This window comes from Parambassis ranga, chromosome 22 (genome assembly GCF_900634625.1).
Source record: "Parambassis ranga chromosome 22, fParRan2.1, whole genome shotgun sequence".
Classification (NCBI taxonomy): Eukaryota; Metazoa; Chordata; class Actinopteri; family Ambassidae; genus Parambassis; species Parambassis ranga.
Genome location: NC_041042.1, coordinates 4,737,951 through 4,808,451, shown reverse-complemented (window position 1 = coordinate 4,808,451; position 70,501 = coordinate 4,737,951). Strand labels below are relative to the sequence as shown.

General features: G+C 41.3%; 5 protein-coding genes across 7 annotated transcripts; 2 read left to right on the top strand and 3 right to left on the bottom strand.

Moving 5' to 3' along the window:
- Positions 1–11,338: 11,338 nt before the first annotated feature.
- LOC114427673 (peptidase M20 domain-containing protein 2-like) lies at positions 11,339–15,039 on the top strand. Its single transcript, XM_028395857.1, has 7 exons — positions 11,339–11,763; positions 12,015–12,163; positions 12,235–12,377; positions 13,341–13,495; positions 13,787–13,913; positions 14,013–14,120; positions 14,256–15,039. The coding sequence occupies exons 1-7, from the start codon at positions 11,353–11,355 to the stop codon at positions 14,393–14,395; spliced, it is 1,233 nt and encodes a 410-aa protein (XP_028251658.1). The 5' UTR covers positions 11,339–11,352; the 3' UTR covers positions 14,396–15,039.
- Positions 15,040–18,678: 3,639 nt separating this feature from the next.
- On the bottom strand, positions 18,679–32,184 carry LOC114427529 (gamma-aminobutyric acid receptor subunit rho-1-like). Its single transcript, XM_028395640.1, has 10 exons — positions 29,179–32,184; positions 25,099–25,149; positions 24,898–25,004; positions 24,183–24,250; positions 23,878–24,101; positions 23,181–23,263; positions 22,370–22,510; positions 21,843–21,995; positions 20,864–21,060; positions 18,679–20,240 (listed from the first exon to the last, which is right to left on the bottom strand). The coding sequence occupies exons 1-10, from the start codon at positions 29,283–29,285 to the stop codon at positions 19,938–19,940; spliced, it is 1,434 nt and encodes a 477-aa protein (XP_028251441.1). The 5' UTR covers positions 29,286–32,184; the 3' UTR covers positions 18,679–19,937.
- Positions 32,185–32,571: 387 nt separating this feature from the next.
- Positions 32,572–41,416, top strand: tonsl (tonsoku-like, DNA repair protein). Its single transcript, XM_028395508.1, has 28 exons — positions 32,572–32,852; positions 32,936–33,031; positions 33,306–33,448; positions 33,546–33,729; positions 33,820–33,949; positions 34,061–34,232; positions 34,318–34,432; positions 34,520–34,671; positions 34,825–34,977; positions 35,078–35,203; positions 35,372–35,567; positions 35,663–35,718; positions 35,817–35,906; positions 36,017–36,089; positions 36,173–36,336; positions 36,414–36,537; positions 36,636–36,877; positions 36,960–37,446; positions 37,532–37,737; positions 38,371–38,477; positions 38,550–38,706; positions 38,802–38,880; positions 38,957–39,264; positions 39,563–39,734; positions 40,486–40,661; positions 40,748–40,821; positions 40,905–41,038; positions 41,118–41,416. The coding sequence occupies exons 1-28, from the start codon at positions 32,828–32,830 to the stop codon at positions 41,315–41,317; spliced, it is 4,341 nt and encodes a 1,446-aa protein (XP_028251309.1). The 5' UTR covers positions 32,572–32,827; the 3' UTR covers positions 41,318–41,416.
- A 993-nt stretch (positions 41,417–42,409) lies between these two features.
- gnly (granulysin) lies at positions 42,410–43,621 on the bottom strand. The gene is made up of 5 exons (XM_028395878.1): positions 43,566–43,621; positions 43,395–43,480; positions 43,163–43,240; positions 42,929–43,083; positions 42,410–42,660 (listed from the first exon to the last, which is right to left on the bottom strand). The coding sequence occupies exons 1-5, from the start codon at positions 43,612–43,614 to the stop codon at positions 42,564–42,566; spliced, it is 465 nt and encodes a 154-aa protein (XP_028251679.1). The 5' UTR covers positions 43,615–43,621; the 3' UTR covers positions 42,410–42,563.
- A 1,400-nt stretch (positions 43,622–45,021) lies between these two features.
- stac (SH3 and cysteine rich domain) lies at positions 45,022–67,759 on the bottom strand. Of its 3 annotated transcripts, XM_028396267.1 has the most exons (12): positions 67,300–67,759; positions 66,474–66,506; positions 64,991–65,324; positions 59,983–60,116; positions 56,743–56,824; positions 56,474–56,580; positions 55,854–55,935; positions 55,338–55,405; positions 52,747–52,832; positions 49,553–49,604; positions 48,898–49,035; positions 45,022–46,467 (listed from the first exon to the last, which is right to left on the bottom strand). In XM_028396267.1, the coding sequence occupies exons 1-12, from the start codon at positions 67,411–67,413 to the stop codon at positions 46,369–46,371; spliced, it is 1,329 nt and encodes a 442-aa protein (XP_028252068.1). In that variant the 5' UTR covers positions 67,414–67,759; the 3' UTR covers positions 45,022–46,368. The 3 variants fall into 3 exon arrangements, with proteins under 3 accessions (XP_028252068.1, XP_028252070.1, XP_028252069.1); XM_028396269.1 differs by lacking the exon at positions 48,898–49,035; XM_028396268.1 differs by lacking the exon at positions 66,474–66,506.
- Positions 67,760–70,501: the final 2,742 nt, after the last annotated feature.

Here is a 70,501-nt window from a genome sequence, read left to right as displayed (position 1 = left end):
GTCTTTTAGATCGATTTCAGCAACCATCCTCCACCCCAAGCACCACCAGTTCCTCATCAGGGCAAGGCCTCTTATCCCCTGCTCTTCTGCTCCTTCACCACCACCAGGTCTAGACCCGGGGGGATTCCTGCCTACACAGCCTCATCTCCTGTCCTTTTCCCCTTCGGATGTCGGTCATTGCATCATTCAATAAATTCTTTCTCATCTAAACATTTAGTCTCTCCTGATTGAAATCATCATCGTCACTGCAGGAGGCCTTTCTTGTGACACGCTCTTATTAAAAAAAAAGTCACATCTGGTGGACAACAGCCGTCAGATAAGACACATGGTTACAATTCTAACAAATCATATGATGCCCAACATCATCCGATCATGGAACCGATACAGCCACAAAAGCCTGTGATAGGTGATAGATTAGGGATGGTAGAGGTATACGCAGTGCTGAGTCCTCAGGTGCAGGCAGAGAAGGGGTTCAGCAAAAGAGTGAGTTTTATTGTTAACTAAACAAAAATCCCAAAACTGAACCCAAAGAAAACCTTAACTTACAAAAGACCAGATCCAGCACAAACAAAGGCAAGCACAGGACTTCAACAGACAAGGTAACAAGACACAGGTGCAACACATTAGGGCGTGGCAACCAATCACAAAAGGCAGGAACACAGGGGAAGTAAAAACACATGGACAAGCACAAGGGAGACAGGACTTTCAAAGTAAAACAGGAAACAAGACAAAACCAAAGAAAACATCACACAGACAACCAGAAACAGGACAACACAGGAGAAACCAACAACTCAGGAAACCCAACAAAACAAGGAAATAAACTACAAAACATACAAAAAATCAAGAAACAAAACAAAATACAGAATCCTGACACAAACTGTCATTTTCCATGGATTTGCCTAACTCTACAGCATGTAACATGATCACTGCCTGGCACAGAAATACTTTACAAAAGATACTTTCACCATTCATGACAACTGTTTACAGACTCCGACTCAGATTCCTGTTTAAAAGCGTGCCTCAGCTCCACTACACCAATGTTCGGAGTTGATCAGACTCTGCCAAGACGGTGACGTCTGGAGCCTCCCACGCTGAGATACTGTACGTGTGAAGGTACAACCATGTCAATAAAAAAGTTGATGGCTGACTGAAGCTTTAACAGAGAGCATGCCCACTTCCTGTTAAAGCCATTGTACTTCTGATCAGTTGAGTTCATCTTTCTAATGGCTTAGTTAGGTTTATGCAGCAGGAGATGTCCTATATGGGCTCTACTACTGTATGTATGAAGGTACAGTATTTATTCTACTATTGGAAAATTTCAAAATATAATGGACATTTTTTTTTTAAACCCATGAACATGTTTGAGTCCCTGTTCATCCTGGAAACAGGAAGATGAGAGAGTGGGCGCTCTCTCCTATAGAAGTGTTCTGAGTTATCAGTGTAAGATTTATCATGACCTGTAAAGAAACATTTTTTGTCAGGTCCAACACTTTAAGTATTGCATAAGCTGTCGCTGACCAAAGTGTGATATCCATGTGCGTCAGTAAAGTGCAAAGTAGAAAAAAAAAAAAGACTGACAGATTCGATTCTAATCCCTGTCAGGTAGAGCTCATATACCCCCCACCTCCCCCACCCTAAAGCAATCACAGCCATCTGGGCTGGAAAATAGATCGATGGCTACAGAGCATAAACAGCCCTGCTGGCAGCCAGCCATCAACCATCACACTGAACTTGGAGAACACAGATGATTCCTTCACTTTATCGCCTGTCACCCTCGTCACTTCTTATCACTTCACAGCTTGTGGCCTAATTGACTTCAGTCTTACACTTACGTGGAATAAAGTTTGAATCATTTGGTGAATGTTCAAAAGTTTTTTTCAGTCACACACCTTCATTTCTGAGGCTTGAAAACTCTGTTTTCTCTTTCTTCCTTCTGACTGAGAAGACGCAAAACAGCTGCACTGTGTCTTTTTTAACATTCAGGTGCATCATCACCATGGAGACTCTGCTGCACCACAACTGCACAAGGTCACCTGTATGCATCTGTGTAACTCAGCAGAGACTCAGAAATAATACACAGTAGGTTGGATAACAGTGCGCTTGAACAGAAGTGGATGAGCATGTTGCTTTGTTCGGGCGGTGTTATTACATTAGGTCACGATTGCGTTCCCACAGGATGGACTGCAGCAGTTCACTGTGCCCTTTCCTTTTTTTAAAAAATCACTTTCATTTTCCTTTCCTTCAGTATTTTGGATATTTCTTTTGTTATGGATATATGCATGAGACTCATCAAAGGGTCAGTCCTTAAGGTCCTGCTGACTCACTGCTTTGAAGATTCACTTCATTTGCATTGTAATGTATGCAAGTATCTCCAACACTGAGGGCACGTCTTCTCAAAACCCTAATGGATCTTGTGACTGAGCTATTGTCAATATTTGTCTGTACACTGATCTGTCTCTGACAGACCAATAAGGGTACGGGTTCCCCCTTTAGGAAACCACCAGTGGGTCCTGAGCCAAGCCGTCCCACTCCATATTCATGTCAGTACATTACACATAATTCTAGACAAAAAAAAGTCATTTTTGGCTATTGATTATGTATTAGAAGCAACTTGATAAAAGCCAGATGTCTTTTCTTCTTCCTTACTGCTAATGTGATTTTGCCCATAAAACACTAGCATTCCGCTAATGGAAACCGATTGGTCAGTTCAGATTACAACTATTTGCAACACAAGCTCCTTCCTCAAAGCCAACTGGAGTCTTTAGATAGATAACTCTATAGGGGTTACTGACCCTTGAGTGCGTCACATGGTGTGTGATGTCACTTATGGTAAGAACAATATTTTTGTACAGTATCATTTTGGCACTGCAATGATTACTGATTTAACCCCTTATACTGAAAACATCATAGCCAGAATTATATTTTGATAGTATGCTGACAAGCATGTATATGTAAGCGCGCCACCATATGGATAACAAAGTGTAGAAATGTAGAAAATGTAGTCCTGAGTCTATTAATTCCAATGGATGAACATGATCTGATTTGTTGAAGCCATGTTTAACAGGCCTACTGCCATTTTTTAAACACTCGCATTATATTTCAGTTACTCCAATGAGGTGAATATTCACTGTGTAAAGAGACCTACCTCCCTCAGCCGCACACTCTCATGACATTTGCAGATGACTTATTCCTGTAATGCTACATACGGGTCATTTCTCCTGCCTTGTGTATTTAGCTCATGCTTCACCTATTTGTATCCTTGTGTTTTTGCAGGAATATATATATATATATATATATATATATATATATATATATATATATATATATATATATATATATATATATATGATATATATATATATATATATCTGTATATATATCTGTATCCTATTTGTATCCTTGTGTTTTTGCAGGAATATATATATATATATATATATATATATATATATATATATATATATATATATATATATATATCAATCGTCCAATCACTGCAGCTGGATTTAAGGAAGCAAGCTGATATATCTGGGATTAAAATCCAGTGATATGTTTTTTTTTTGATGGATGAGTGTATGTTCGTGGTATGAACACACACAGTTTAGTTTGTTTTAGTGCAGTTTAAAATAGATCTAATTCTAAAGAAATTGCATTTGTTGGATGAACCGTGTAAAGTATCCACACTGTTAGGAGGTACATTCTATCAGTTTTGGCTTAACTCAATTTTTGGGTTAACGTGGGTTCAGAACTCATCCATCTCACTCAAATACACATTCATATATAAGGTCAAAGGTCATGACCACCAGAGTCAGTAGTTCATTGTTGAGTTTGGATTGATTAATGATGTGTCACGCTGCCGCACCTGTTCCTGCAGAGAAGACTCCGCACGTTATCTGATTATAGTCACGATCATTATCATTTCAGATACACTGAGCACGAGGTGTCGGCATCACCGCAGAAAATCTCAGCTTGTTTTGCCAAATGTCTGTGTGTGTGTGTGTGTTCATGTGGCATCACAGAAGGTGTCTAAATGATGTCTTTGATGTATGAGCTCTGGGAGGTTGAGGCAGACAGACTAATATTGCATTATTAAAGCCAACAGTTTTTGATTATGATCATTAGAAAATTGAATTCATGTGAAGAAATGATTCCCGTCTTCTGAGGTGTCATTACCGTCCATCTGATCTAGAATATCAGAAGCACAGTGCTTTCATCTTTTTCATTAAAAAAAAAAAGCCACCAATGGTCCTGAGAACAGAAATCTTCTATTATCGCTGAAGGATGCATCTATGGTACATGCATGACTCTATGTAATACTCATGTATTGGCTGTTAACACCTGTTTGAATGTAAATCTCCGTATGGATGTCACCAACAAGTGAATAAGAGTCATATATATGCACATGATCTGTTTTCGGTGTTGAAAACAGATCAACCCCAGGGAGCTGGGATTGAATGAGAAGTAGCTTTGTTCTTGTCTCTGCTTTGTTTTGTTAGCTGTTTTACCTTGAAATTCAAAGCAAGCAAAGAAATGAGGCAAGACAAACACGACGAACAAACCATGCAAGGATTACACAAACAACATGGTGCTTTTGTGTTCCAAGCTTTGTGGCAGATCTTAGCATCTCTCTGGGAGAATGACTGTTTCCTCTCATTATTTTTTGATATAGCATAAAAACTAACGTGGCATCACAAAAAAGTCAGGGTTCATCCTCTGGGTGGGATGGATGTGACATGCAGATAATGACAAATAGTTAAATGACAGATTATTAATGCCACAGGAGTGAAAAACACATCAGAGCTGGAAATCCTCACTGAGGCCATTTTTTTTATTTCTTCTTCTAATCAAACTGTTATCGTGCCATTTTTTTGGTAATCAATGATTACCAAAAGCAGGAAATGTTTTTCACAATAGGTGCCACCTCTCATTTTAATCAGGCTGTAAACAGGATCCTGTGGTGACTCATCCTGTCTTCGCATCCTGTAAGATGATTGGTCTGACTCCATATGGCTATGAGTCTATGATAGTAATCAAGTGGCTGCCGGCTGCCTTTATAGACGAAGTAACTTGTACTTATTTCATTAGTCTCTATTGAACTCTTAAAAAGGTTGGAGCAGTAATCAGAAATCATCTTAATTCTGTCTCACCTCATATAATCACATAGACTGGATTATAGGCACTGATCTTTCTCTTCACCCCTGACCTTTCCATGAAAGGATATTTACTGTCACTATTGAGATCAGCCATAACTGATGGGCTCATTTGTAGGAAAAGTTCGACATTGTATGAAATGCACCTATTGATTTTATACATCCTAACCAGGAAAACATGACATGAAGTTAATAGTTGAGTCCTTAAAAACATTTGTGTGTGTTTCCGCGGCCGCATCACCACATGTTTATGGGGATGGGGACTCGTCATGGCAACCGGAAACTGTTTTCCTGTTATTCATGTTTCACTTAACTCTTCACCCTGATTTTATTCCCCAACCTTAACCAGATGTCTTGTCCAAAGAACACCAGACTACTCCTTTAAAACCCTGTTTAATTAAAAAAAAAAAAACCCTGCACGTGTCAGAAGAAAGGCATGTAACAAAGCTGATTTATGTGACCTCGTGATAGAGCGGCCATCACTGCCTCTTCTGTACTACAATAACTCTAGTTGTGTCAGCTAGGGTTTCATTTTTTTTGTTTTTCAAATGCTAATAAGCATTATTTATGCACAACAGGTCACAAGAGTCTGAAAGGAATATTAAGCATGTTCATTATTCGGAGAGTAGAAACTGAGAGAGCCGTGACACTTACGTTAGTCGATAAAGGCAGAGGACAAGGAAGACGCCTACAAGTTCCCCGTGGGAGAAATTCCAATTAACACTCAAGCTTTCTCCCTGACGTGTTGGCTGGTTTGAAAATGTGAAGAGAAGGAATGACAGAAAGAGAGAGAGAGAGAGAGAGAGAGGAGGTACACACACACACAAACACACACACAGAGGATGTGTAATGTTTTTAAATGTGAAGTGTTAATGCACATGCATTCATTTCCTCCAGGCTAGACTACTGCAACGCCCTATACTCTGGTCTCAGTAAACATAACATTCACAGACTACAATACAGAATGCCGCTGCAAGGCTTCTCACTCATACAAGGAGAAGTGACCACATAACACCAGTTCTAGCTGCCCTTCACTGGCTCCCTGTGAGTTTTAGAATTGATTTTAAGATTTTACTGATGGTTTTTAAAGCAATAAATGGCCTCGCCCCCCTCTTATATGCAGGACCTTTTAACCCCTCACGAGCCTGAACTCTGCCTGAGATGCCTCTAAAAAAAATTAAATTGTTTTTATGTTTTATTGACTTACCTTGTGCAATTCCTGTCTTATTTTATGAATTTCACTGGATGGTAGTTTCACTGTTGTTCCTGTTTTGATTTTATTGTACAGCACTTTGAAACTGTGTGTTTAAAAAAGTGCTCTATAAATAAAGTTATTATTATTATTTTATATAGCAGGTACAATAAAAATACATAAAGTTTTTTTTTCTCACATGGATGGATTTAGACATGTAATCCTATTTTATTACAGAGTAAAACTAATTAAATTGGACCTCAGATGTCATTAGAATGTGATGTAACACTTCTAAAAGTCCAGCTTGCACTCCTGCAGTGCATTTTTAAACTATTTGCACGTGTTTAAATGCAGCCAGAGTGACAAGCCAGCAGCAGGGAGGCCACACTGACAGTGGGTCTGATATTGTTGCTCTGTAAAACTGCTTATTTTTCCTTTCCTTCATGACACATATAAGTTGTATAGAGGTCTAAGAGTTGTATAGAAGTTCTAAGAGGTTAAAGGTGTGGCTGATGATTTTTGGATGCAGGTGCAGGTGCTTTAAAGATGGCTGCCCATATCCTTCAAACTCCTCTTAAGAAAACATACATATTATGTAACACTGACCAAAGTAGCGTACTTTGAATACACTGATCTTTGTGGTCTTCTGTGCATTAATTGTCTTATTGGTCCCAGCTCCCCTGACCCCCTTTTTTTGTCAGGGGGTGGGAGTGTGTGCAGCAGTCCCCCCCCCCCCTCCGCCTCCTTGAAAGGTTTTGAGGAAACTGACGTTTCCTTTGTTGTCTGAGACCTTTTCACTATTGCAGAGAAACACTGATCCCTGCTTGATCTCTGTGTTGTCAGATGTTTGGACCTCAAGCTGCTCAGTATAACCACAGTCTATCTTTTATTTAAATGGTTCCTGCTGGAGGCAGTTATCAGAGCCAGAGGATCCTCTGAGGAGAAGGAGAAGGAGAAGGAGGTGTTTCTTTGCTCCTCTGGAGCAGAAAAATTAATCCTGCCTCTCAGCAGCTCACAGAGTGGATTCTAGACGACAAATTAAAACAACCTTTCAAATGAAAACTGTGGATTTATCAACATAATTGTAATCATAGATTGGTTGGTTTATATTCTTGTTTGTTCTTCTTCTTATTATTATTTTTATATTACAGCATCAACTATTAATATAACTATCAATTATGTTCTGTTCATTGTATGTCTGTTATGCCCCCCCCCCCCCACAATAAGGCTTCCTTGCTGCTCCTCAGACTAAAACTCTGCACGCACACCCTGCCGACTGCGGCTCCTCTGTGGTCGGAGGAACTGCATGTACTCCCACTGTTCAACACACTGCTCACAAAGGCTGATATTATGAGGACAGACAGCAGCCTTTTCAGCGCTGTCAAACAAAGAAAGGGCACCGCCACTGCAGGGCTCCCTCTGAGGCGGCGAGGGCAGCTGTGTGGACTTCTTGGAAGAAAATAAAACTGCACCTGAAGACAGGGAACAGACGGACATGTGTGTGTGTTTTGCTCAAAGAAAAAAAGAAAGAAAGAAAGAAATGCAGGTTTTGTATTTTTGTCTGTTGTCAAAACTTTGACACATTTCTCCAAAATGTTCCTTTATACTGTAATGCTCCCACTTTTTATTCCACGCAGTGATGATAGCGCTGACTTCTTCTTCTATCCTTTGCAAACAAATCACTCTGCTGCACTTTCAGATGGGAAAATGTGGCACTATTAATGTTGCAGACAGTACCTGGGTGTTAGAAGCTCAAATGTCTGGAAAGAAATTGAGGCAAAAACACCAAAATACACACTCATTTATATGAAAATATGGATTATGACTCCTCTTAGGTTTGTTAGAATCCACACACATAAGTCCTGACGGTGCATAAATAATAATACTGAATAGTTTCTGTCATGCCTCATAGATCAGGATGAAGCCACACTTCATCATAAGGCATCACAAAAACAAGAACAAATGCTGTACAGCGTCACTCTAACGCCCACTCTGTGATAAGACGAGGTGTTAATGTATTCCAGCTTGAAGAACACATGAGGCACACTGTGTGCACTGATGTGACATTAATGACAGAAACAGGACTGTCAAATCACACACACTCACACACACATATATAACACACTGCCGATGCCCTCGGGGGATATTTTCTAACTACCGAGCAGCTTGTTGTGCGATATCGAACACTGCAGCCTAGATTTCCAGGGCACTCCTTAGAAGGGTGCATTTTTTGTTTGATAGCGACGCTGACAGGACAGGGCAAGCTCCACTGACACGCTGTCAGTTTCCTTCAGTCAGCTGGAACCTCATGTTTAAAAAATCAGCCTCATAGAAGATTTACACTTGGAAAATAATAGTGTTGAGGTTAATAGGGAAGCTCATTTGTGCCAGGAAAAGAATCAGTGTGACTACTACATCAGGAGAGTTTTATTTTTTTTTAAATTACCCGGATGAAAGTCAAAATATTAATAAACAGTTTTGTTCTATTTTTTTTTCTTTTTTTTCTTTTAAATTTACAGTTTATTTAAGCATCTTGAGCAAAGTAACTCTTTAAAAAATATTTATTTATTTTATGGCAAATGCCATATACACTTCAGTAAAAGTTTATTAGCTTTTAATATAAGACAATAATATAATAAATGCTCAAATTAGAAGAATCAGCCCTGGGCAGCCAGAAAACACTGCTCCTTTGCTAAGAGTTACAGCAGCTCTGATTGGTCTCCCACTCTTACATGCTGTCAGATTTTCATAATTTTATCACATACTTTTGACCATTACTGCTCACATCCTGACTTTTTCCCCCCCCTGGCATACGTGTAGCTCAAGGCTGTGGTGGAGACACATTAATATGTGGACCACACTCACACACACACACACACAGCTATAGCCTGTTGTTTGTTTCATCTCCCATTTCAGAGACATGCTGTCATCAGGAGCTCATCCATTCATTGTAGCTGTCAGCCCAGCCTTCCTTTGGGGCGTCCTGCTGTTGCGACGCCTCCGTGCATATATCATAACTCATGCATCACTTTGTGCACCAGCTTGGTGTGATGACTAGTGGCTCAGACTAAAATATCAGGATATCTTGAAATGTGTTTGTAACTGTTTGTAGCTTGAGAGTGTTTTCTTTGCTGTGTCATTTAAAAGATACAATCAGTTTTACAATTTGCTCATTTCCCTGCTCCTCTGGAGCCAGACTCATTATGAGATAGTGATGCACTATTTGAAACAATGATGATGGTCTAAAAAAAATGTTCATCTTCACATGTGATGCCAAATACCATATGAATTCATGTGAAGTCAAACACATGCTCCTAGGGCAAATCCCTTAATAAAGACAATGGTGTGACACATGGGTCCCTCCCTCACATAACTGATACACAATGGAGAGTGTCAGCGTCACCGGCGGGGCGTAAAGTAAGCTGACAGACAGGCCATGTCAGGAGGCAGTCACTGTGTCAGCTTGCTGAGCGCTGTTCAACATGTCCCCTCCTGTGACTGACAGCCATCCCCAATTAACCTCTAGCTCAAATACAGACAGAAACCACATACACATACACCTGCTCTCCCTCTCTCTGTTTCACACATATTCTTACACACACACACACACACACACACACACACACACAGTCTGGGTGTGTGACAGCTGCAGAGCTTTGTCTTTATTCATACAGCACTAATTGACCTTGTTTTTCAGGATCAGATCTCCTCATGCTCAGCAGCACTCTTTGTAAACATCCTGCAGGCACTAAATGAATTAATAAAAGAAATAACATTTCCTCTAAATGATATTTTTTTTTCTTTTTTTCATTCTCAGTTCACCAAAGTGTCAAGGTAAAACAGGAAGAACATCAGTGGAACATGGTATATTTTATTAAACAATTGTCACTCTGGTTCCCCCTAGTGGTGACAATGGTAACAGAGGGGGAGAAAAAAAATGATTTGTATGTTCAAGCTCATCAATTTAATTTACATCATGATTGATCTGACAAAATGAATCCTGCTGCAGCAGCATGAGGTTCATAGTGCACACTCACACACAGAAACTGTGGACCAATTCATTCAGATTATTTTAATATATTTTACACTGTGCTGGCTTTAAATAATATGGTAATATTATGTTACACATTCTAGTTCACCTTGAGATCCTACAGACTGATAGGGATAGGAGCAATGTCATTATTAGCTATAAATATAGATCAGACTGTGTGTGGTCCTTGGCCAGTAGATGGCAATACATCCCTGTGTTGCTTAAAAGAGAATCAGAGAATTCATTTAACAGCTGTATGAACTGTATGGTTCCCTAAAGGGGGATGATTATGGTACGTGTGGAACCCAAAGGTAAATGGCATTGCAGGGCAGGGAGCAGGAACAGCAGCAGGTCTGAAGTCTGTCTGCAGTCACTGTAAGGTCAGCGCAGTGATCGATCTCTCAGCAGTCTTCTTCTGTTAGAATCATGACTTAGTTGAATGCTTTTGTCAGTTATGACTCATCACCTAAAGGAAGGTGGAGACAAAGGTGTCATGTACTATAAAAAAAAAAAAAAGCTTCAAATGCTCGAGCTTTCTGGTGCCGATCAGGGTCACTTATATATATTATAATAAACTTGTGTGATTTGATTTTATAAACTTTTTGATAATGGACTAATCATACTTATTATCATACGTATTATACTTATACTTATTAATATTATGATTACAAATTAATAATAAATAAGTGTGAAATTCATGTTTTAAAATGAAATAATAAATCAATATGGTGATAATTTGTGTTCAGAGTTAGGCTATGCACAACTTTAATGTGAACCAGTTTTTTTCAAATGACCTATTCTAATGCGGAATGCTAATAAAACTAGTTTAAACGCCCACTCTCACGTTTGCTTTGTTGGGTACTTTTGAACTACTTCCGGCGCCACACGCACGGCTCCGCCTACTTTGCGCTGTTTCTGCATAATGCATGATAAAGCTTAGTGTTCCAGCGTGGTTTGCAATCTGGCGCAGTTGTGTTTAACAGATGGAGAGAGTACAGCAGATGAAAGAGTCCCTCCAGATGCGCATAGACGCGCACAGAGACGAGCTGCACAGTCTGAGTCGGGACATTTGGAGCCGTCCTGAACTCGCCTGTGAAGAGACGCATGCGCACGACAGACTGGTACGATTCTTCACTGAAGAGGATCAGGCATGGAAGGTGCAAAGTCACTACAAACTACCCACCGCGTTCCGGGCCAGCTGGGGCCCCGTCGGTGGCGGAGATGATGAGAAGGGGGAACCCGCAGTGAACGTGGGGTTCCTGTGCGAGTATGACGCGCTGCCGAGTATCGGTCACGCATGCGGACACAATCTGATAGCAGAGGTGGGAGCTGCGGCCGCTGTGGGGCTCAAAGCAGCTTTAGAGAGCCAAACTGAACTCCCTGTCCCAGTGAAGGTAACTGGCAGCGGGCTGAGGAGAGGGGTCAACACACGGTCAACAAACAAACACACACACACACAACACACTTTTACTACCACACCTCCACTGGGTCTTTGTTTAGTGAGTGATCAGTGATACCATGACAAACGCCTGGTCATGTGACTACAGGTGGTTCTGCTATGACCTGCCATCCATGCATGTCCTGTAAAATGATGTCTTCTCCTAAGAATGACCTTTAACCTCCTGATATTGACCTTCTGCTTCAGATAACTGTTCTTGGAACTCCTGCAGAGGAGGCCGTCGGGGGAAAGATCGACCTGATCAACGCGGGGGCCTTTGATGACGTCCACCTCGTCCTCATGGCTCATCCAGCTCAGCAGGACGCTTCGTTCCTGCCCACCGTCACAATCGAAGAGTAAGTTCCTGTTCACTGCGGATGAATTCACAATGACAATTTACCAGCCCACCGTCCCTGATGTTACACAGGGTGTCAGTCAAGTACCACGGGAAGGCATCTCACGCCTCTGCATACCCTTGGGAGGGAGTCAACGCCCTGGATGCTGCAGTGCTCGCCTATAATAACCTCTCTGCACTCAGACAGCAGCTCAAACCAGAGTGGAGGCTTCACGGTGAGGCACGTGATGGCACGTTTCATGCTCACATTGCACGTTGTGCTAAATTAAATATAAACATTTCGTTCCATCTCCTGAAGCTTACAGACTTACTGTTTTTTTAGTAGATCGTAATGATGAAAAGAAATATGAGTGTGAGCAGAGCAGCAGGGTCCTGATTGTCCTGTTTGTGCATCCATTGGATCCAAGAGTCGACCTCTAAACCCTGACAAGAGAGCTTAAAAACTGCAGTTCCTCACATGGCCACTTGAACCTGTCTCCAAAGTCAGAACTCCTCCTATTGTCAGGGCTTTAAATAATGCATCATTTGGGGCATGGATAGCTATGCATAGACTGCATATAAAGACGGATGATGTGACTGCTTCCACCCATTGTGCATAAATGAGGTGAAAATATGGTGTTCACAGGTGCAGCCATGTTGGAAAAGACACCTTGTTTTTACACAGTCTGTGCCAGGGCCACTTCACCCCAGCAGCTGTGATGTCACTTCTTCCTTTTAGCCAATAACTAATTAAATATAAATTTATAAAAAAAATATTTCTACACGAATCATATCGTGATTAAAAACTAGCTAACAAGCCATAAACCATCTCTGAAACAACTTCTTTTAGCTCACTAGTTCGCGTTTAGTTGGTGGGAGGTGGGTTTTATGACCTACTACTGCCAGCCACCAGTGGGTGATCGCGATCATCAGCCTCAAGTGGCCATTCAAGGAACTGCAGCTTTATTCTTTTAGTGCAAAATGTAATGGAAATTCATGCAATAGGTGTCAGGATGTTGTTCTTATGTTCTGACTGTGTGTCACTGCTGCAGTGTTAATAAATAACACATGCCTGACAGTTCTCAAAGATCAGTGAAGTGTCTGTGATCAAAGCAAAGCCCCATTCTGAATACTGAGGTTTTTTTTTTTTTTTTTTAAATGACGGCTGCTCTCCTTCTTCTCCTGCATCTTCGCTGTAGGCATCATCAAACACGGTGGAGTGAAGCCCAACATTATCCCTGCTTACACTGAATTAGAGTTTTATTTGCGCACCCCTCTGCTGAAGGATCTCCAGTACCTGAAGGCCAAAGCCGAGGCCTGTTTCAGGGCAGCTGCCGTGGCAACGGGTTGCCAAGTAAGCTTTTCTTAAAAATACGATTTGCATTCCTCCAGGCAAATGAGTCTTCATATCCCCGATGTTAGTATAATAGAGAAGAAAAACGCAATGTTGGAGTCGTTATGTAACATTGACTCTGTTAACATATTTCTCCGCGTGCTGTTCTACTGTTACATAATTCTTCTTATCTTCAGGCTGCTCCTCTCCTTTGAGTGCACCTGCCTCAGGCTCACATACAGAGCATGCACGGCATATTATTATATACTGTTAATATTGCAATGAAATGACCTTACCTGTCTTTCCCTTTAGGTGGAGATCATCTACCCAGCCAATTCCTACTCCAACATCCTGCCTAATGCCACACTGTCCAAGCTGTATGAAAAGAATGGAAAGGCGTTGGGCATTCAGTTTGCAGAGCAGCCAGCCAGCTTCTGTGGTAGGTATAAATCTAAAATCGAACTTTCATAGAGTATTTTGTTTTGTTGTCTCATCTTGTTCACTTCATCAACACAGTGAATTTCTAATTACCTGGCAGGTTCTACAGACTTTGGCAACGTATCATTTATTGTCCCTGGTATCCATCCTTTCTTCTACATTGGCACAGATGTTTTAAACCACACAGAGGATTACACCAAAGCAGCAGGTATGGGAACACTTGGATCATGGGAATTATGTTGTTTAGTGAAATTTACTTGCACCACGATAAGACGATATTTCAGACGATATTTTTTTTTTCCTCCTCCCCCTGCTCTTCTCCCTTTTTTGTTTTTTTTGCCAGGAGCTGAAAAAGCCCAGTTGTACACCCTGCGGACAGCCAAGGCCCTGGCTATGACAGCTGTGGATGTAGTGTGCAGCTCTGATCTGCTGAGGCAAGTGAGGGAGGACTTCAGCCTGGCCAAATTGAAACAGGAAACGTGACCAGAAAGGCAGATCTTCTGCTGGAGACTGTTTATAACTGACAAATTAGGCAGAGATGACTCTGCTTTGAACTTCATCATCATAGAGTCAGGAAGGCAGGAGCTGAAAAACTACAATGCAGTGTGATATTAACATCATAGCTCATAGCAGCTAAATGGGGAGATGTTTCCCTCGGGGGGGTGGAGGAGAACAAAAACAGAGCAAAGCCAGGGAGTATTAGTACAGTCACCTGGTCTCTAGACTCCAAACGACTGTTAGCATTGTTCACATGTGCTGGATGTATGAACAGACAACACTGTTTGAAACCATTAATCAACTTATCGGATTAATACGTTTCACATTCAGTTGTTTAGCGTTTAAATTTAGCCTGAGATTGTTTAAAGCAGGTGCTAACTAACAATAAACATAATTTCAGTTGTCATTTATTCAATATAAGAATCTAACATAGTTGAGTCTGACTCTGCATCATCAGCATCATAGACTGTATACAACCTGACTGTCACCATGCAGTGCCATAGTCATAACTCCTGCTTAATCCTAATACGGGCAAAGAGACCATTTTACCATAAAGGTCTATAGTGGTTGGCTGTGTCCCATTTCAGGGTCTGCATCCTTCGGAGGACGCAGCCTACGCGGTCTCAGGAGGCCGCGTCCTCCTGAGAATCCTCCGGAGGATCCTCCACCGTTGGTAAATGGGACGGTCTGGCCTTCAAAGCACTTCCTGATTGTGGCGTGACGTCATAAATTTTGCCCCGGGAAAAACAAAAGCAGTCACAGCGACACAACACGGACTACACAACAAGCGGGACAACAGTGTGAATTTAGAAATTTGGAATATTTTAATATATTTATTTGTTGTTGGAGGAAGAGGAGAGGCGGCTCCAGCAGCAGCAAAACCTGTGACGGCTCATTTTCTTCAGGCTGGGAGAGCGCAGTGGGGAGGTGACGGTAAGCTGCTGTTTAACCATATTATTGATCATAATTAATATACCAGTTACTGAGCAAACGCTAGATATATAACCAGTAGATAGACAAATATGATTAAATGTAATTTATATTTTATTCAATTGTAAGACTTGATACAGGGTCTGTTTGTAATTTTAATACTTTAAATAAATAGCTAAATGTGTAAGAACCCTGCAAATAACCCTGAAAGCACTGCTTTAATGTGTCATTAAGCATCAGGTCTGTCACTGCACCAGAGAATTACTGCTGGGTGGAGGAGAGTGGGGCTCCCTGCAGGACCAGCTGTCTGTCCTGGAGGAGGTGTACTGACCATCATCACCTTTGGAGGGTGAGGATACATATTTTATAGCTTTTCGTATTTTAAGCTGCGTTGGAAGCCGCTCTGTTGAAGTTATTATTTTTATTTTTGCCCTTTTTAAAAACATCTTTAGTAACATGGCAGCCGCCGATCGTCCGCTCTGCAAACCCTGATGGACGATGTGGTGGACAGAGGAGACAGGCACCCCCCTCCCCCAGATGATGTCCCACTCACAGCCAGAGGACTCCAAGGTCTTCACCGTGGCATCATCCAGTCCAGCAGCACCAAGGACTCCTGCTCAGCCAAACATTTATATATATGTTCTTTGTGAATAGTATTTTCTGCTGATCTTTTATAAATAATAAACTGTACATTTTCATAATGCCCACTGGTAAATAGTTAGAAATGTTCAAACTGTGTCTTTGTAAATATTGTACATAACAGAACAATAAATGATTTACTGTGTCACTGAGAAGTTGTTCAAAAGTTTATTAAATTATAAATAGGTAATGAAACACATAATGTAACAAGGTTAGAAGAGTTTAAGAACACAGAGACAAGAACGATTTAATATACAATTTAATAAGTAACATTTAAATAACACAGAACATAAAATCACTGCTGTCCACCATCCTCTGTATGAGCTGAGGTCTGTCCGTTCTTTCTCTGCTCTCCCTCTCTCTCTCTCCCTCTCTCTCTCTCCCTCTCTCCCCCTCTCTCCCTCCCTCTCCAGTCTCATCTCCTCCGTTATCAATTGTCAGGTTTTCTTCTGTTTCTCTCTGCTCCTCCTACAACATAATGCCAACAGGCAGAATGACCGTTTGATATAATAACGATAATATTGCTCCTCACGTGAACTATACTTTATACTATACTACAGTAAACAACAAGAAACAACATTCAATCAAAACGTTTAGTTTACAGCGCCTCGTATCAACAGGACGTCATGTTTGTAAATATAAAACTCATTTTTTTAATGCCGCTGTCACTACTAGCATTTTAAAACTCTCCAACTACTGCTCTTTACTTACATTTAAATGTGAATTCGGCACTCCTGCCGGTGCCGCTGCCGCTCGCTTGGTCCGTCATCGTACTATTGGACAAAAAGTAGGCCCGCAAAGCATTGTGGGATATTTAAGGCCACGAAGGATGGTAGCGATGCGTCCTCCAAATTCAGGCAAAAGGAGGACGCATTTGGAGGACGCATTTGAAGGACCCTTCGACTTTTGGCGAATTGGGACAGCCTTCGCGCAGCTTTGTGACGTAAGCGGCCTTAAAATGCGCACTCCGAAGGATGCAGACCCTGAAATGAGACACAGCCGTTGACTCGCTCTCGGAGCCAGCCTCCAGACATTTTTTGACACTCCCACATGGGCTTCAATGTGCTTCGTCTCTTGTATTAGATATAAGTGATGTCCTCCAATCATTGTATTGTAGCAGTTGCCTCCATTTTGAATTGTTATAAACTAAACTGTGGGCAAAAATCAAACTTAACAAGTACAAATAAAACTAATATACCCCCACCATCCCATTTTGTGACTTGAAGCTTTCTCTACAATCTTTGCCCACGTTGGGCATTCCTGATCCTTACAAGCCTTTCACACAGTTTGTGGATGTAAACACGCACATGAGCAACACTGAGGGACGCTGATGACCGATGGGCGATGTTAAGCACATCACTCCAACTGACATTCTGTGCAGTCCCCACCTGCTGTGACAGTCTACCAGACTCCAGCTGGATGAAGATTCAGAGCTCTACTGAGGAACGAAGACAACATACATAAGCTGACAGTTTCCATTGTAATTCTGTTTTAAATTCTCTTACTGTGGATTGTGTCACAGTGCTTTTAAAGTTACATCACCTGATTTAGGTCATGGGAAATAACAGACAAATGTGACCCAGGTTTATGATGAAACAGTGGCCTAAAACACACTTGTGTGCTTTGCTTTTTCATTTTTACATATTCGCCTGTGCTTAGCTTTACAACAAAAACACACGCCTGAATCATCTTCACCGATTAGTTTTCACACACTTTTTTAGCTTGATAGATTAAATATGATCAAAATGGAGTAAATCACTGTTCTCCGAAAAACAAATATGTGTGATAACCAACTAATAATTTGTTGCCAACGATTTTTAACATGGATTTTTTTCCGCCATATTGTTCGTCGCACTTGTAGCTGTTCGTTCTTAGTATTGCAGGTACAGTCACTGTGATAACAATTAGCACAGCTAACACACACACACAGCTGATGGAGATGGAGTCATTAACAGGCTTCCCTGCTCTCTGTGCTGCTCTTTAAACACAGCAATGCTACAAACATTTTAACTGCTCTCATGATTAAGTGCAAAAAATGTGTAAAAATAATTTTTTTTTTAATGCTGAAATGATTTATTTTTTCTCACCACAGCATTTCCCTCCTTGGCCTCTTCAAGGAGTAGTTTTGCTTTGTGGGTCTTACTACCCCGCCGTCTCATTTAGATTTCCCGGCATGCCTTCAAGCAGCTCCACAGGTCGGCTCAGAACCTCAGCCATCCCATGAGTGGTCACCTCTGATGCACAGTGGACATCTTTTTGATGTGTTATCCTTTTTCTGCTTCCTTTGATGCACCCATGCCTTTGTTCATGTTTTATTTTGTGTTTGTGTTTTTTTGTTCTAGTACAGTTGCGCACAAAGTTTAAATTGCCACCACGATCAAAACAAAGGTTTAAAGGCCCTGAAGCTTTGGGCTGAGATCTCACATCCATAACAGTGCGTCCTTCTGGACTGGAGGAAAAAAAATGATGCCTTCAGGGACGACTGACAAAATCTGTGGTCACAAATTAGTATTTTGTTGACAGTTCAAGTTACTTTTAATGAGCATCTGCAAAATAAAAGCAATTTTCAGCTCCGCATTTCAATGCATTGATATTTGCGTCATGTATTACATGCAGGAGATTTTGTTCAGCACCTACAATCAGCTCAAATGAATTCACATTTTCGGAAAGCAAAACATTTATTAAACATTTTCCCACATATATAACATGTTTCATTAGCTCTGTCATAAGTAAAATATCTTTGAATATATCTTTTTTTTTTGCCTAAGAAAGTATAAAGTTGATTTAAGCTGAAAAAAGACGATAAAACTAGCAACTAACGAGTCACAGTGAACCTCAAAGCCTCACAACACCACACAGAGGAGATGAGCTTCAGTTGTATAAAAAAAAAAAGAAGAAATAAAGATATTTAAAAAATGTTCATACCATCAATCAGTGTTTGGGGTTTACTAAACATATATTTTTACATTTGTTTTTGTAATAGACTGCATTATTTTTTTTTGGCGACACACAAATGCAACGCAGTAGCTTGACAGAAAAATAAAATGACTGCATTGATACAAAGTTCACAAGGAAATGTAACATAAACTGAATCATACTTACATGCTGCAAAATAAACTTCAAGAGTGAAAATAATCTGAACTTTCTGAGTTTTTAAAAGTTATTATTTAGTATTTTTGGACAAAAGAACTCCTCTTGTGTGTATGTACAATACAGTATAAAGGTCCGGTCTCCAGGAGACAGTTAGCTTAGCTTAGCATTGAGACAGCAAACAGGGATAATTTAACAAAATGTTATCAGCATGAAGAAAAGAAGGTAGCACTTCACTTTTCTTCAGATGCTTTTAAGTGAATTTTCCCTTGTTTGCTATTTATGCTAAGCTAACTTGCGCCTAGTTAGAGCTTTATATTGAATAGACAAACTCTGTATGAGGGCTCTCCACGTTGTTATCTAACTAGAGAGAGAGAGAGAGAGATAAAAACACATTCTTCAAAATGTCAAACACTTTCCTCTGAAGGTTTTTAGCTGGTGGTTGATTGTCTGGTTTGTACGCAGAGGGAGGGGGGGTATGTTCGTACGCTGGCTGTGCCAGTCAACGCCGCTCCGCTTTACAGTTCACATTTTCAGCGTTGAAAGCGTGCTTAGAGTCACTGCATCGTGAACTGAAACAAAGCTGCACTGTTTGTGCGCAGTCAGTAATATCCAAACAGCTTTCCATCAACAACGCTATACATACAACATGAAACCATGTACATCAGATGGAGTGATGGTCCCGTTAGCTCATTTTTAAACTCATCAGTTTAAGTAAGTGGCTGGGTCGAGAAGGCATTGGTCACCCATCTTTGTCAGTGGTCCCCTTACGAAAAGAAATGAGCAGTTTCTGTATGAAACGCATCTCGACTGCTCTTGTGCAAATGAGCCGAACTCCTCACAGCACGTTGTAGCCTTACATCCCAGATTACAGGTAGATGGACCAGTAGATGATGTTAAAGAGGATGTACGCTCCAGGAAAGACGACCCTGGAGTACTTGTCTATGGCGTGCGTGTCTATCCAGATGTTCACGTAACCTCTGGATGGCTTCACCTGGCTTGCGATCTGTGGGTCGTTCAGTGCCACTTGGGCCAGTATTCGCTCTTGGCGGCCACCATTCTCTGGCATCCCATAATGTCCCGTGGTGTTGGCATCTATAGACCCGTAGCCAGTAATCTGGGGGTCGATCATCATCTCGTCTGGGTTGCCAATGCCACAAGTACACGGCAGCTGAGCAAACGAGATAAGAAAAGAAAGATTGATTTCTGAGAAGTCATGAGATAAACAAACAGAAATCTGTCTTTAGTTTCTTAAAGGTTTCACGTTTTTCTACACACTCACTCAACTTTAGTATAAAACATTGATAGAAGGATGTTTGTGCTGGAAATGTTCCTCGGGGTATGTGGGCAATTTGGCTCCATATGCTGCAGCAGTTGGCAGATGAAGAATTGCAATATAGTGCTCAAGCTGTAGTCCCAGAAATAATTCGCTATAGCCTTGAGAGCAGCTTAAAGTGAGCCAATTTAGAAAATATTTATCTGTTCATTGGAAATGCACATAAATTATTAATTCATGCTTCTACCACTCAAGAAATATTTTAATGTTTGAAATATTTTCATATAAAAATCAGGTCAGCCTTGTCTGTTTTGACATAAAGAATGTTATTTATCCTTCTTTTCACTTGAAGTGTTTTCTTTTAATAAGAAGAGTGGTTTTAAAAGTTTGAACTTAAATATTAGAGCTATAAGATGTCAAGTTTTCACAAATTTATGAAGATAAAATTCAAGAATTAAACAAAAAAAAAATTACAGCTTACCACAAGCAAAAATACAATAAAGAAAAAAACCACTTACTCTCTCCCTCAGCTTCCTTTCTTTCCTCTCCTGCACGGTGGAGAGGTAGTTAACCGCCGCGTACTCTATCACCGACAGGAAGACAAAGACAAAACTGACCCAGAGGTAAATGTCCACTGCCTTGATGTAAGAGACCCGCGGCATGGAGGCGTTGACCCCGGTGATGATAGTGGACATTGTCAGCACTGTGGTGATGCCTGAAGGGGAGCACACACACACAAACATTTACCCAATCCCTGGGCTGGGAATGTCTAATCTGCATCTATAAATTTCATTTAATTTAAAAAACTGGACAGGACTGCAGATGAGACGTCAATATTCTGTTTATTTTGTGGCGCACTAATAAATGTGCTCCCAGCATGAGGGCTGAGGGCTGAAAAAGTTTGGTCTCATGGGATGTTTACCGGGGAGGAAAGAAGTGAAAAAGATTGTTGTGGGATCCAATCAACATGCCTCTATAAATAATCATGTTTGTTTGCCTCTAAGTTAGTCCGCCATTTTTGGTCCAGACTCAAATTACTCAACAACTGAGTGATTTTGAATGAGCATCAGTGGGTGTTATATAGGGCAAATCCTGAGGGTTTTGGTCTTTAATCAACATTTCTTTAAGAACGATCACATGGTTGGTTGATTATTCGGGTTGATTGGCAGGACTTAGCATGCTAACACATGGGAAACTACTCAAATCTCAGCATTTTAGCAGGCTAATGTTAGCTTTTAGCTTCACTTCTGTGAGTTTTTGGTAGACTCATATCATAGCTTAGTTACAGTTGAAGTCCCATGAGTAGATTTAGCTCTTTAAAAACTGCTAAATGCACCATGTAAAGGACGTACAGGTCCCTAATCATGCATGAGTCACAATATCCCCAAAAGCTGATGTCACAGAAAGGTCAGTAGTTCAGAACCCTACAGGAAATAATTAGTTTACTCTTTCTCATTTTCTTTTTTAAAATTTTAGTTGGCTATGGTCATCCCGTACCTAGCGGTACCCTGGCAGGCACGGCCCTCCGGTCGATCCAGAAGGACACCCAGGACAGCATGACCATCAGAGTAGCAGGGAAGTAAGTCTGCAGCAGGAAGAAGAAGATGTGGCGCCGCAGGGTGAAGTGGATGTACAGACGATTGTACCAGCCTTAGGAAAGAGGAAATATCACCATTATACACGCATTGTCATGTGTTAGCCGCTGATATAGCGTATCAACATTTGAAGCAGGGGATCCCAGCTATTCTGGCAGAAGAAGATAGGACACAAAATCCCTTTTATGCTTCAGGTTGCTCTTGCTGGGAAGTGATGTGAATAAAACGCAGGGCTTTCCTGCAGTGCACAAGTGGTTGTGGCAGGAGGTGTGTAATTTTTCTTGGAGTAACATTTAAGGGACACTAATTTCACGTAAGAGATGAAATGAGAATTGAAATCGTGCTTTACATGGATGAGTCACACTCATTTATATATTCAGTTCGCTTTTGTGTGTGTATTAGAAGTGGACGTGTTGTGGATTACAGCACCTGTGCTGCTGTAGAAAGCCAGCTTGGTGGTGGTGTGAAATTTCTGGATGAGGAACTGGGACAGAGATATTCTGTCGTCTGTGTTGAGGGATTCGTTTCCTTTCTTCCAGTACAGCATCAGGTCATCATCTGTGTATGCATCTGGGAGGGGGGGAAAAACATGTAGTGAAAGTGAGTTAAAAAAAAAAAAAAAAAAAAAAAACCCTAAACCAGGGCACGATTTACTATGAACAAGGCTGCATGGTAATGTGAACAAAATGTGTGACAAAGAAGATTAAAAAAAATGAAAACTCCACAGACCCGCTAGCTGTCCTTAGAGGCTGCGATGTTCATGCAGCCTTCATCACACACACCCTATGATTCTCTGAGTCTTACAGCTTTACTGGTGAGTTATGGGAACAGTGCCAGAGGAAAGGGTGTTGAAATTAAAGCACAGCATTCTCTTTGAAGCATGAATGAGCTTAAAAACTTTCATGGCTACATATATCTGACACTTCATAGGATATCTGGGGTGTAAATTTGACATTTTGGCCTCGGGAGGTGAAAGAAGAAAGCTCATGTGGAGTGTCCAAAATTGATTTTCTTTGGTGTACAAGCAGCATGAGGACTACAGAGGAATTTAAGAAAAACACACAAGAAATCATCCTCTGAGACAAAGGAGATCAGAAAAGGGGAAGGTAAGTGATACAGGACATCCTCTGCCAGGAGAAATACCACAGCATTACAACTAGTTTAGTTAAATATCCACCCATAATAACCATCTCTGCAAAAAAAAAAGGATGTGTGTCCATATTTCAATGAACCCACTCACAGCTCTCAATCTCCAGGGAGCAGGTTTGGGTGTCCAGGGGAAAGCGGCTGAGGTCCATATTGCACATGGCAGTGACTGTGACTCTGCAGGGAAAAACATCCATAGTAAATAACATCTATGAGGGCAGAGAGGTGAGAATAATGTCCAAGTTCATTGCTTCTTAAAGAGCCAGTGCGTGGGATTTAGTGCCATCTAGTGTTTGCAAATTGCAACTAAATATTACTATCTCTTCTATTCTATGTGTGGCAGCCATGTTTGTCCGTCCTGGGCCACTGTAGAAACATAGTGGGCTCCATAAACGTGACTTGCTCTGCTATGTATTAGTGAATGGCTCATTGTAACTACAAAGACTAGTTACTGGTGATGGTAGTTAAATAATACATAATAATAGCCTCAAGTCAATATTTTTTATAATGTTTTTATAGGTTACTCCTATGTTTTCCAAAGAGTCATTGCAAACCCAATTTGGTTTATGTATTGCAACAAATTTCTGCTTCCAATTTTCAGAAGCTGCTGCAATCTGCCGTGAAATTAAACTCATCCAGTTTTTTATGTCTGTGTTGAAAAAAGCTTTTAGATAATGTTTTTCATTATTTGTACGTTACAAAAAAAGAACTCTTTCTTTCTTGGGTACTGTATTAAACTTTGCATTTTAAGGAATTAAATAAGGAACTGGGTTTTGAAGGAAGCTGTTTACCTGAGACTGTACAGCACGTTGCCATCAGGATAAACCCTCAGCATGACGTTGTCCGTGGTGGTGTCGTGGATGAAGGAGCGCTTGGAGTGGACAAAGAACATGTCGGGGACCCAGATTTTCTTCACCAGTCGACTGTCAAAGGTCATGCTCTGGTTGTTGGTGCTGGGAAACGCCAGCCGCTCGTCCTTCCAGTAGTGACGCAGGTAGAGCGTCATGGTAAAGTCCTAAAACGGGGGGAACCAAAGTAGGCTAAGTCAATGTGGCAATGTCATGTTGTATCTGTGTTGCATGTCCCTGGGACTTACCATATCCACCTCAGAGATGGTGTCCAGACTTTCAACCTGAACATCAACTCCAACAGGAATTGGAGGACCTGAAATAAAGTATGTCAAAAAACATGTGAAGGAGTGTGTGTGTTTTTGCTTTGTGTGTGTAAAGTAATCATCATGAGCATAACATCTGTGAACTGAACAATCAATCACACAAATCTGTATCAAGTGCTCTCGCCAGGGTCTGTCGCTGATTTGTCTTTGGACCTATCATCCTCATCATCATCATTCTTTTCCACTTCAATCTGAGAAGCAGCTGAAATCTGATGCTGCCCGGATTCATGGCTTGATGTTTTTCCTTTTCCTTTTTTTTTAAAAAATATTCTTTGAAGTACAAACAAAACAAAGATAAACTGTATATTACTACTATCCTCTGTAACAAAAGCCCGTGTGCCTTTATCTAGACTTAATCCTGCAGCCCAAAAAGCTGCCATCAAATCCTTCTAATATACACTGAGGCAAAAGACGTGTATTAACGCTCTGCGCTGAGCTGCAATTGGAAAACTTGAGCTGGCAGCTTGCATTGGACGGTGTCATAGGTCTTCGAGAGCTTATTGCTTACAGGAGCAATGAACCCTGCACAGATCAGCTGCACTTGATGACTAAGGCTGCAGCTTCCACAGCTCAGACCGAGCTATAGGTTTATAAACGACAGCAAACTCTTTCAAATACTGTAATCTCAGCCGCTGACCTCCGAACGCTGGCCTCATGGTGAAATCATGGTCGTCTATTCTCAGTAGCTGCTCTGATTTTGTCATCAGGGATTTTGTCATGTCTGGACTTCGTTTGTAAATGGGGCTGTAAATAAAAAAAAAAACAAGATACACATGATTACAATGTCGAGCGCACAATAGTTAAGAAAAGACATTTTAAATTCAATTTTTAAACTTGCCTCCCAGATTTGTGACCTCCACCCCCTTCCATTCTGGTTTCTCTCCGTGACCTGTTTATTCAAAGCAGCATGAAAAAAGGAACGAATAATAAAAAGGGAATATATGTAACAATACAATAACATTATGCACATGATTTGTCTTCATTTGTTTTTGTAAACATTATAATAATATAATTTTTCAAAATAAAATGAACCCATCTAGAAACACCTCTGCTGTAGTTGCCGCTTTTATTTTGAAATTATTAGCACCCTCCTAACGGGCGTAGAGTAGCAACAATAACTGTGGCTTTTGTGTTTTTGTTTTGATGGTCCTGACTTCCTAAAGAGATGTAGCATATCCAGTTACATCACACTTGTTTTTATCCACAAAACACACAAAGGGCAAAAGAGCATTTTCTCATCACATCCAATTTTAGCCAAGCCAGATCTTTTTTTTTTTTTGTGGTGTCACTTTCTGAAAGCGCTGCCTCTGTATACTTTTTTTTTCTTTTTTTTAAGGCAGCATTTTCAGGGCACAAGCAGCAAGCGAGAGAGGGCGAAATGATGAATTCCAAAAACCCTAAAATGGATTAATAGAGTAGAGCATGCTGTGACAGACAGAGCCAAATCCCTGTGACAACCACAGAGCTGCATTAAAGAAATACTACCACAGAAGAAGAGAGAGAGAGTGAAAGAGATGAAGGGGTTGCACAAAAAAAAAAAAACACTAGAGCAAAATGAAACTATAAGAAGAGGGTTTCAGTGGCTGCTGTGCTCTGATGGGCAATGTGTGCTACTCGTCTGTGGCTATCCAGCAGCTGGTTCCTAATCCTCTTGGCAGAAATACCTCTCCAATCCCCCCTCTCTCTGCCTGCCTACGCCACTCAGCAGACAGCCTGTCTGCTCTCTGCTCTGCGTGGCCCGACATCGTTTCTGTTGTTTTCGTGCAGCCACACGGGCCCTGCACGCATAGATTGCCTGCAGGGCCCTACATTGGGGTTAATGGGCCAGATTTTATGCAGAGGTTATTCCGGCTACTTTAATATACACTGACCTGCAAAAACAGGTGAAAAAAGTAAATATGGGTTAAAAGGGATTAAAGTTAAAGCCATGACCCAACAGATGGATGCCATGTAACGTCAGAATTCTGCATAGTCTCATAGTAATGTTGTAATATTACATTGATGGCACAGTGGCAAATATAATACTTTCACAATAAAGGTTCAGAAAACAGAAATCTAAATTTAATCACATTTTTTCCCTACAAGTCCAGACATGAGACCAGTTGTGGCATTTTGAGCCTTGTTCTTGGTAACACCACAAAGCCTTTGGCCAATTAGGGGCCAGAAAAGGACTCATGTTCAGGCCAACCATCACTTGGTTGTCTGTCTCACAGCCCTAACCCTGACCACCGACTCACAGACATCAACTAAAACTAATAGACCCCTGCATGGTACTGGAGCCTCAGTGTCCTCGGTTGAGTGATGGACCCTTAACTTTCTCCTAGTGTGCCCACAGAGACAATTAGAGCCCCCTGACATGCCAGCTAGACCTTTTTGATCGCACAAATCTCGCAAGAATCCAGCTGACTAGCACAGTAACAATTGCGTTTTTGACTTTGGGACCAGTAAATCTGGTGTGACACTGGGTTGCCTCATCTCACCAGCTACCCTGCTTTGGCTGCCTTGCTTTAGCCGATTGTGTGTGTTGTTCTGCATATTTACGCTTAACAAGCTGTGCCTTGAAATTTCCTCGGTATAAAAACAACAAGATAGTTCTCACATCATCTCATTGTCAGTCAAATTTCATCCACAATTCCTACTTTAAACTTCACTTCTAAAGGGCTTCTTCCTCAGATGTTTTCTTATGTGGGAGTCGGCTGCCCTAAACAAATCCCCCCCGCCCGCCCTCCCTCTCCTTTTCTCTTCCTCCACAAGGAGGCGAATGAAGAAATATAGCGACGACTTTCACAACCCACACCAGCAGCCACCCGACTCGGTTTTTGCAATTTCACACTCAAGGGGAAGAGGAGGAGGATCAGGAGGAGGAGGAGGCGGGTTGGAGTGATGAGAAACAGAGAGAGGAAGAGTTCGATTTCAGCATAAGTGTATGAGATTTCCCCCTCTTCGAGAACAGAAATGAGATTTACATGTGATTTGCATTCACACGATGTGCATGTCAGAGGAGAGTAGACTGATGTGAGAGGACTTTTAACTAGTTGCAACACACACACAAAACACAACAAAACTGGCAAAGCAGAGACCTGATAACGAGGCGACTGGTGTTTAAAGTAGCTTTGAGCAACTTGTGCTTTCTGTTTTCACAGATTTGCTACTGATGATTACGATTGTGCCCGTCTTAACTACTAACTTAATGTTAGTAGGAATAAATATTTAACCTTCAACAAAACAGAATCAAGTTACAACAGACTGGCTTTACCCTGAAGTCTGACATTTTGTCATGTTATTCAGAAGCAGAAGGTATTTTCATGTCAAGCATGTTCATTTGACTCAGATGGATGAGCATGTTCAGCAGATGCCTGCTTGACGTTGCTTTTGATCTATAAATAACAGCAGTTATAGCATGAAAAGTGATAGTGTATCTAAAGGCAGGGGGGGATTATGATTTGACAGGGTTTGTTGAATATATTAAACGGATGCATATCATTCAAGGCTGATAGCATTATGAGGCATACAGCGCCGTACTTTGCCTGCTTGGGAAAGTCTTATCATCTTCACCAGAGATTAACACAAACACTGATTCTGACTTGAGGCTACTGTTGGACTTTGTATTAATAATTCGACAAGAGAATTGTGTTTTAGTACAAAAACATGCTAGAAAGAGTTTTTTTCATCTTTTTTTTGTTGTTGCTGAAAATGTATTACTTTCAGCAGGTATTCAAAACCTCCTTTAAAATGAAATAAACAAACCCCTTTTCCATTATTAAAAAAATCCCAATTTTCCTTTTGTAGCATCTGATGTGACAAAGCAGCTTTTCCTTCTCTTATGTAACAGGACAGTGGATATTTTTGGATGCTGTTTAAGAAAAGATAGAGTTTTTAAAGTCAGCATTAAAAAAATCTTTCACTAATTTGAATTTAATACATCAATGGATTACCAAGTGAGAAAGCAGCTTTCAACAGGTGCAAAATTCTAATCTAAAATTCCATTTCATTCTCACTGCTTTGTGAAAGTTTCAGCTTCCTGTAGCTTGCATTTTAACAGAATTTTGCATTCGTGGTGTGAGACGTGCGTGTTTCATGTCTCTGTAGAACTGTAGAAAACAATTTGTTGTTTAAGAACAAACTTTTTTTAGCCTGTTTCAGAAATTAATCATCATTTTGTAAGTCATTGTTTTATTAAAAAGGTGAAAATACACTGATGGTTTGGGGTTGTCGGATGTTTTAGTAATAAAACAATAAACAAAGAAATAGTCAACACATGAATTTAGTCTGTAAGTGTAACTTGCAGCTCTGCTTTGTACAAACCAGCACTGAACACTGTGATACATAATATAACAAAGCTTTTTTAAATATCTGTGCACAATATGTGGCACAGTGATGTATGTTTTGTAGTGCAACTGTCAATCAGCTACAAATGAGGGGCTGCTTTAATGGTTCTCAGATCTGGTTCAGTCCTGACTAAAACATCTGATCCAATGGATGCATTAAGTAGGGAGCAATTAGCCTAAATAATCACCTGAAAATGACAATGACTACAACTGCTGCAGGCAGGGAAAATTCTCATTAACTAGCCTGCAGCAGTTGTGGGGCAAGAGAACACAGCATTCGGCAGTAGTGCATAAATAGATGTGGGGATTTAGGTCTCCCTCTCTCTCCACTCTCCAATTTGCTGTCTGAATAAGTCTGTTTTCAGAAGGGTGGAGGGAGCAGTGCAGGTGACACAGGAAACACTGGACAAAATTGTGTGTACCTAAAATAATGTCTATATAAAAATAATCAAGTCCATGGGGAACAATTAACTTTAACTCAATTAAATTAACTACAAACCAATTAATGAACACAATTTGTATTCTGTTACACAATTAAAATATACACAATCTTTCACAGAGTAGAGTAGAGTATGTTACTTTGGCTTTACCTGCTTTGTTTGTAGGTTTCCAGCTTGTGACCTCTCGACTGGACCATCTTCCCAGCTGCACCGGCGAGCCAAACACAGAAGAGCACAAGGACAGCATCCACCTGCATGTTTCACATTCCCCAGAGGACGGACCTCTCCTGTCAATCAGAATATACTCCCCTCCAGGGTTTGGAGCACTCTGCCTTCCTGAGACATTCCCTTTCTACAGCACCAGAGCCGAGAAGTGGGAGAAAAAACAGCAACAGCAAGCAGCAGCTACACTGGGCTATTCTACGGCCTGAGTGGAAAACATCCTACGGTGCTTAATCTCCACAGTGGGAAAAGCAATTTTGACTAAACCCATAAATCCTTGAGCGTCAGATGGTACAGATTTGATCCCTCCAGCGGCGGATGCGCCTGCCTCTCTGTGCTCTGCTGTTCTCAGATATCCTGCACTCTGATGTGCTCTACTCCACTTTGCACCGCCCAGAAACACCAATTCTCACAATGATGCAGCATGCTCATTTGTAAGGTCAACGGTTTAGAGACACAGAGAGAGACGCACGCAGACTGAGACGAAGCCGCGTGTTTGATAAAAAGGCATTCTCTTCTCCTGCTGCTGTTTTGAGTCTCAGAATGACATTTACCCATAATTTAAAAATGATTGCAGGATTTATTTATTTATTTTCGCTTGACTGCACAGGGGGGGTTTTTGTTTCTGCCTGATCTGGCAATTTTTCACAGTTTTTTTCCTCAGGGGGTCTCAGGTTTGGGAATATTTTTGGATTACCCCCCCCCCCCCCCCCCCAAAAAAAAAAAAAATAATCACACAAGTATATGTGTTGTTGGCACGATCTGCATAGTATTCCAATAACAAACTATCACTGATACAAAGCAGACAGCATTCCCTTTTCCCTAGATCATAACAATGAGCCTTCCCATTATCCATTTTCTTCAAAAAGAGAATACGTCTGCTTAATTTAGCAATACATCAAAGGCTGCATGGCTATTTGTCCAATAAAACGTGCTGCCAGTCCAAATAAGCCAGTCAAAAAAGGTCTTAGCTGTGACATCACTATCCGCCAGGCCATGTGTCGCCTTTTTTTTTTCTTTCTCTTTTTTTTTTCCCCAGACTGAACATTTGGATTATAAGATCATGAATTTGGGTTAGCTCCATCTACGTCAGTCTAAAAACCGGGTGTAACTAATGTGAGGCATTGTTTGTGTTTCTGATTTACGGATCCTTTACAGTAGTACTGTCAAGTGAGCAAATCATGTAACAGCTATGCAAAAACGCAGCAATTAGGAGAATATTTTCTGCCATACTGTAATTAGAAAAGAAATTATGATGTAAAACAAACTGTCAAACAAGCCCCTGGAGGACGCCGCTGGCTTTACACTGAGTGGAAAAAGCATGTTGTCACCACTAATGGTGAATACGTAAAAGATGCTTTAGCCTCTTTGCAGTATGTTTTCATTCTGATTTTACTTTGACTTTTTAACCCCTATATGCTATTTTTTGACTGTACAAAGCCCAAGATCCCCAGGCGGAGGGCTTTTATCTCTTCCTAAGGCACAACTAAAAAAACCAGAGGTGACAGAGCTTTCGCAGCCAGAGCCCAGAAGCTTTGGAAAACCCTGCCTGATGAAATCATGTCAGCAGATTCAGTAACTTTCTTTAAATCTCGTTTTAAATAATGCTTTTATTCAAGTCCTGCTGTCTTTATTTGACGTTTATTTTTCTGTAGAGTTGTCCCATGCCCCCTGATTTAATGTTACATGATTTGTGATCTTGCTTGTTTTATTATCCATTCCAGTAGTTTATTTTGCATATAGTACGTTTGTAGCACCTGTGACATCCATCTACACACAGTGAGGAGGATGTCTCACTCTTCTTAATAACCATCCATCCGCTCTAAATTGAACCATATAAGATCCATGGCTGTGGGTAAAGATGCTTATACTAACAGTTATCCGATATTAGTTAAAAGAAAAGTGGTTTCTGCTGTGTTCTCATGGCAGCACTCTCACTGTTTTCACTGCAGCACATGAAAACATGTTGAGCCTGAGTCATGTTAAGACCTGGCTGCCCAAGGAAATAATCACTGGATTAACATGTTGCCATCTATATTTAATAAGCCCTGCCTGTGTGTATCAGTTTTAATTTTTCATTAACATTGACTGGGCCTTGGTCTGCGAATGAGAAAATTCACACACAACTTATGTGGTAATTTAGCACAAGCATCCTTTTCAGGCTTTCAGTGGTTTTTGTGCGTCTGTTGTCTTTTGTGGTAATTTTGTGTCTTTTTGTGGTAGCTTTGTGTCTCTTTTTAGTTGATAGGCATCTTTTCTGGTGTCTCTTTGTGGTAGTTTTTCATCTGTGTTTTTTTTCTTCGTGTTTGTTCCATGTTTGAATATATTAAACTAACAGACACACACTACCCTGTAATAGTATAAGGGAGCAAACACATTGTCATCTGGAACATTTGGGTAAAAAAAAACAAAAACGTGTTGCTATCCGGTTGGTAGGTGTGAGCTTAAACCACTGAACAAACAAAACAAGAGTGTGATTAACATTTTCCTCACCACAAATTTCTATAAAAAAAAGTTTGCAATAAAATACTGTGTATTTTAGGGTGAACACATGGCTGTTTGAGGTTTAAAAGTTTGTCAGAAAAAAACAGACACTACCTTTCATCATGGAGGCCAGAGGATCAAGACCAAATATGCACAAGGGTGGGTCATTGTGGTTGTTTAAAATTTAACGAAAGAAAGAAAAAGCTCCAAATAAAAACAAATTCTAAAAACTCAATGTAAAAAAACACAGAACACAGAGAGGAACAAGCAAGCTAAAACAGCTAGCTTTTTGCTTCTGGAAAATTAGCTAACAAACACATTAATTAAAACAACTTAACTATTAAATGAATGTACCTGTGTGACACGGCTTTAAAAACCTTTTTTTTAAACCACGTATTTTACCACGCTGACTTACCTAGGCCCACGCCACGCGCGAAAAACAGCAGCGAATTGTTTTTGTGACACATTATTGATGATATCGATAACTGTCTATTTGTTGTCAATCCTTTCCTGTACCGCTGCCGCGTCACGTTCTGACTTTAACCAATGAAAGGCCGCCGTTACGTATCTGCCTTTTTTGCCCTGAATTTCGTCTGGCAGACCGGCAGGCACACTCCGTTCTCATATAGTGGTTTATCCGCGGAAATGTCAATAGGTCAAAAGCTTTATGTTAAAGTGTGATAACAGCTGATGAGCGCTGGGAGCAGGGTTGGATTCATGACCTTTTAATCTCAGTGTTAACGGCAGGATTTGTGCCTGAGAGGCTACAATCAGGAAGAAGGAAACGTTGCTAGTGTACAGTGATGTCATTGGCTGATGCAGTCCTGGCGGGGCATTGTAAAAATGTACTGAGAGCTCAACGCTAAAGCATCGAGATCAGATTAATTTTAATATGGAGCACTGCTTTCTGTGATATCCGCCACGATCCTGTACATAAACGATATCGTCACGCATCATTGGACAGACAAAAAAAAACATGCGTCAGTGATGATGAAGTTTGATTTGTTTACTTGTTAGTTAGCAGGTGCTAAGCTAAAGAGACGCGCGCTGCCTCATTATTTACTCCCAGCTGTAAATAGCTAGCTGAACCGAGATGAGCACTTCACGGGAAATCAAACGTAAGTCCCGCTATACATACACAGTTTTCTTAAAGGCTTGGGTTTCCAATCCTTCAGTGTTTTCTCTTGTTCGCACCGTGCAGAGCTGCAGAAAGCAAAGAGTAAAGCCCAGGCTAACAACAACTTGAAAGAGGAAGCAAACATCTGCAATCAGCTAGGGGAGCTGCTGTCCAGGAGTGGTGAGTACAACTTGAAGCACTCCCACTGATCCACACTGTAGCTGCTTGATGATTGATGATACATTTACTGTCAGCTGAATGGTAGCTATGTATGTAAATTGTAATAATGCTTTACAAAAATACGAATACATTTAAGAACAGACCACATGATTAAGTGATGTGAAGACGTATTGTTAGATTTCCCAATGTCAGGTTACCCCATCTGTCTTCCTTACTGCACCTACACCCCCCATCCTGCCCCATGTGATAATGATCTGTCTTCTGTGCCTCTAAGGTGATTATGAGGATGCCATCAGGGAGCACCAGCAGGAGCTGGCTCTCTCCGAGGTGCTTAATGACGTGATTGGACGAGCTGTGGCTAATCGAAAGATTGGGGAGTGTTACGCAGAGATGGGGAACACTGACGCAGCTTTGAAAGTGAGTATTAAATATCAGCATGACCTGAGTACTACTTCTGATAATTCTACAGTGATGTACAGATGATACATATGGACTTGTTTACTGTCCCTTCTAGCACCAGCATCGTCACTTGGACCTGGCTCGGTCTGTCAGAGATCATGCCGAGGAGCAAAGGGCGCTGGCCACCATTGGTCGAACTTACCTCTTCCGTTATGAATCTGACCAATCGAGGACCAGTTTAGAACAAGCAGAGGAAGCCTTCAGGAAGAGTTTGGCCATTGTGGATGACCGTCTGGAGGGTGTGTACTTTATCAGGATTATTTTAAACTTTGTTTGTTGTTCTGTGCTCTTGTTTTCTTCAAATGTTTTTCATTGTTTCTTTCTTACAGGGTCAGTTCCAGGCCGAGAGATTAGTGAGATGAAGGCACGCCTCTTTCTCAATCTAGGTCTGGTCTGTGATCACCTGGGGGAGCCCAAACGCTGCAGCGAGTTCATCAGACGTAGTGTCTTCATTGCTGAGTAGGAAGACAATCCTACACTACACTACTAAGTCAAGAATGACTGTGTACAACACTCACTACACTTTATCTATAAAAAATGCTTTAACTGTTTTTTTTTTTCTTTTTGTAGGAAGAGCCAGTTGCTGGAGGATCTCTACCGTGCAAACTTTAACCTGGGCAACATCTGCTTCCGTAATGGTCAGCACTCTAATGCTGTCCGCTGCTTAGAGCAGGCCAAAGAGTGTGCCAGGAAGATTAAAGACAAATTCAGTGAGAGTGAGTGCTTTCACTGTATCGGCAAGGTATGAACCCCAAATTTGTATTTTTTTTTTTTGTCACAGTTGATTCTAGTGTCAACGTGTGTGTGTGTGTGTGTGTTGTGTATAGGTGCAGCTGTCTCTAGGCGATTTTGTAGCTGCTAGGCGATCTTTAAAGAAAGCTGTCAAACTGGGTTCCCAGCAGCCAGTGGACAGACAGGCAGTGAAGAAAGCCTTCAGATATGGTGAGAGAACAAGTTTGGATCTGTTTTTCTTTACATTACTTTTGCATTGTACATTGATGGCACAGTTTGTTTCCCCTATTTGAACAGCTGACCATGGCTGTAAACTTGAGGAAGAGTTAGGGGAAGATCAGGGCAACAGCCTGAGCTCCCATCAGGCTGTGGAGCTGGCAGAGCAGCTGGGAGACCTCTATTGTAAGGTTGGCTGCTACAGCAAAGCTCTGGATGCCTATCAAGCACAGGTGAGAACCATGAAACGATCACATCCCAGCTGTTTAGGGCCTAATATTGACTGCATTTTGACTTCTCCTCTAGTAATTATAGTACAATTACTACTACAACTATTAAGCTGAAAACATAGTGTGTAACAGCTTTTTTATTGCATTGTGGTGTAGCTAAAAGGAGCTGAAGCACTAGGAAAGCCTGCCAGGGAGCTCGCTGTCATCCACGTGTCCCTGGCTGCCACCTACACGGACCTGAGACAACACAACAAGGCCGTGGAGCACTACAGGAAAGAGTTGGCTTTACGGCAGGGCAGCCACGCAGAGGTAATGATGATCAGGGAGATATTTTCAGTGTTTTATGGAGGAAAAACCAAAATACTTTGTTGATTGTGAATCCACCATTAAGTACTTGTGTCTCTGTTAGGAGTGCAGCACATGGCTGAACATTGCTTCGGTTCAGGAGGAGGGCGGATGTTTCTTCGAGGAAGTTGACAGCTGCTACAGTACAGCCTTACGCTGTGCTCAGACATCTGGACAGGCCAAACTGCAGGTTAGTGAGAGCTCCAAATTCACATTTCACATTTACATTCATCCATTATTAAATTTTTTATTTAGCTTAAAAAGATTATTAAGATTTATAAGACTGGTACTGTGAAGGCAAAGCAAACATTATAAGATGTCTGAGATCAGTCTGACACTATCCTGAATGCTTGCTCAGAAACGTGTGCTGAGGCTCTGGCTGGCGTCCCAGAGACGGAGCGGCTCATCCAACACTGATGACACTGAGGCCAGGCTGCAGGAGCTGTGTGTCTCGGAGGGCTGGAGTCCAGATGGGAGTGACGGTGAGGAGGAAGAGGAAGAGATGGACAACAGCGAGACACTGGAGGACAGCGATGTCATCCTCTCAGATTCAGGTGCTTTCCTACACTGAACCGGTCTTCTGCCTTATATGATGTCCTCATAATAGTGGATTCTAATGTTGTGTTTGTCCTTTTTACATGGCTTCTAGATGATGATTTGGAGGAGTATGACAAGATTGTGTCAGGAAGGAGGAAGACAGGAAGGGTGAGTGGTGCATTAGTCATATATTATATACATATATATTACATATTTTTGTTCCACATTTTATTTTTATTTTATGCTATGCTTATGCTATGTCTTAGTGGAACAAGAGGAATGAGAAGGGCGAGACGTCTCTTCACAGAGCATGTATTGATGGAAACCTAAAGCAGGTCAAATACCTGGTAGAACAGGTAAGAAAGAACACAAAAACTAAACTAAAGACAACCTGGATTCCTGCAGTAAGGATACACAAAAAAGTCAGACTACGCGTGCATGACAAGATTATTTTTTTGTATGTCAGGGCCACCCAGTGAACCCCAGGGACTACTGTGGCTGGACTCCCCTTCACGAGGCCTGCAACCACGGTCACTACGGTAACTGATTGGCATTAAACAACTTACCAATCTGTATTTTTCACTGTCTTGTTCTGCACTCATCCCTTCTTATTCTGTCTCAGATGTTGTAGCTGTGCTGCTGGAGCGTGGCGCTAACATCAACGATCCCGGCGGCCCCTTATGTGAGGGAGTGACTCCTCTGCATGATGCCCTGGCTTGCGGCAATTTAACCGTTGCAAGATTTTTGGTAGAGCGAGGGGCTTCTGTCACAGTGCGCAACTCTAAGGTTTGTTTGATTAGATCTTTAACAAAACAGTCATCCCCATGTAACCCCATTATCATGCTTTACCTGTCCTCGTTCAGGGTGAAACTGCCCTGGATACCCTACGTCAGTGGCAGAAGACATACAGCAGAGAGCTGGACCAAGACACCAAACAGGAGTGCATCGCTACAGAGAAACTGCTGAGAAAGGCGCTCGCTGGAGGAGGTGAAGCTTTTACATCATTGTACCATGTTAGCCTTGGTTCAGTTTTTAAATCTGCTTTCTAAAACTTTGCTTTTCTCACTTATCTCTGCCGACCACAGTGCCTGCTGCCCCGGCCCCAGCCAAGCCTTTCGATGCCCTGCAGGACAGCCAGCTGTTTGATGCGGAGAACTCTGAGCCGCTGATGTCCACTGGGGGGAGCTGTTCCCCCAGCCAAGACTGGACCCGAAACAACAGGAGCACAGAGGCAAAAGTGGCAGCCACAAGCCCCAGATGGCGACAGAGCAACGGCTCAACACAGCGGCACAGAGCCAGAGGAACAGAGGCTGCTGTTCTGTATGGGGTAAAGACATGCTTTCTTTACATGAAAAATCAAAACTATACAAGCAGAGTCAGACTAATTTATACATGTATATATTCCCCAGGCTAACAGCAGCTGCTCAGATGACAGTGACTCTGATTGCCCGGTCAGGCCTCTCCATTCTGTCAGGCCCAGACACAGTTTTCTTGCAGCCCAGAGACAAAAGGAAGCACCTCAAGACAAAGAACCTGCCTCAGTCCCCAGCTCAGGTCGAGAAAGTACCAGGGAGGCCCCTGCAGCGTCTGTTTTTGCTAGAGAAGATTACCACAGTGCCATACGTGGCCTGGGAAGCGCCAAAACTCTTCTCCAGGGTATCTCACAGCCCCAGTTCTCTAGCACACCAGCTGTTTCATCCAGCAACAAATCTGCTCTAGTTCCAGAGAACGAGTATGTGTCTGACGACTGGTTGGAAGATGATTTGAGGGAATTCCAGCCAAAGAAAAAGAGGAGGCTTCAAACGGAACATGACAGCACGAGGGGGGAGGAAACAGCTGCGTTTTCTGCAGCTGCGAGTCAAAACAAGCATTCTAGCTCTAACACAGCCTGCAGAGGTAACGATCCTGTGTTGCTGAGTTTGTTGTTGCTCCACACTGCTTTTTAGTTAAATTCACATTCATTATGACCTTCTTCTTTCAGCTACTGCAGTTCCCTCCTCCTCCAGCAGGAGTCTGTCTGTGAAAAAGAATGGCTCACTGAAGCCACACCAGGTCAAAATGACTCAGATGCCAGGGATGGTGCGGTTGGGCAGACGGGAGGTCAGCAGATCACACAGCCCCAACCTTACAGATGATGACGACATGAGACCGGACACACCCCCAGCACCCCCACAGATACACATTCTGGTCAGAAACCACTTGTTATATTGTTTCCTTCCTTTCCAGTGAATCACAGGTGGCGACATAACAAGGTGTTAGTAATGAACAGTCCTTTCTTGTAACAAAGTCTAACTTCAGACTAGTTATTCACGGAAACACAGTGGACAGTTACTAATGACTCAGCACCACCAGGGGCCACGAGTTGAACATGATCTGTCCGAAACCTGTCTCCATTCTTGATTAACTTTAGACAGTGATGAATGTAGCTGCAAGTGAGAGCGGGCTGATTCAAGAAGGTGGTGATCTAAAATTCAGATTTATGTCAGAATTTTGCATCAATCACACAAAGCAGTTTGCAGATCTCAGTTAGTATTTACACACATTGCATACCTGGAAAGGAGGTCATACTCTGAGGGTGCCAAGTCAAGTGAATAGGGCGGTTGAAGGACAAGGTTGAACCCATATGCCTGGACACTGGACCACTGTGTGACAGGGTGTTGTCTATGTGGATGAGCACTCCTCTTGCAGTAAGCCCCTGTAGTAGCCTGACCCTGATTGTATCTCTCACGTTTTTTTTTTACCTTAGTCCACAACTACAAGGCTGTATTTGTCATTCTGGTGGAAGAGTCTGTCTCACATTCTGTTGTTTATATATTGTAGCCTCCTGTTCAAACTTTGGTTGCTCCCATGCCCACATCACTTCCTCTACCAATCAGAATGAGGGTCAGAGTTCAGGAAGATGTCTTCCTCATCCCAGTGCCACAAAGGTTGGTACAACAGTTAATATCCCAGCTTTGACCTTAAAGACCACATTAATGGATTTGCGTGTTGTGTTCCAGTGAGGCAGACTCCTGTACAGTGTCGTGGCTGTGTGAACAGGCGGCTCAGCGTTACTACCAGAAATGCGGCCTCCTGCCTCGCCTTTCTCTGCAGAAGGAAGGCGCTCTGCTCTCCCCACAGGATCCGCTGCTGGCAGTCCTGCACACCAATGAAGAGGTGGACACAGACAAATAAATAAATAATAAAGGCCTGTCTTAGATGTGTTAGACATATTTTAGTGCAGGATATGATGGTGTGTTGTTGTATTCCAGGTTCTGGCTGAAGTTTGCTCCTGGGATCTCCCTCCTCTCCCTGAGCGCTACAAAAAGGCCTGTCACAGCCTGGCAGTGGGTGAGCAACACACACACACACACACACATGTGCTTACACTTCATGTTTTCTTATAATGTGATGTGTATTCCTATAGATGAGAACAACCGCGTCACTCGCCTGTGTGAGGCTCAGGATGGGAGTTCCTCTGTGTCAGTGTGTGGCCTCGGGCTGGCCTCCTCTTCTCTCACCCCCCTCCTGCGTGCTCTAAAACTTCAGGCCAGCCTCACCGAGCTGCACATTTCTGGAAACCGTCTCCCTGACAACCTTTTCCCTGAGCTGGTTGCCACAACGGTCACCATGCCCCGACTTCGGCTGCTGGACGTGTCTGCCAATCGCATTACAGGGGAAGGGCTAGAGAAAGCTGTGAACACTTTGAAAGGACAGAACCACCCTGCTTTTCCAGTAAGCACAGGAGTACACAGATGTGTAGCAATGCTGTCTCTGTTAACACATTGGTTTACTCTGTACCTTCAGCATGACAAATGATTGTACAACCCACAGGACTTTCAACTTTTCACACACCTTGTGTTGTTGATAATTGTTCTTTTCAAATCTTTCATCCTGCAATGTTAACTGAAGTGTCAACAAAAGACCACAGTGTATAAAGCTTATCACGCACCATGCTCATTTTCTTATCAAATTAACATATTTAATGCAGATTTGAATTTATTCAATTTAGTTTTGGTTGTTTCCATCATAGTGTCTGGAGGAGCTCGACCTGAGTATAAACCCACTGGGCGATGGTGTGTCTGAGTCACTGTCCTGTCTGCTGTCCTGCTGCCCACTCTTAGCCAAGCTGTCTCTGCAGGCCTGTGGTCTCACTGCTCGCTTCCTTCAGCAGCACCGACTGCTGCTAGCCAGCGCTCTGACAGGTAACTATCTAATAAGTAGAGGTGGGGTTCACTAGCCAAATGTGCTCACTCATTTGTAATTAAAATCAGCATAAAAGCCAGGTTTAATAAAGGTAAATGTGAGTCTGTGGGAAATCCAGGAGATGCTTACTAATTCACAAACTATACTGTGTAAGACATTTATACAAGTTCGCATGACAAGAAACGATGTGTGAAGTTTCGGCCACATGGGTGGAGAATGTGTCATTACCACAAAGTCTTCAAGTCTGACATTCACATACATGGATGACACCTGTGCTTTTAAAAGGATTCTGAATAATTTTAAAATAGCAGCATCTTGTTTTAGAGAGGTCCAATTTAACTGATGAGAAAATTCTAATCTTCTCCCCTTATGCAGTGTAACATTCAATTGAATTTTATTCATATAGCTATTTTTACCATCAGAATTGTCTCAGGGCGCTTTACAGAAACCCAGAGCCTGAACCCCCTTAAGGGCAACAGTGGCAAAGAAAAACTCCCTTTTAACAGGAAGAAACCTTGAACAGGACCTGACTTATATCCTTCTGATAGCTGGCTGGGTGAAGGAAGAGAAGAAGAGGTAGACAGGACAGAGAGGATGAAAGAGAGGGAGACATGCATGCAAGAAACATCATGCATTACAAACATGACAGGTTGTTGATGTGGTCAAGCAGGCTGAAGCTATTGTATGGATGAATATATCATCAGTTAATAAATAGTAATGAAAATATAATGAATTTCAATTATCTTTCAGGCACTGGCCACCTGAGATCAGTGTGCCTATCCCACAATGCACTTGGCTCCACTGGCTTTGAGCTGGTGTTGAAGACTCTGCCCCTTCACTGTCTCACACACCTGGACTTGTCTTCTGTCTGTCGGGGTCCTGCAGATTACCTGGCACTGGAACACCTCACTAAAGTCCTGTCACAGGTTTGAGTCATTCATGTTGTGTCATTACAGTGTAACGGTACCTGCAGTGTAGTGCTTTACAATGAAGGCTTTTTTTGTTCTCATAGGAAGAGTGTTCTCTGACCCACCTGAGTCTGGCAGCAAACGGGTTGACGGACAGTAGTGTAGCCACCTTGGCCAGGTTTGTGTGTGCTGCTGCACATTTTTGTGTCACAGCATCTGTTACCTCCCTCTGCAGCTGTTTCTCCTTTTGTTTTCTTCCAGGTGCATACCGACATGTCCGACCCTGCGGAGCCTGGACCTGTCAGGAAACCCATCTGTCACCTCAGCAGGCCTTCACAGCATCCTGGCTTCCATCAGAGAGGCTTCTCGACCACTGACACTGCTAAACTTTCAAGGTATGCGTAGAGAAGGTACAGATACCATGTTGGGATTATGCTTATCCAGTGTTCAACAACTGAGGGAATTCACACACAGGTTGTCAGGTGTCCGGCCCCTGGGACAGTGAAGTTCTGGATGGTTTGTCAGAGCTCGTCCAGGATCTCAGACTCTGCTCTCAAGGTCTAAACAAGCTGGACCGACAGGCCTTAAAGCACAGCTGGGATAACAGCAGGTCACGTGGACACTTCCTGGACCATCACAGCAAGTGCCTGCTCTCAGCTGCAGCCTCTCTGTGAGCAGAAAGTTACAGGTGACAGGATTTCTTTATCACTGACAGTGAATTTTGTGCCATGGTATATAATGAGTGTTTTTTTTTTTAAAACCTTAAGGCATTACACACTAAAAAATTTCAATCACTGCATGGCACCCAGAGATTCTGTGTAAATAGCTGTGTATTTGTACTTCTTATTTATACACACATGCTTTTGTTAGCAGTGCGTTTGTGTCATGGTGGGTCTTAACCCTCTTTATTATGTGATTTGATTTGGAAAAAATAATTAAAGTGACTCTTCATGTGTTCTGTCTCATCATCATCACTTTTTAGAAGCTTTGTCTGGATCACATAAAACCACCGGTGCCTGTGGTTTCACAAGTTTTTTTCTTGAGGTGAATGAGCTTTGACAGGAAAGTGCACCCCCATTCACACCTCAGGGGTTACAGCAGTGGCCCAACGGTGCACAATGCAAAGTTATAGAGAATAGAGAATGTATTTATTTTATTTTATTTATTATTAGTTTATTTAAAAGGGGACAGTGCAATTTCAAAATACACATGATTGCACGGTTTAAAAGCCAGAAGGCTAGTTTTCATCTGTAGTCCCACTGGCCATGATTTAAAAAGGCAAAATAAGCACACATACATATACAATATAGTACAAAGACAAAAGTTATTATACAATTTAAAAGATACAACATTTAATCAAAACATCATAACAGGCTTATCCTTTAGTGTTGGCAGCTTGCTTTTTTCAAGTCTTTTGAAATTGTTTATTGGAGCAAAATTGAATTTTTGGCTACTTCTGGTTCTTTTGTGTCATTAACATTGACTCATGGGCCCCTGTAGTCAGCTGACACCCACCTTCAAGGGTGAGAATTTGTTGTTCTTTACACAGGAAGTAAGATGTGTGTGTGTGGGGGGGGGGGGGGGGGTGTTTAATCACATGCTTATTTTCCTTTTCAGTTTCTTAGGTGGCTGTCTTATGATGCCTAAAAACTGTGTGAACTGTTGAGAAAGTTTAATAACAGCAATATGTCTCATTGGTGAGACTGAGGTTTCAACAGCAACCACAACACTGTTTTTTTGTGATGAAAAAAAATCCAACCACAGAGTGTGTTTTGTGAATTTTATTTGATGCTTACAATATAGAGGTGAAGTTAAATTGATACAAAAATGCAAGTCAGAATTCCAAAGTCATGAAGTGAATGCGGAAAAGAAAGCAGAAAGAGAGCATTTGATTTTCAGTCAGCTGAGCTGAAGGTGTGACTAGTCGGTCACAACTGCAATTTTGATTTTTTCATCATTTGGAATGCGCGGATCTTCATTGTTCGGATAAAAGAACAGGCCCAACAACTCCTTTGGCCTAAAGAGAGCACAGCAGAAAATCAGGAGAAATTATTCAAATTCAATATTAATGATGGGAGAATTCCTATTTATATTTGTGCTGACTGGCCTGTATAGTGTAAATAATTTACTATATTGAGTTAATGCATGTATAAGTAAGTGAGCTGATTTCATCTACACTTGAGTGGTGTGCAAAATAACAGTAACCATAAATGGAACATTTTTTGCATATAAAATATTCAAACTCACGATTTAAAGAACAAGCAACATATACAGTGCTAACTCACTTGCATGCTTTCAAGTTGACACAGATGGTCCTCACATCGTCGGTGGTTGTGAGCTCCTCGATCAGCTCTCCCAGGTGACTCTTCACAAATTTGCGGCAGGCAGCTTTCAGCAGTCCAATTTCTTCACAGACTGCGTTCAGCTTTGCTTTCAGTTTCTGTAGGAGCAAACATATTTATATATCACTACTTATATTCTGACTAGATCTTGTGTTTCGCTGCTGCCAGATGTTTTACCTCTGCAGTGCAATTTTTTCCAACCAGTGTCTTCACTTTGTTCAAAGCCCATTTGCACGCCCAGCACAACCCTGGGACCTGCAGATAAAAGAGACAGACGCTGAAAATCAAAGTTTCAATTAAACTCTGAATTCAGGACTCTGGGCTTATAGGGAAAAGCCACACCAGCATGTTGTCTGATACATAGCTTCATTTAAATGTAATCAAAAATTCTTTCATTTGGCCATGTTACCTTGGATGCTTCCACAGATACATCTATGTCCACCTGCTCCTCATCAGCAATGTTGACTTCAATGGTTCTGCCATGGACTGCCCAGACTGTAGAGAAACACACCAGAGATGAACACCATACCCCAGAAAAACAAGTGGAAGCTGCTGCAAAGTAACATATAACAAGTCTGACCTGAGCATGCTGCCAAAGTGCACAGGAGGAGGACGGTGGACGCTTTCATGGCTGTAAGTGAGTGATCATGTCACAGTCGGTGTCTCTGTCTGTATTTATACAAGTTTGAGGTGTGTGTGTGTGGGTGGGTGGGATGAGTTTGGAGTTGGGGGGGTGGAAGGCATTTGTGGTAATGTGGTCTTCTGATGGGGAGAAGTTTCTAGTTTCACATTCCATCTATTGTAGTCTGACCATACCAAGAGATTCTTTTGAATCTTTTGAAGGTATATGAATTTCTTTCACCCATGTCAAATTGCAGATATTCTAAAAGTTTCAGTGGTTTTTCAGCTGACATCTCCCTGCGTGTGTGTGTGTGTGTCTCATTTCCAGTTTTAATTGTAAAAGTTCAGTGGTTGTAACTGGATGTTGCTGTTCCACTAATGCACCAAGAGGGGGAGCTAGCATTTGGTATCCCAGGCTGCAGTGATGGCCTGGTGTGTGGTGTGTGGTTTGCACAGAGACAGGAAGAAACTGGGCAGACACTGAAATAGCAAAGTGTGTCTGAATCTATTCAGAGGAGAGCTCAGACAGAGGGTGCAGTTTTTCTGTCCAAGGAAATACTGTGTTTTTTAAGTTGTGGTCTTGTTTCCTTACAAAAGTGCCTTAACACTGACTATTTTTATTGTCATGATAGCAAACCTGACCCATAGTATTTATGACTGATGCAGCATTGGATTAAAATGAATCACTATTACACACCCAAATCCCTGACTGTGTCTGAGATCTTATAGTGTATACCACAGCAAAGTGTTGTAATGTCATGTTGTAAATGCTTGGAGCACGTTTAAGGGACCTTAGAGACGTCCTAAGGCATTATAAAAAGTAATATTTAAAAAAGCCATAATTTCTAATAATTTACATTTTACATTTTAACAAATAAGTAAAGCCTGTGTTTTCATCTCTGTGACTGGTGGATTCTGTGTAAATTTACTGCCGTTGATTTGAACTGACTACAAAATCATATGGTCCCTATAAATGGGGCGGGGTTTGTTATCGCGTTTTAACAACTTCCACCTGCCGTGAGGACCGCCACAAACAAGTTAGCTAGCTTGATGAAAGTGAAAATAGAAGTCGCAAGTACATCGAATCGAATCGATGTATATTTATATATGTTATGCGATAACTCTGTACACTGTTGTTTATAGACTGAGAGCTAACACAATAAGATGGCTCTTGTTGTCCTGTTTGATAATGCCTCCATGTTGGGGTACATTATGAAGTTACTGCCTGTGGGCCATGTGCGCACATTTCTCTCTTGCATGTCATCAGAGGCGATTCATCTTGTGTGTATTGCATTACCAAAAGTGGTGTGAGGGTTTTTCTTAGATGAGCTCATTATCTTTTGCTGATTCGTGAGCATGGACAGGAATGTTATTTATTTATTTTTACATTTTAAAAGACACGATCAAACATGCTATTGATATAAAGAAGAAATTTTTTAATCTTGTAGATACATTATGTACAATAAAGTATTCTTAGGCATTCAATAAAGCCAAGGTTCAAATGCAGAACAGCCTTTAACAGATATACTATATCTACTACAATGCCACACCTTGCCATAGATGCACTTCACTTTTTTTTTTTCATTATGCTCTGTGCTGAGAAACAGGGAAACCACACAAGTGATCAGATTTGAGGTTAACACAGCAACTAAAAGAATGATTTCTCACAAGGTCACAGGCCATTCCCAGCAGATGCACCCCATCATCATAAGATTCAACAGCAGCCTTTCTTCTAAAATATACTGTAGCTGTAAATCTTTGAGGAATGAATAATCAAATTAAAGCAATTAATAATAGGAAAACCTAGTCTTGATAGAAGATGCTGCAGTTTGTAGACAATACAAAACATTGAACAACACTTCAAATTATCATACATGGAGTTTTAATGTTGATAACAACCTGCTGTATATCATCATCATCATTAAGTGAAAGGGCGATATTTTTGGAAGACCTGCTGAGAATTTTGAAAGCTTTAACATATGTCTTACTGTATGAGCACAGCTTGACTGTTTCTCACATGCTACAAGAGGAACAAACAGAAAACTCGTCTTTATTCTTTCATGAGCCTCCGCCCACCATACCGCACACATGCAAAAATCAGATTGTATCATATTGATTTTAGGTGCAGACGCCATGATTGATTGCAAAGCAGTTTTTATCAAATGAAATAAAGATGGGATAGAAAAGGGAAAAAAAAGAAACAGTTACAGACTTTACAAACAAAGGCCTTTACAAACACTGTAGGTTGGTTATATGAGTGTTTTCATATCTTATGGTATACACCCTTGGATTTGTCATCCATCATATCAGCTAGTGTTACTTTGCATTGGAACATACCGGTAATATAAAAGCATAAGAAAAAAGCTAAAGGAGAAAATTCCTCTGTATGTTTTGAAGAATTGAATTTAGTCATCCTAGCAAATGTTGTGTTTTTGCTCTCACTTTTATAAGCTTGTGGATGAATAAAAGTACAAAGAGAAATAAAAACGCACATATAAATTTTAAGTCCAGTGACACAGTGATCTCCGTTCTCCTTGCAAACAATAATCCATTTCTTGTCCCAGCCTCTCTGACTCTGTACCAAGAAAGATACTCTGACCTGCAACAAAGTGGAGTCTTCAGAAACAAAACCAGCACAGTTTGTCCAGACTCCAGTTTTCAGCCACTTGTAGTCGTTTCCACCTCCTCTGACCTCCAGGCGGCTGACGCTGCATCTCTTCTCCCTCTTTATCTGTCATTCTGTCGTCATTTCTCTGAGCATCTCAGATGATTTCCAGAACATCACAGGGCACGAAGCCTCTCTTCTTTCCACATGCCACTCTGATGAAGCCGCTGTGCTCTCCCTCACTGCTCACACAGATCTGAAAGCCAGAGGTGAAAAATAGAAAATTACAGGAGAATGCAGAAAGCTGACAAAATTTGGACACAAATATTCTATAAATTATATTTTTTGGGATGATTCCTACATGCTGAAACTGACAGTGAGGCAGAGCTGCACACTGCCCACTGAATAGAATCAAAAGTATTAACAATAGGTTAAACATTTAAGGCAAAGTGCAGTGGCTTAGAGAGATCAATGCTCTGCAGTTCAGGACAAAAAAATGCAATCTGAATGATGTCCTTCATCCCACAATGCATTGCAATCTTTCGTCTTCTGCTCTGCAGCTGAGTAGAATTGTGGTCAGAAAATTTAGGGTAAAATATGCAGACCTCACTTCACTTGCAAACGTGTTGCGAGTCTATCGTCATAGACTCCTATGTTAAAATGGCCGACTTAACAGGAGAAATAAACATGTTTACAGCCTGGTACAACTATTCCGTCTGTATTGATTCCTTCCCTTCTAGTGTCAAGGACTTAAAAATGATGTGACTTATCAGCATGAACATTTTGCTTCATGGAAGTTTTGTTACTCTCAATGATATAAGCACAGCCTACAAGGCCAAATTGTTGTGGATACTCTTCTACTCAAGCTTTATACTCATAGTTAGGTCTTCTGGCCCCCTCATATTAGCTCTTGTTAAGCTGGTTGTTTTAAAATCTATATTTCTGTCATTTCTCGATTATTTCTATTTCTAATTCTAATTCTATTTTTTTTTATTAAAATGTATTATATTACATTCATAACTCTTACATGGAATGGGAAGGTGTCATCTTTCTCTGCTGTAAGTCCTAATTTCACTCATTGACCTTCGTTATGGTTTAGAACAGGCTGTGTTTGCGTGCTTGTTCTAAGACCTCCATGGCACCTTCCCCTGGGACTGTGCGACTGGAAAAGAGAGTCAGCGGGTCATAGACTTCTCTAGTGTTTGGTGGTTTCATCTCCACTGGGGGTTGCTTAAGTTCAGTCTCCTCAGAGTTTTAACATGCCCTGGAAAGCATTGTGGGAAAACAGGGGGCCTGAACTAAGTACAGCCATTATGCCAAAATGCTAATTTAATGGTATCTCCAAAAAGGGATTCGGTGAATACGTGTCTGAGCGGGAACAGTGGCTGGAGGTAAGAAGCGAAGTGGGAGCTGCAGGAGGGTAATAAGATGGCTAAAGAGCTGCTGGATAATGTGAATCTGATGTTCTCTAAAAGCTGGGGTGGGGTGTGATGAATTAGACACAGGTGTAATGTGGTAATTTTATTGCCCACGATAAAGGTCATTGCCTCCCCAAACCATGGTGGTGATGACGTTCTCTGGATCAATCCTGCTTATGTTTAGTCTGATTCTAAATTAACCCTATAGGGTTGGGCGGTATTAAGGTATTAAGGTATACCGGCGGGGCACACAGGTGGCGACGGTATTATTTTTAATACCGTCAATAAAAAAATGCACTTGTGTACAATGTACTTGAAGATAGAAGAAGATAAGGATCAAATATTAAACATATTTTATTTGATGCCTTGTGTGGTTGAATCTTTAGTTTTACTTCAGTAGTATAATATATTTTACTTTTGGAGACGTTTGATAAAGTTTATGAACATGACGTGACAGCGCGGCGAAGAGAGAGCAAGCTATAGTCGCACCTGTGACCTGGTCCCTTAGAAGAACACTGCTGCACTTTAGAGGACGAGCCAGAGCTGAGATGGTATTTAGTTTCTGAACGGTGTAGGCACAAGCCAACAGTTTGATGCCGCCGTCTGAGCCAACATTTATAATTTTAATTGTTTCCATTAGAAAAACTTGGCAGCAAAAAACGTGACCGGCAGGTGTTCAGTTTTGTGTTTTTATTACCATGCGTAACTTCTAACATAAATACTGCACAAGGCTGCACTCTTAACATGATAAGATTAAAAACAAACACTGGATCATACTACCGTACTTTAATAACGCAGCGTGCTGCCAGCAAGAACGCTTGACATGTTTGCATGCACGGCACACGGCACGGTATTTACGTATACCGGGGCTAAAATGTGGAGGGCGTTTGACGGTATCAAAATTTGGATACCGCCCAACCCTAACCCTTCATGTGTGTCTTTCTGGCTCTAAGGGTGCTGCAGTTAACCCCCACAACAAGAATATGGCTCCTACTTTCAGCTTGATGTCCAGATATTTAATCCTCCAAAAACACCATACAGGCTATATCCTCCCACAGTATCCTTTACTTTAGATGAGCAAAGGTAGTTTAGATGACATTGTTGAAAGTTTTTAGAGGCATTGTGTTATCCTGTTCTGCTCAGATGTTAATGGGTTACTTGACTGCAACTTGATGCATTGCAAGGCTGCTTAAAAAGACAATGGATGGGAGGCAAAAAGGAAATTCAATTCACATATGATTCGGCTTATGGAGGATAAGTCTGTATACCTGCCCCTCCTTTAGTGTGATCTGGCCTTGTTCTTTGCAGCCGATAAATGTTCTGTTACACCTGAACACTTGGTCTCCGTCCCGCAGCTGATGAGCAAAGGCTGCTGGGAAGAAACCAATCCTGTCCTCTATTACCCCCTGAAAAAACATGGAAACAGCTGACACATGCAGAGGCAGGACATAAGAGGATTAAAAACCTTTTATACATGATTGGATACAACTCTGCAACAGGGCTTTTACATACACCTGTACACTAACTCCTATCAGTAGAGTTCTATGTATGCAGGTGTGGCATCTGGTTTCTCTTTTTACTTGGTAAAGTATCTGTTGTTCAATGACTAAAGAGTCCAGATGTCTGTGTTTATCTACAGCCTGCAGAGAAGAGCAGTGTTAAAAAATGTGTGATGAGTTTTTTCATGGTCTGGTGGCAACAGGCTGCCTCCGTGCAGCCACATTTCAGCCCCCTTTTTGTCTCCCTAATTTATCTGTCATGCATACGTGTCCTGAGTTGGCCTGTTTTCTTTGCAGCTCCACCTAATGTAATTTATCAATCGATTTTTTTTCCCCAACAGTTTTTCTGGGGGAAAAAAACCTACACAGGTAGGCACCTTGAAAAGTAAATTTGGTGCAATATGTTTTAAGATTTTATTCCTACCTTCCACCAGTCGTCATTGGAGTCATCTGCCAATAGGATCCTATCTCCAGCTCTGCAATACGTAGAAACATACAAAAAAATTACACAAAATGTGTCTGAGATGGCAAAACACACATCACAGCATTGTCAGTAAAGTTGGCAAATATCCACCATATTTGATCCAAAAATAAATGCCAATTGTTCCCTTTTCCACTGAATACAAACATAAATGTAGCTCTTAGCGTGAGTTCAATCAGGAAGACTCTGTTTCCCATCATTCACCATTTATCCCTATCTGCTTCCTAATCTTTCTCCCTCCATCCCTCACTCCTCTGCCCCCCCTCTCTTCCGCTCTCTTAGTCAGGTGCTTAAGAGATAGCACCTCCCTCACCAATCAGCTGTCGCTTTCCATCCCTCTCCTGACCAATCACAGCTTAGCACGAAATTTAAAAGTCTTCGTCTCTTCTCCAGCTGTCTTCTGATTGAACCCGGCAACCCTCCTCCACCCCAAGCACCACCAGATCCACACCAGTAAGGCCTCCTATCTCCTGCCCTCCAGCTCTCCACCACCACCACCAGTCTAGACCCCGGGGGGATCTTCTGATCCAGCGGCCTCTCCTCTTGCATTTTCCCCCCTTTCCGGATGTGGTCTTCACGATGGGTCCTAGTGCTAATGCACATTCAAACTTTCTACTTAATAAATCTTTCTCATTCAGTTCGCTAAGTCTCTCATGATTAAAATGGGTTTTATTGGGTATTTGAGCAGTGTGCAAAAGGCCTAAAAGACACTAGTGAGAGGTCCCTGTTAAAAATAGGTGAGAGCAGATGTATAACATCTCTATGTTACTGCAATAGCTGTTTACGAGATCCACATTGGCGCAAGACAAAAGTCGGCGTGCATGTGATGCACCTTAATCCTGTTTTGCTGTAAATAATTTCCCTTTATCCAGGAAATGCATGAATCATTTGTGTCCTGTCGACGCATGTGCCATAATTACAAACATCTGTTCAAAGCCATCTGCCAAAGTGTGTCCAATAAAAAACCAAAAAAGCTGAGCCAAGTGTGAGTTTACGTAATTTTTCTTCTTCTTCCTTTTGCGGTTCAGTTACAAGACTGGTTGGCCTTTGGTCGGTAATAAACACCATGACTCAGAACACACTGTTTACTGTAGGTGAGAAAAGCAAAGCACCTGATGTTGTAAAAGGAGATGAAAACAGGGCATGTTTTAATTAGAAGAACAGGAAATGAGTGATCCAAATATGATGTAAAATCAGCTTGATTAGAAAAAAGTAGTGGGGAAGTCTTAAAAAAATGAGAAGTGGGCTTTTAAAAATTCAGATCGCATCATCATTACAATCAAAACATAGTTGAAGGTAATCACGTAATCAGAGATGTGGCCGCAACTGAAACTAATGACAAACCTGATTTACCGTACTTACTTTAAATGATGAAAGATTTGTCATTTCTCATTTTTACTTTACATGTTTCAGTTTGAATTATTGATTACTGTTTCTGGTGAGGGGTGAAACCGTGATGTATGGGCTTTTGATAAAAAACCTGCAACAAAGGAAACAGGGCTCCAAGAGAAGAGGTCAATGAATTTCAAATGAAGGCTGGCGATTGAAGGAAGAGAGAAAAAACCCATGACTGCACACCAGTGTTTGTGTGTGTGTGTTTGTGTGTAGGATAGAGAGGGAGAGAATAAGTGCACGCTCTTATCACAAAGTCCTCAGAAGGTTTCTACAAGCAGCAGGAATAAATGAGTGCTTAGGCAGAAGGACTGTCAACCCTGAGGGCCTATTTCAAAGCATGCTGCGGATGATGCCTCATCAATCATGGCTAAAGCAGGGGAACAAATCTGGACCCTGGGTGTCAGAATGTAAGAAGCCTTGAGGTTATAAGACATTTAACCTAAAGGCAAACTTTGACAAATACCTAAATGCTGTTTTCTAATTCTTAACATTTAGTGGGAAGGAATGAAAATGAAAGTTCTCCATGTGTTGTTTTTTTTTCCCGATTAGATACTTTAATACCGCGTGGTGAGTGTGAGTGTTTAATATTTCTGCACCTAAAACTCATTGTGTTAGTGATACAATCACACACTGTCCAGATTTCTATCACATAGACTTATTATTTTGAAACATGTAAAATATATATATATAAAAATAAATATACAAATTTTGCAGAAAACAACTCGCTCTCTTTTTACAATGCAGCCTCTCTCTCACCTACAGGTGTTTCTCATTTTATTAAGCTTTGTTTAGTTTAAATTTTTTTTTTTATCATTTGCTGTTGTGTTGGATGATTACTACTCAATTTGTGACCTATATGGTCGAAAGCAGCAGCACAGATTGCCTCTAATGGGACACTTTCAGGTTGTATTCTATATCATGCTGGTTTCTTCCTCTGTGCTATCCTGAGAAATGTGAACGTCTCATCATTTTGACCAAAATAAATCAAGTTTGTGATGTTTACAAACATCATATCCTATCTTAGCTGCTGGCACACTGACAAAGCCTCATGGGAGCCATGAACAGACTTTTCTAAAGACTGTCCATCTCTCTGAGGGTAAATCTAAGACGACATGTGACTGACTGATATTAATAGACTATCACTGGGCGCACACAGGTACCTTTAATGAGGCCACTCCTGAGAAATGAATCTTTGTGGAGCCTTACCTAAAAGGAGGAAGCTAATTAGTTCCTTTAAATCTATTCTTGTACATTTTAACCTGTGCTGCTCTGAACACAGCGATTATGTAACACTCGACAGAGAATGAGATTTTTTTTTTTCTCGCATGAAAAAGGGGGCATCTCTTTAACATCACTCACACATGTCAAAAAGTAAATTAAACACCTTTAGTGCATATACCAGGGTGTTTTTGTACAATCACACAGAGGGTCTGTTTCTGTCATAGCTGCTTTATGTGCGCGGCAGTGCCTGTGCAATTAATCAATAAATTATGATTATAGTGTTATAGTGCTTCCTCTCTCAAATACAAATTTAAGATGCAGAAAGTAGCCTATAAATAATTAAAAAGTGTAATTACAGTATTTAGAAGGTGGAACTGGAACAAATTATTTGGTGATAAATGTGAAATAAATGAGTTCTGTTTTATTTTCTTGCTGGCCAGCAACCACTGGAAAGAAATCATTGCATGCATAGAGCATCCTGTGTAAGTGCTGTGTGTGTGTGTGTGTGTGTGTGAGCCAACCTCATCTCCAGGTCATGGCTCTCTTGTGGGGTGAAGCTGTACAAGGCCACGTAGGTGTTAAGCTTTTGTAGCTGACTTTGCTCCATCTAGAAAACAAAACACACAAACACATTAACACGCACAAATGCAGTCCAACGCTATATTGTCTCTATCCGAAAATAGTCTGTTGGCATTCACATCAACAGGAGAAGCCCTTGTTTACAGCACACTAATAGGCTGAGGACTTGTTCTGCAATCTGTTTCCTCGTCAACATGAGAGTGGGAGAAGCAGGACCAGGTTTTTTTAAGTTAAAATAGGACAGGGCTGTGGGCGGAGAGGAAGTTCTCAGATAAGTGTTAGCACATTTAGCAGGAAGGTATGTCTATCTGGTGCTTTTCACACCTGCTCGAGAACTAGTGGGTGTATTTTCCTTGTTTCGTCATCCGATACCTGTCTGAATCCTGCCTGCTGTGTCCCTGAAATCCATCCAAACAATTCTCTTCCTTCATGGCAACAGGCAGGGAATCGTGGTAATGATTTTGTAAGACACTAGTGGCTTCTTTTATAGGACAGCAGGGGATTTTTTCCATTTTTAAGTAATGAAGAGAAGTGTCTCTGTCCTTCTGTGGTACCCTGGGTTTCACCTAAGTGAACTGAAATGTGTCTGATGGATGAGTTGAGTTTAGAGTGGCCACAAGGCATACTGCTTCACTGGCCTCGGGGTGAAAACAACAACATCAAGCAGTAGCGATCCATTTCAGCTAACTAAGAGATGCTCCCTGTCCTTCACAGGCTCTTGATGTTGTGGTAGCCTGAAACAGTGGATGAGGAGATGGCCTGGAATGCAACAACCTCATTTAAGCGATCAGTAAAGGGCGTATTTAATATAAGGGGAATGGAATATAGAAAATTGGACTAGATTGTTCAAATAATGGCTCCATAGACGTGAGGTAAACTGCAGAGCCAGGTGATATTTCTAAATGTGTTTGCAGGGCAAATGCACTATTAATATAGACATATTAAATGCAGCTTTGAGAGAAACCATTCTGTGATTAGAATGGATGCATTTTATGTTTCCTAGCAGATGGAGAGTTTGGTTTATGAACAAAAGCCATCACCATCTCAGAGATCACAGTATGAACTGCATTATTTTTTACTGTCAATTGATCTCAGAGAGTTTAATGCTAAACCTGAGGAGTGTGAACAGATGGCCATTCTATGTGCAAGTCTCTCATCTCAATTTGGATGCTCCTTCTCTGGGTGAGGAAGCAGCTTTCAAGCGTTTTTCTCTGCTCATTACCCTGCAGAGCCTCCATCTGTCTGTCCGCGAGCCTGAGCTAATGGACCTGTCGGCTGACAGACAAACAGCTCGCTGCCAGCTGTGCTCGGTCCTGCCTGATAACACCACACAATACACTTTTAGCCTCCTCCTTGAAATGGACGACTGAATGGCCAGATTGTGTTGTAGCAGAGCTGTGTGTTTCTCTGTTCGCCTTGTATGGTTATTTGTTCGTTTTCATGTTTTTGTCCAAGTATCTGTGGTCTTTTTCCATTGTTGACAATAGAGATAAACATGCTAAACTGTAAAGGTAAACAGGATAGAAATATGTAAAGTGATCCCCACCATGGAAGACAAAGACAGAGGAAAGGAGCATGAAATATTCATTGCTGCTCTACAGGGAAGTGATAAGGTACTCACTGAGGTTTAACCTTTTTATTTCTCTGTGCTGTGAATTGTGCAGAATAATTACACCCCCACACACACACACACACACCGAAGTTGCACATCCAAACATTAAGGTCAAGGCTTCTCCATATCAGAGCGGCCTAGTGGTTGTGTCTACTTGGGTCTGGTTTGTTACAGCAGAAAGAGAGTCCTGGGAAACTTGACAGTGAGGATGGAGGCGGGGGGCTGGATGCTTAATGGATGCACAACAGGCTGGCTGGCGATCAGTTCTCAGACTAACCATGCAGAGTTCAGGCACTGGTCAGCGTTCAAAGCCTGTTCTCAGAGAGTTGCAGACTAAGCATGTCACAGTAAAAATAAATCTGAAACATTAACTTAAATAGTTAAATAGTGATGTAATTCTTATGCTCACTTCTGCTGTTTACAAAAATGGCTTTTATAAGTAGCACAAATATTCTAACAATGACAACAACAATAATGTAGTGACTTTTAAAATAAGCTCTTTTTTTATTTTACTGACAATTGAGGCCCTAAAGACCTTATTACAAAAAGCAAATACAAGATGATTACATAAGCAGACATCAATGCATTGTGCAACAATAATACTGTTCAGGCTTGTAGTTTACGCACACACACAATTAAACATGTAAAGGGTTTGATAAGTGTGTGGCCAAAGATTTAACTGACCATTTAACTGATGCACAAAGTTTGAATAACTTCTGGGGTAATTAAAAATTGCTAGTCAGCACTATCTGACTCTGCAGTGTTGATGGCTGCCATCCAGGAATATATATTTGAAATAATCCTGCTCTTCTTATTTGGAACCCCCAGACTACTACTACTATTACTACTACTACTACTACTTGAAGGCCACAGAAATCAACCATACCTCAAACTACACACACTAATAGAATTGTTTCTCACCGGCAGATCATCAGATTTTCTCTCTGTCTGGTGGAAATGTTCCGTACCGTTCTCAATCACTGTGAAAACTAAGAAAACAAACAAGCGTCAACCATCTGATAGACCAATGATCAGTATGAAGAACGGCACAGCATACAAACAGTACCTTAGCACTTTCAAATCTTCTTTTGTTTAGCAGCATAGTGGCTTTAGTAATTATGCTTGTGCTTTATTTGTAGTCTTACCCTCACTGTCCAGACTGACTGCTTCAGGGCATAAAGGCTCAGTACTATGCACTCCGCTATAGACATTAGTGTGCAGCTAAATCTCAAGCTACGCACAATGCAGCTAAAGATAAATGCATTTTTTTTGTAATATTCCATAACATAGTCAGAATGAGAAATCAGATAACACAGTTTAGTTTAGGGAACCTTCTTTGATGTTGCAACCTTTTGCAGGAAGTGTGTTTTTTTTTCCCCTGTATAACTACATGGCTTTAATCCAGATGCACACAGTGTGTACTGCAGGGATACTCACCATCATCGCTATGTTTTCTCAACAACTCCTGCCTGCTGCTGTGAGCAACAACTTCCTCTGGAACTTTATCCAAGTCACTGGTCTGCAGAGATTAAATAGAATGGATGAAAATGATTAGATAGGCACATATGAGAGAAATAAATCGGTAGAGACAACCTGGATCAATAGCTAGGGACAAAAACAAGATAAAAGTGATCACTTAACTGGATCTGCACGGTATACATGCTGTGTCATAGCCTACATTTGGAAACTATTATTAAAAACCCCCTATTGAGATTAGATTGTCTTTGTGAGTCTCCACTGACACACACAAACACCCACTCGCTAACAGCTGCACAGGACAGGACAGGATGGCCCAAACCCAACAGACGTCATCATACAGACACTGCACGTACAGTCCAGCTTACATTAGAAGCTATGAAAAGCAGGACAGTACCTCTACAATCACACACGTCATCTTGCTGTAACATGAGCACCATCATCTCCCATCATGACCAGACTGCCTTTATTGGTAGTGTTTACTGCTCTGCAGTGGCTGAATCTATTCAGACTATCAGGGACAAAATACACAGTACATCACATAACAAAGAGAAGATTCAAGTCATGTGGCAAGCTCTTACTGAGTTTCTGTGAGGAGACTCTGAGCCGCTGGCCCTCTTGGCCTTCTGAGCCAGTGATGTCCCAAACCTCAGGGCTTCATACACAGGATCCACCTTGTTGCCACAGGCTTTTAAAAAGAATATCACACAATTTGTGAAAAAATGATGGCAAACAAATGTTCGTCATAGCCAACAAAACCTTGTAAGGGTCTTATAAAACACCTCATGTGGAAAAGTGGTTCTGGGAGAATGGTTACACAAAACTGAAGTTATGATGCAGGGCTGCTCACCAATGGGCAGGACTTCCTTGATACAGCCGTACTGTTCCTGGATTAGTAATGGAGAGCTGTAGTACCGCCGAAAGCCTTTTGGCTGAAAGAGGGGGTGAAAAGAAAGGTGACAGGCATTAGGGACAAATTGATATATACACCACTGCGGGCACACAAGCCTGCTCATTTTCCTCATCGTAGAAATTTGGTCTGCCACACTGGATGCCAGACATGAATGTTTTACTAGAAGAATAATTCTCGAAAAAAACCAACAAAACAAAAGAGTCAGTCTCTTCTGTATTTTATCTGTGGTTAAAAAGCCACATTCTACTACAATATGTTTTCCAATAGAGCAGGTCAATATTTGCATAATGTGAACAGTTTCCCAAGTGATAACCAACCTACATAGAACCATAATTTAACATATCAATTGAATCAATTGAAATGACCAACATGGAGGAATCAAATATGTAGCATATCATGTATTATCTGCCTGTCATGTCCTCCTCCAAAGGCCTCCAACATTTATCATTTATATATCTATTACCTGCCTGCATCCCCACCCATCAATACCTCCCCATCAAGTACACAGAAACTTGAAATTATCCCCAATCCCTGGAGACTGAATGGTATCTGTAGCACACTCAGAAATGATTAATGTATCTATAATTTTTTTTGTTCAGCCATTTTTTTATATTATTTTTGACATGATTAATATTCAGACATGTATTACAGATATGCTCAGTAATAGAAGACGACTGTAACTCCCACTCACAGGACTGCCTATTTTCAGTTTGTTTACATTTCATCCATTCGGGTCGTGGCTATAGTGATAGCTGCATCGCTAATCAGTCCTGATTAATTCTTCACTTGACACTTCTCATAATTAGACAGCTAAAATAAGCAACCCTTGAGCTCTCCAAGCAGACTCAAGGAGTCAGACTTACAGGGGCAAAGTCATTAAGGAAAAGGTTAAAAGAGCACGCTTTGTCGGAGCCCATGTGCTTCACTGTGGCTACAAACAAAAGACATCCGCCATCAGCAACATTATACACTGGTGGGTTAGCAGCCAGTTCATAGAGGGGAACCAAGACAAATGTACAAATCTTATATTGTCACTGTAAAACATATTCATGTATGTTCATAATGTAAGAGACAAAAATATTAATGCATGAGTAAAAGCATTAAGATAATAGCAGATGCTATTTTCACCCAGGCGTAGCCAACAATGCTAATAACATGCAGGATAACACACACGATAAATGGAGGGCACTTCTGATCATGATTTATCATTTATGATTCTAAAAATTCAGTACATTTTTTAATTATTAGCCTGTGCTTCATGCTGTAGCAGTATAAAGCAGTGATGCCCTATTTAGAATTCCTATGATTGTCCACGAGATATTTCCACCGATGATGCATTTTGACCAAGTATCTGACAGTGATAGTCAAGTACTCGCACATAAGCGCTGCTCGTCAAAGGTTGATGAGTGAATCACTGTATTTATCGTGTTCTGAATCAGTCAAACTACTTTTCAAATCGTGTTACTGCAGCAGATCCCTTTTGATGTGTAGCGTGTGCACAGTTGTCAGGGTGTTAGTTAAGAAGTGACTCACTTACTGACACATATTGATTATTATTCATGGTTGATTTGAAGTTGCAAGTGTCCCAGAAACACTGCCTGAGTCTGAACAGTGTAAAAAAAAGTGTGTCACCTTTTTAGTGATTAGTCAGTTTTTTGTCATTGACCAGCAAACTGCATTGCATGTTTGACAGTATTGTACTGACATTTCTATAAAATAACAAAAACAGGTTACATTTCTGTCCTGTTTAGTAGGGAGTCTTTATCATAGCATCAGCAAATACATGAACACTGGTTTCATGTTTAAGAAAGATTCAGAGCATGAGGTAACTTGCTTTCTTTATGAAGTATTCTCAAGCCAAAAGAAACAAGCACGTCTGTCCAAGTTTAGAGTTAGTTGAATTTAGAGCTGCACTCCACTGGGGAAAATTCCCTTTTTATGCTTGACCTCTCAACCTCATTTTCCACTCCTGAGAGCCGATCATATCTTCAAGCCTCATCCCCCTTCCAGGCATTAGTGGAAAGACATCACAAAGGGAAAGACTTGTTTATGCTGTTAGTACAACATTTCCATAGGACGCCAGATACTGTGGAAATTAGTAAAAAAAAGGCCTGAGTCCTACTTCAGTCCCATCTGCCAGTTAGCTGGACTGCTAAGGAAGTGAAGCACTTCTTGGCAGTGGCTTTTACAAGTGTGGCTCCTGCAGTAAAAAAAAAAACCCAGACCACCCTGATGGCATCACTACACTACCAGTGGGTCTCGTTATTTAATGCAGTCAACAGATGATGTGGGATGATAAAGACTGTGACTCCATTCTTGGCTATTATCACCCAGTAATGAAGATGGTTTCCCAAGAAGAGGTGTGGAAGTTACATGGTTGTGATCTGTGAAGTAATAAGATTTAGATGCTGACTTATTGACACAAACACCACCTTTTGCAAACTGTAAAAAAAAAATTGTAAATAATAAAGGTGTTTTTGTAATCAGCTCTAACTTTTTCCTCCATTGTGGCTCCCACTCTAGGCTCACTAGCAGAGGAAAAGCACTAATCAATACAGGCACCTTTCCCATCTTTTTTTAATAGGAAAAACTTTCACAGTGTGACAATTTTCAAATAAGACATCAGAGCTGAAACTGTGAAATGTCAAACACATCATAAAACTGACTCTGACTTCTCAGCTGGGGTTATTAAGTAGTTCACGGTGGCTGTATTGGTGCCGATTTAATGGTTTATGCTGACGGCGGCACAGGCAGGAGTTGACAGAAGTGAGCAGGAGGTCAGCCTATTTGTAAATGGCGAGCTGCATTACTATTATCTAACACGATGATATAACGATGATGAGGACGATGACGAGGAATAGATGGTGGTCACAGATGTACCAGCAACACTCACACACAGGAAAAGTGTGATTTCTGAATAAGCACAATCTGGTGGGAAATGGTCAGACAGCCAACTCTGATATGTCTGTATTATGTCATAAAGACAGATCAGTAATTATATTCCTTAGGATTAAAGTCTCTTAAACTGTTAACGGCAAAGTGAAGAGCGAGTGCACAAGGGTCCACTGAGATCTGTGTGTGACAACTACATGGAATCTGGGATTTTTTCCAAGCAAAGAACAGGTCAGATTTTCTCCCCCTTGTGCATGTGTGTGTCTTCTGTGTTGTGAATCTTACCAGTTTCCCCATGCATCTCTGCTGCCCGACTCCATTCTCACACTTGTGGTGGAGGCTCATCTTGCAGGCTTTGCAGCGCAGGCCGTGCTTCGCCGTGTTTCCAGCCAGGAACACCACGTGCTTGGCTGTCGTACCTGATACACACAAAGGTTAAAGCGTTCACATCAGGAGTTAAAAAATGAAAGTGCAAAAAAAAAAAAATGAGAGGGAAAATATTGTTCAGAACAACATGTCATTCATTTATTCATTGTCTTTGCACATATATTCCTAGCCAAGCTGTCTGGAGCGCATCCCAGCATGCTCTGGGAAAAACCTGTGAAATAGCATGTGGAACATTTTAACAGGGACAAAATTTGACCAAATCTAAGACATGATGTGCACTTCTGCAAAAAGCATTTCAACCACATTTTAAGTCTGTCATGGTTGCTGAAAGAAATAAAGATTACTTGGCTATATTTGTGAGACAAGAGTTACGAAACATTGCAACAGCATTTATTTAGCGTGTGTGTGCACTTGTGCATAGAGGTTAATATTAAATTTAAAAGGACAAAGAAACAAAAAAGCCTACAGGACAGAGTCACACAACTGTGGACGGTATCAGAGAATGACTCTTAACAATAAAATATTGGATTATGTATTTAATAAGGGCTTAAGGGCTTAATAGAAATCACAGAGTAGTAGATAAACATAAATCTGCAGTCAGTGGTCATACTTTTATAAATTTAAATATGTTAAAATAGCTTGATATCCAGAGAAGAAGGTACTTTATATATAATATTAGCTTCAGATTTATTGCTTTCTTTAAAAATTTAAAGGGCCTTGATAATACTGTCTAGAACCCTAGAATATCACAGCCCATATCTTGCTTAGAGCAGAAAAATAATCCCAAAAAACATATATTGGTAGTTATTTTTATTTCATGTGGGCTCAGAGTCTCAGTTCAGAGAGGTTAATGCTCAAATCTCTGCTCTTCTGATGCTTGAAGGGACTTGGGTGGCCCTCGGGTGGCTTTGATGTCAAATATTATCACTCTTCATAGTCAGTATTTATATTGCAGCATCTGGATTGATAAATTGGTGGCCTTACGTAAAATGAGTCAAATTTAGAACATCATCACGGTGCACTTTTACATTTACATAGTTTCAGAAAGTGGTCCAGTTATGTCATCAGCAAGAGTACCGAGATCAGATATGTATTTCTGGACGACAGAGAATCACCACTGTGGATGAAAACATTTCAATTAGCTGAAACAGAGGCACCACAGAAGTTTAGTTTTCAGTGCTTTCCTGGTCAAAATCTTTTCAATCACTCATATAATATGTGTTTCCAGCTTGCCTGCTGTCACTTAACAATATGTAATAAAGTATAATCCACACAGAAGCTGTCACATGGTCTCCTAGCCCCTCGTTGCACTCAACTGTTGTTTCGTTTGAGAGCTATTCCACATTAACAGAGAGAATGAGCACTGTTACCAAGTCCCAGTGCTGTTATTAGTGTAGTCTGGCAGCTATGCACCTCGGGTTCTTTATTGATTAATCAATAAGCACGTGCCCTGCTGTGGCCAATGCTCTCTGTGTGTGCATGTTAAAATATGGATGTGCAAAGAAACCATCGATCTACCATCAAGAGTGCATAGAAAAAAATAAGATATACTATCCAAGCATCGCCACTAAAACACTGTCAGAGTGTGTACTTCTTGTTTAGCATCATGGTGCCAAGCAAACAATGTCAAGTTTTCAGTCCAGATTAGCCTCAAAAATGTTCAGTGTGATGAGAAAGCTGAGGAGGGTCAGTGAGCAGAGGTACGGTAAGCCTGAACTTTAAATATGAAACCAAGCAGAACACCTGATCCCTGAACAAGACAACGAATACAAGACCCACAAAGTCTCTCAAGTCTCGTTAGAAAAATCTCTGCTCGCTCTTCACGTGCTGTAATGTGAACTGGTGTCACGGCTAACTAGATCAGGGCAGCAGCGACTGGAACCTGAAACTCAGTAATAGGTGGAAAACTGGATCTGTATTACCCATTTAAAGTTCCTGTGCTGCTTGGCTGAGCTGCACTGACGCAGAACTGGTGGAGTTAAGTCACACCAAGACGGAAATGGAGAGAAAGCTGATCCTGGTCTGAACCCGACCACAGATCACCACAACAACACTGGTAGTGACACAAGCAGGGAACACAACCTGTGCCAATTTTAGGTCATCCTAAATCAGGTCAGCTGATTGTGCTGTTTAATGAGCACCTCGAGTATCTGAGAGACAGCCAATGTAAGTCCTCGTCCGTCCCTCTGGATGCACTGGGACAGGGAGCAAATGAAGCCCTTGTCACGCTGAATTGGTTTGTTTGAGCTGACTCATTCCGAGACAGGGGAATAATGGGATGCCTCCATGTAAACTAAGAATGACCAAACCACTGTGTTTCAACGTGCAAATATAAGTAGCTGACATAATGGATGGGAAATATGTTTGCCAACCCAAAGACATTCCAGCTGTGAGGAGACACTTTCTTGGCTACTCTGATATTAAAGCCCTTTATTCATTTACAGTAAAGGACAATACTCTTGCCAGATTTTTCATACCATCTTCATCTTGCCTCTTTATTTCTCACATAACCTTCCTCTTCTCTCCTACCTCTGGATTCCCTCTCATGCTCATACTCTCCTTACAATGGCTACACATGGATCCATTAAACTGCCGTTCTTACTAAACGCCTTCTGATTGCCTCTGCAAATAACCCTCACCGCCTCCTCTTCTCCTTCACTTCCTCTTTGTTTAATTTTGGACCATTCATAAACACTAAAAAAGCCCATTTTAAACGGTCAATAAGTCAGTAGTAGGTAACGGCCTGATATCGCTGTCTGTGCCATAGTAGCAATCAGTATCTCAGCATCAGACCTCCTTAATTAGTGTGAAATTCTTTTATGGAAAAAAAGCAAACACACTTTTTACACCAACCAATGAACAAGAAAAACATCTAGATTATTAACAGGAATGAGAACTCTTGGAATAAACGCAGAGTTTGGTTAAACTGTCAGTGAAACAAAGTGTTTTAATTAGTTTACAGATAAAATAATCTTCAAGGTTTGTGTGTTAGAGAGAGTGTGTGTGGTAGTTGTTGCTACATTAAAGAGGTAATCGAAAACACAAGTGAACATGTACAATAATATGCCTGTTGTTTTATTAAATATTTCCTTATTTATTTTATTCTGGCTTCATCTAGTGAGCCTAATGAGTGAGTCAGTGAGCACTCTAATATAATTCAGCCTTTTTTATTATGCATGACACATTAAATTTGTACAGGCTTTTATATAATAAAGGACTCTCCTGTAGGAAGAAGGTGGGTGTTTAATATATTTCCTGTCTGCCGTTTGCAATATTAGCATACTGCTATTCATCTACTGATCAATTATAGTGTAGGGTGGATCGTAAATATACTAGAAATGGGTATTTAAATGTCTCTGCACTGAAACAGAAGTAAGAAGATTGACTAAATGAGTGTATATGTCAGACATTTAAAGATCCACACATAACTGTAACCCCCAAGCTTTAAAATGTGTGAATAATTCCTGCACTAATCTAACTTCATAAGTGTGCAGCCATTTCTAGTGAGCGACTTTTAGCAATGATCACAACATACTTGCACTATCAGCTTCCTCCTCCACTATCTCATCCTCTTGTCTCCTGTGTGATGCCCCTTGACTCTGGGACACTGACAGCTCCATCGCATCTCATTACACACTCACACACATTGAAAGCCATCCTCTCTCTCTCTCTCTCTCTCTCTCTCTCTCATTAAAGCAAGAAAAATGAAGACGAGGGCAGCATCTATTTTCATGAGTGGACCAGAGGGCAGAGCACCAATCACAATGGCCGGGCAGGTCTGACATCACACCTTAATCACCCACCGGCCACCTGAGGCCCATTGGAAGCATATCACTGACAAAAAAACTGCACAAAACACAAGTTTTACCTCTTTGATCTTAAATTTAAATTCCTCGCTTTAACAGACTAATGACTGATCTGGCAATGTAACATATCTCACATCTGAAAAGGTCTTTATATTATCTTGATGGATTTCTACAGCCATTTGGAGGCAGTACAATCCAGATATAAATTAAATTTTTATGATCCATTTTGTGCATTTTGGGTGTCATTTCATGCTTTGGAGTGTTTTAAAGACCTGTCCGCCTAACCCTCACCATCAAGTATTTAATTTAATGCTTTGAAATGACACATGAGAAGTTTAACTTTGGCTGGGTTGCAAGCATAAAATGTGATTTTAGCTGCTTGCTGCAGCCAGAAACAGTGCTAGTAAAATATAGTCATTTAATAAAATTAAAATATAAAACATATGCTTTGATTTTTTTTTATGTATTTCCAATAGCAATTGCTGATAAATTGAGGGGTGTAAACTCTGGCTTTATATGTAGATTTTTAAATTTGTCAGCCCTCTCAGTAATCTGAGGCTTTTCTGATCTGCAGCGGGGTATCAGGGGCTTGTGGAGCAGATGGAAGTGATGGCCCCTGTCATTATCATGCTGCAAAGGCCCTGAGATATAAAGGACTCAGTGGTCCCTCAGTATTGATGGTTAACAAGGGAGAAGGGAGCAGAGAAAGCAGAACATCTGGTGAGGGGAGAGCAGGAAGAGGAACTGGCACGGCTGTTGTTGGCTATCTGACACCAAGGCAGACAGATGGAGGGACGGGGCAGAGTGTGTGAATAAGGATAGAGGTACTTCAGTCACATGTGAGCAGGTCAGATTGGACTCTCAGTGTCAGATGCCTCATTGTCTGTCTGTGTACTGATACACATGGTGTGTGTTTCACTGCTTTCCAATTATTCTCACTGGAGTGTGCAGAAGGCATGTTCTCACACCCTGATGTTATCATTTTATATACCTCCCTCATTTGAATTTATCAAAAGGAAATTCTTGCAGAGGTAGCATCATCATACAAAGGTATTGTCTGATCACACTATAAAGAGAGAGAGAGCATGTTTTAACCATACCTACAATCATGTGGTTGCAGACATCGCAGAACGTGGGCTTCTTGAAGATGTGCTCCATGAAGCAGTGCCCGGCTGAGTCTACCTGCAGTGGGTTGCGTGACTGGGGACGCGACGTGGGGGGAGGCGCGGAGGGGATGGCCGGGGGGACGGGAGGAATTGGGAGGCTGGTGGTATGCGGCGGGGCCATCCCGATGCTGCAGAGATGGCCCGTGCTGCTGCTGACATCAGAGAGCAGCTCTGTCTTGTTTTCCGTGCTGGTTCGAAAGAAGTTGTCGGCGCTCTTACTGCGGATGCTCTTGGTCTTGAAGGAGAGGGAGCGTTTGAGTCTTTGCAGCTGTTGATGAGAGAAGAAGAAATAAAGAAAAATGAAGATGTGAGCAGAGAAGTGAAGTAAATTAATTTGTGTAATAACCTACAAGATAGACTCTAAAACCTTCAGGCAAGTGTCCAGTGGCTTATAAGTGACTCTGTTGAAAAAAACCTTCGAGGTTCCCTACCTGGATGGTAATGGGGTTTGCAGGTTAGGCTGATGCATCTCATTAAAACTATTTCTCACACAGTGTGCTGCCATTTTTGGCTGCAGCCTCTATCAATCTCTTTAGACTTCTCCTTTTACAGTAACATTTTTCATATCGCACCACACTGACAATTCTTTTAACCTCTCAGTGTGTGCCTCCTCCCCTCTGAAACCCACTAAAATCTGGACTCAAATGCATAATAAATAATCTGTAATGTGACTCTAAGGCTCTTCTGGCATCTAGCAGGGAGGCTGGAGAAATAAATTCCCTATTTAGATTTGTGTTTCCTCCTCTTTCCTCTGCATTACAAATCACATCCTCTAAATCTGAAATCCTACTTAACTATCAGTTGGATAAACATTGTCTGCGCTTGTCATTTTGGTGAACATCCCCTGCACAAATTGTTTGCAGTGCTTATCCGCTGCAGCTTCGGTCTGTTGAAGATGAATCAATTCCATTGGTCACTTTGGAAACAATCAATCTGGACCCTTTCACTACCATTACCACCCACACGCACACAGATGCTTTCACATACATATTAACATGAATGCACAGCACCTTCAACCTATTGGACTTCTTGCATCCTAAAAAGAAAAGCATGTAAAGTTCCGCATATGTCTTGTTGTGCTTATTTGCAGAAGCTATATTCTTATTTTTTCTTTGTATTGTTTTATATGAAGCACAGTGAGGAAGTATGTTCATGCAGAGGCACTCATGCTGTGGCACCAAATCTGTAGGAGCTGTGCTCTTGTCATAAAGCGGGTTGGTGGCGGGGATGGGGGCCCTGCAAAAGTTATTATGTGACATTATAAATGACTTACTGCAGCAAGTTATGATGGAATAGTTTGGCAAAAGTTGCAACGTAAAGCAACTTTTATCTCTTTGCACATGCAGTTAATGCAGCTGCAATGGTGGTGGGCTGGAACTAACAGAACGCTACAGTTTGCACAAGAGTGGAGGCTCACCTTGCGCTTGTGATGTTCAGGCCTCACAGTATTCTTAAAGAAGGGATAAAAACACAAACACATCTTTACTTAAAACAACTGAGATAACTAATAATAATCCATCTTCTGCACGGGTATGCTAGAAGTGAATGTGTCAGAAGCTTTAAATCAGCCAGAAATCTGTTATAATATATAAGCCAAAGTATAGGTACACATGCAGCTTTCCCTTAATAATGAAGTGAGAGAGCCTCCTGTGTCCTGTGTGTGAGTTTTGAGGACAGGACAGGACAGGAGAGGAGAGGGGAGAGGAGTGCTGCTGCTCATCCACTACCATGAGTCCAATATTGCACTGCTAATTGTAGTAGTCTGGGCAACATGTGACCCAGATAGATGGTGAAGCGCCTGAGGCAGCTGTGGATTTCTGTCACAAACCCTGCTTTCTACAAGTAAAACCCATATGCCACATATTTATATACAATTTGCACCATACAGCAAGAGCTTTAAAAGTCTGAGGATGCCACAGTGGAATCAAACACTACTTATACAAACTGGACTTACACATAATATTTTATATCTTCTTGAAAAATATACATGACCTATAAAGATTATGCGACTTGTTTTAAGCCAATAGGATTGTATCATTCTTAAATTTAAAAGGATTAATGAGTTATAAAAAAATAATTTCAAAGTCCAGTGTTCTTTTTTAGAAGCTGGTCCCTTTTGAGTCCAGTGTTTTTCCAAAGTTTGTGTACACTGCTGTATTTCATAGGAGTTTAGACTTCTACGCAGTGATGACGCCGCATTAAATCCGTCTGCTGATGAATAAGAAATAACAGGACAGTCCTACCTTGCTTTCCTGCTGGCTGCCGTTCGCCGTCGGGGATTTGGGTGTCTCATTCTGGTCCCGTTCGTCCTCTTTGCCCCCACTTTCGTCCTGAATCGTGCTGACCGGCGGGATCATCCTCTCTTTCTCTGATCTCTCTCAAAAAAAAAAAAAAAAAACTGTTGCTCTGTGGAGTTTGTTCCCTTTTTCCCCCCCACGCTGTTTACACAGTTTCCATTCCTCTTAACAGTCACCGTGACCCGAAGATAGGAAGAGGAGAAGTCATCCAGACCCGCTGCTGTTGATGCGAAGAAGTGAAGAAAGGAAAAGATGAAGAACAGAGAAGAAGTGCTGTCCGAATCAAAAGTTGAAAGTCATTCCAGTTCGGCTTGAAAGTGTCCCGTCCGTCTAAGAGAGGAGGCTGTTGCGTTGACCGTGGCGTCGTGCGTAATGCTGCCAAGACATCTCCAAGTCCACGCTGTGCGCCGTGCGCTTCACGTTGCCAATATACTCTGATGGGCGGAGTGCTGGAAGCGATCAAGGGAAGGGAAGGGAAGGGAAGGGAAGGGCGGGGAAGGAGAAGAAATACGACACAATGACTCTGTCCTGCCAAAATTCAGATGCAAGACACTCATGTAGCTAACCGCCCAAACATCCTACTTATTAAACAGAGTCACTACTTACACGTTTCTCAAGGGGCTGTTTGGACGTGTTGGTCAAAAATATGAATGATGTCTTTGATCTTTTATTGGATTTACTTTAATTGTTGAGACACTTGTCATCAAGACTGAGATTTTGATAGTGAATGAATGATACCCTACAGTCATGTTTGAGTAATGAGATATCCTCATCTGAATCATAATTGTGGGAAATAAAAATCCCTGAAATGTAATCAATCAATCAATCAATCAATCAATCAATCAATACAAATTAGGATTTACAGACATTATTGTTGTGTTGGGACTTAACATTCACTGTCCACTTGACGCTGGCTCCAAAACTGAGTTTAACCCAAAAGACCTCCATGTTACCTTGACAGCAGCAGAAAGAAATGGGTAATAATATTAAGGCTTAAATCTATGTGTGTGTGTGTGTGTGTGTGGCCACTCGGAGCGACTAGCATAACCTGATAGCATCCACACGTCAGTGCCTGTGGAACAGAGGACACTGACACTCTACTTTATATTCACACGTTATCGATCAGACATTATTTAGGAAGTAAACAACGTTATGACACTTTAAACTTTTGCAGTGAAATATGAGGCATCTCCCCCGCCTCAGATGGGATAGGTGTGATGCTGGCTGTAGTGATGCATCACGCTGCCTCCCTCTAGGCTCCCCTGTGCTGTGATGTCCTTGAAGTTATATTGCAGGGTGAAGGAGGCAGGCGTCAGACTGCAGCCTCCTCACTCTTGACAGGAATGCAAACACCAACACAGTCCCGAGGAGCGAGTCTGTTTGAGATCAGAAGGGATTCCCTTGAATAAAAATCTGAAATGAATGGTAACATATTCAAATTTTACTCATGGTTCAAGTCATTGAGTGATTATACATAAACTCTGAAGTCAGCACTTTCAGAACATCTGCCTCACCGAAGAAAGTTCACAAGGACAGAATAACAAAAGTAGTAGTGCACAGAATAGGGTTGCATCTGTTTATTGTGTTTAGTGCTAATACTTATGTGTTTTTTTTTCAGTGAAAAATGTGTAGCTCATTAAAGCCTATAAATGAGCGGAGGTCTTTCACACGCCAGCCGCAACCACCTGGAGAGAGCACAAGACAGCCACCGGAGTGTGAGTCAGTGTTACATTTGTACATGCATGTCCACGTGGTGTGTGTGTGTGTGTGGTTACTGCGAATCATATCAGCAGAAAGAACCAAATGCATGACCGGTGGTGCTAGGGAGAGAGAAGGAGAGAGACAATTAAAGAACATTATCATTTCCTCTCTCTCTCTCTCTCAGCTGTTGGACCGCCACAGTGGAAGGAAGGAAGGAAGGAAGGCGTGAACAGATGAAAGAGGAAGATGGAGGATAGGAGGCAGGGCTGGAGCGATAGGGGTTCATTATTCCAAATGAAAGGTTTCATTAAGGCAATGTGAAGAGCCAAGTTGTGCAATTTCACAGCTCAGTTGTGACCCGCAGTTCTTCCTTCTATTTTTTCTTTCTTTTGTCTCTGTTTATAAAAAAAAAACATCTTTTCATATTTATTAAAGTAAAAAAGGTACTGAAGACATCTGAGTGACCTCTAAACTTTATGTATTACCTCATGTTTAGCAGCCACAAGACGACACAAACGCTGTTGGTGGTCAAACTTCCCAGAAAGAATTCTCAGCTTTGTTATTACAGCTTGCCCTGGTTCTTATTATTCATTTGTCAGACTCATGATTACAATTTCAGGCACACCCACCCAATTCAGTTACACATTAAACAACACTGAGTGCCGTCTATATCCCATCTATACATGTGTAGATTTCTTTATTTATGTTGATAATCAACTTATTGTATGTGTACACCAATACAAAAGTCAGCTGTCATGATTAGGTTATCACACTGTGCTTTATATGCAATGAATGTAATGAGGATGTATTTTAGGATGTGCTGAAGTGTTGGTGTGTAACTGCATCTCTTGCCTTTTGCAGAGTTGTAAAAATGTTGTTATACTGTTTTAGTACCTCACTGCATATTTAATGATTTCACACATGAATGTGTTGTATTGAATTAAAAAAAAAACTGTCAATGCGGTTGCCTGTAAGAACACAGGAGGGATCTACACATCTCTCAGCTCTTGCTGGTCGAACCTGTTGAGTCCAAGCTATGTGATAAATAACAGTTTTTATATGTTTGTGTGTCACCCCTACATGGCAACCAACAGGCACCCAAAAATCTCTTGTATTTTAAACCAGATTGTTGGTATTAAAACAGTATTATACCATAAAAAAAGTTTTATTTACTTCTAACGACGTCTGCATGATTTTTTTATATTGATTTGTTTTTGTACTAACAGTACATAGTCTGCTCTGCGGATGCCCTTTCCCCCTTGTTTTGTCTGGAATACCAGGAAGTTATGAAATCCCCCTCTCAGGCTTTGTCACACTTTCATGTGCCAAACTGCACATTTTGCCTCTTTCTGGTAGCTTCTCAGCTCCTCATAGGAGCATCAACATGTCAGCCTGCTATTCTTGGAGTGAAGTCTCCTGCTCACGAATGCAGCGTTCGCATCACTCT

Coding starts and splice junctions, on each gene's coding strand:
- LOC114427673 (XM_028395857.1), top strand. CDS start 11,353: ATGGAGAGAGTACAGCAGATGAAAGAGTCCCTCCAGATGCGCATAGAC. Junction 13,496..13,786: donor CCGTGGCAACGGGTTGCCAA/GTAAGCTTTTCT, acceptor CTTTCCCTTTAG/GTGGAGATCATCTACCCAGC. Junction 14,121..14,255: donor GGATTACACCAAAGCAGCAG/GTATGGGAACAC, acceptor TTTTTTTGCCAG/GAGCTGAAAAAGCCCAGTTG.
- LOC114427529 (XM_028395640.1), bottom strand. CDS start 29,285: ATGCAGGTGGATGCTGTCCTTGTGCTCTTCTGTGTTTGGCTCGCCGGT. Junction 25,005..25,098: donor GGAGGTCACAAATCTGGGAG/GCAAGTTTAAAA, acceptor TTTTATTTACAG/CCCCATTTACAAACGAAGTC. Junction 23,264..23,877: donor AACGTGCTGTACAGTCTCAG/GTAAACAGCTTC, acceptor TTTTCCCTGCAG/AGTCACAGTCACTGCCATGT.
- tonsl (XM_028395508.1), top strand. CDS start 32,828: ATGAGCACTTCACGGGAAATCAAAC. Junction 36,090..36,172: donor CTGCAACCACGGTCACTACG/GTAACTGATTGG, acceptor ATTCTGTCTCAG/ATGTTGTAGCTGTGCTGCTG. Junction 38,478..38,549: donor CTCATCCCAGTGCCACAAAG/GTTGGTACAACA, acceptor GTTGTGTTCCAG/TGAGGCAGACTCCTGTACAG.
- gnly (XM_028395878.1), bottom strand. CDS start 43,614: ATGAAAGCGTCCACCGTCCTCCTCCTGTGCACTTTGGCAGCATGCTCA. Junction 43,481..43,565: donor CACTTTGGCAGCATGCTCAG/GTCAGACTTGTT, acceptor GTTTCTCTACAG/TCTGGGCAGTCCATGGCAGA. Junction 42,661..42,928: donor GTCAACTTGAAAGCATGCAA/GTGAGTTAGCAC, acceptor TGCTCTCTTTAG/GCCAAAGGAGTTGTTGGGCC.
- stac (XM_028396267.1), bottom strand. CDS start 67,413: ATGATCCCGCCGGTCAGCACGATTCAGGACGAAAGTGGGGGCAAAGAG. Junction 55,936..56,473: donor AGTCTCCTCACAGAAACTCA/GTAAGAGCTTGC, acceptor TAATCTCTGCAG/ACCAGTGACTTGGATAAAGT. Junction 52,833..55,337: donor GAAAATCTGATGATCTGCCG/GTGAGAAACAAT, acceptor TTTGTTTTCTAG/ATGGAGCAAAGTCAGCTACA.